The sequence below is a fragment of the Ovis aries genome, chromosome 2 (assembly GCF_016772045.2).
Source record: "Ovis aries strain OAR_USU_Benz2616 breed Rambouillet chromosome 2, ARS-UI_Ramb_v3.0, whole genome shotgun sequence".
Classification (NCBI taxonomy): domain Eukaryota; kingdom Metazoa; phylum Chordata; class Mammalia; order Artiodactyla; family Bovidae; genus Ovis; species Ovis aries.
In genome coordinates, this window is record NC_056055.1 from 25,213,809 (window position 1) to 25,285,897 (window position 72,089).

Sequence of the window (72,089 nt, forward strand, 5' to 3'; positions counted from 1 at the left end):
ATTTTTGCCCTGGTGTTTCTTTTTCTCCCTCTTTGTTCACAAAATCTGTATCTTTCTCCTTGGGTTTATGGCAGGCACCACTCCCCTCACGACTCTGGGAATTTGTATTGACTAGTGTTGCTTGTGCTCATTTTTGCATTTGCTTTTCCAGCTATGAATGTTCTTCTCCTGCCACCTCCCTTTAGTAGTTCAGTGGGTACAAATTGATGCTTGTGATGAGAGTCTATAGATTCCTTCACTCATGCAGGATGTATTAAGGAAAAAAAGCCTGTATTTGAATCTGTGTTAGGGTTATAAATAGGGCACCAATTGCTTCCAGAGAGCATAAGATTACCTTTCTAGAATGGAAGATACTTATATAAACAAATAATATCAATAATGCAATTCTTTTACTGCAGTAGTATACAGATGAAAAATTATGTCAGCCCCAAGGACAAAGTGACTTTTGCTTGAAGGAATTTGATAAGGGAAGATCTAGGGGAATACGGACTGCCTGCTATCTCCACCAACCTTCTTCATGTCTCCTTCCCATGAACATATTCTCCCCCAACTTTACAACAAATAGCTGCCATTAAGAGAGAAGTTCTGGACCTGCCCCAACTTGAAGCTTGTCAGAATATGCCAGGTGGTCAAGCAAGGTATTGCATGGTGCAAGGACAGCATATACAGTGCTGCTGCTGCTAAGTCGCTTCAGTCGTGTCCGACTCTGTGCGACCCCATAGACAGCAGCCCACCTGGCTCCCCCGTCCCTGGGATTCTCCAGGCAAGAACACTGGAATGGGTTGCCATTTCCTTCTCCAATGCGTGAAAGTGAAGTCGCTCAGTCGTGTTTGACTCTTCACGACCCTATGGACTGTAGCCCACCAGGCTGCTCCGCCCATGGGATTTTCCAGGCAAGAGTGCTGGAGTGGGATGCCATTTCTTTCTCCGCATATGCAGTGACTCTGCTATTTAGTTGCTAGCAGGGCTAGTGGTGCTTAGTTGCTCAGTCGTATCCAACTGTTGGTGACACTTTGGACTGGATCCCACCAGGCTCCTCTGTCCATGGGATTTTTCAGGCAGGAATACTGGAGTGGGTTATCATTTCCTTCTCCATGGGGTCTTCGTGACCGAGGGATTAAGCCCATGTTTCCAGCATTGGCAGGCAGATTCTTTACTATTGAGGCACCAGGGAAGCCCATGTGTACATATATGTATATATTAAGGTTTGCTTCATTAAAACTGTATATAAAGAAGCAAAGGGGAAATTATAAATCATTACATTTTCACTAAATATTTGAGTAGGATAATGTTGATAATTGATACTGAAAATGTAGTCAATAAATAGTTGGTGAAGTGCCCTTATTCTGTGCATTATATGCTGAGCAAAGTAGTCCCATCCTATGTGTACTATTTTGGAAAACACATGTCACATCGCCAAAGTTTCTTCTATCTGTTATAGGAAGTGAAATGACCATTGATGTAAATTGATGACAATTTACCATTCGCTAAAAATAGCTATTGCCAGAACATACTCTGAAAAGGAACTGAAAATATTTATCCTCTGCACTGTCAATTAGCCAAAAGAATTTCCTTTGTTGGCTTGCCAAGATGTATAAAACTCTAAGTATAGAGAGTCAGTTCTTTATGGCTTTATCTTATTTCTATAAACATTCCTTCAATGTCTTTAGCAAACCTAACAGATCTTGATTAATGACTTAGTGGATAAATTGATGACCAACCCTGAGAGAAAATGGCTAAACCTTGGGGGTCAGGAAATATCATGAAATAACAAAATGGAGATATTGGGAACACTTTCCAATTTGGCCAATGGCCAGATGCAATTGCTCTCATTCATCTTGGGAATTATACCTTTGCACTGAAAATGTTCTTTGCAATTTTGTTATTTAATAGCAATTTAGGTCATTATTTTAAGCCATAACAGAGTGAAATTGCAGTAAATACAAAGATATAAACTATAATGCAAGTACTATCCTTGAAAAGAAGAAAATGAAAACATGCTATCTCTCAATATTAATACCTTCTTTGTGACCTCTGAAGCTTTAGTCATTCATTTTACAAAAGCTGGAAGGCTGCCAGATTCAGAAACAACATGTATGAGTCTGGGCACTATTGCAGAAAACTGAGTCAGTAGCTAGTTTCAGTAAGAAAATATTTACTACAGGAAAATGAATAGCTTAAATATTTATTGGGAGAGCTGAAAAGACAGATTTCCAATGAGAAGTTCTCAATGCTGTCTCTGCATGGGAATCAACTGAGAAGATTTTGAAAATATCCATATCCCAAATTCATTCCCTGAGATGATAATGATTGTCTGGGGTGCAGGTAGTGGAACTTGACAGCCCCTGTTCTAAACTTCTGACATTACACCTGGTGTCAGCATGCTCTTCAGCAGCAGAACAGATTTATTGTGCCTTGACACCTGCAAAAGTAAATAATACTAGAACTCAATTATTGTTAAAACAGTAAACATACACACACAAATCAGATGACTCCATGATCAAATTTATAGAAGAAAGAGAAAAACTTGCAGAAATGTAGCTTCATTTCCCCCTCTCAGACCTCGAAGGAATGCATTTTATTGACTAAAACAAAGTTATGTGCACTATTGTAGCTGCAAAGAAGCCTGGAATATGGCAATTTTTGCTCTCCATTCTCTGCAGCACTAGAAGAAACAATAGACAAAGAGTGAAATAGAAGTCAAGGACTAGTCTATTTTATCCAAACACAGCATATGCAAGAGAATCAATATTTATATTAGATATTTGAATTTAAAAATTATTTATTTATTCCCACTACTGCTAACTTGCTTCAGTCATGTCTGACTCTTGGCGACCCTATGGACAGTAATTCACCAGGCCCCACTGTCCATAGGATTTCCTTGGCAAGAATACTGGAATGGATTGCCATTTCCTTCTCCAATTTACTTATATGAATAATCAATGCTAATTTAAAACTTGACAAATAGGTTTATTTTAGTACATTAGGAAGTAGAATTGTTCAAAAGTATCATCTGCTTTCCACTCCAAAATGAGTCTGGTTGTTGTCACTACCATCTTCACAACAAGAAAAAATGTTAAACAAATACTAGCAACTCTTCTTAGATCAACTGGAAAAGAAAGGGCAAACGGATACATGAAAATATAGAGATAACTGAATACAGAGTATCATAGCTTACCAGGATCAGAAGCTGCCCCTGGAAACAGGAACTGGTGGGGACAATTAAATGGTAACTGAAAAATTATAGGAGGCTAAATGTGAGCTAAATTGGAAGCTAACAATTCATGAAAACCCAGTCATAGGAAGCCCCACACTTTCATAAGCTTGGCCAAGTCTTATGGTAAAGGTAGTAGAAAAAACCCCTATGCTTCAAGAAGGGGAAGTAGAAGCAGTTATTTCAAAATACGACCAGAGAATTTTGTTCTTCGTGGCATGAACTTGTTCTTGGCAGAAAATAATTTGGAGAACCTTGCTTGACACAGCAGAAGGACAACCAGCTGTCTCAAGACCTTTCCTGACTTTCTATCTCACATAACAGAGACAAATATTGCAGCTAGGAAACACTTCTGAAGGTCATAGCCCAGGAACTCAAGGCCATTAATAAATAGATTTCAACACAAAGATTATGCCATTCTTTTTCTCCTCCCTGATGTCTTAACAACATATCAATAGAACTCCAATAACATAATACAACTGAGAGGACTGAAGGACACAGACTCTACTTAAGATAGAAACCTAAAGACAATAAGTAGATAACATCAATAAATACTAGAGGAAATAGAAGCCTCTCACATTTATAGCTGTAGCAAACATTAAACACAGCTTAACTCTTATCTAGATAAACACAAAGTGAAAAGTGAAAGCAAAAGTCTTAATTACTCAATCAGTTCAGTCATTCAGTCATGTCCAACTTTTCTGACCCCATAGACTGCAGTGTGCCAGGGTTCCCTGTCTATCACCAACTCCCGGAGCTTGCTCAACTTCACGGTGATGCCATCCAACCATCTCATCCTCTCTTGTCCCCTTCTCCTGCCTTCAATCTTTCCCAGCGCCAGGGTCTTTTAAAATGAGTAAGTTCTTCACATCAGATGGCAAATTATTGGAGTTTCAGCTTCAGTATCAATCCTTCCAATGAATATTCAGGACTGACTTCCTTTAGGATGGACTGGTTGAATCTCCTTGCTGGCCAAGGGACTCTCAAGAATCTTCTCTAACATCACAGCTCAAAAGCATCAGTTCTTCAGTGCTCAGCTTTCTTTATAGTCCAACTCTCACATCCAGACATGACTACTGGTAAAACCATAGCTTTGACTAGATGGACCTTGTTGGCAAAGTAACATCTCTGTTTTAATATGCTGCTTAGGCTGGTCATAGCTTTTCTTCCAAGGGGCAAGAATCTTTTAATTTCATCTTTTAATTTCAGATGGTTGCAGTCACCATCTGAAGTGATTTTGGAGCCCCCCAAAATAAAGTCTCACTGTTTCCATTGTTTCCCAATCTATTTGCCATGAAGTGATGGGACTGGATGTCATGATCTTAGTTTTCTGAATGTTGAGTTTTTTTGTTTTTTGTTTTTTTAATGTTGAGTTTTTTAATATATAAATTTATTTATTTTAATTGGAGGTTAATTACTTTACAATATTGTATTGGTTTTGCCATACATCAACATGAATGTTGAGTTTTAAGCCAACATTTTCACTCTCCTTTTCACTTTCATCAAGAGGCCCCTTAGTTCTTCATTTTCTGCCATAAGGGTGGTGTCATCTGCATATCTGAGGTTATTGATATTTCTCCTGGCAATCTTAATTCCAGCTTGTGTTTCATCCAGTCCAGCATTTCTCATGATGTACTCTGTATACAAGTTAAATGAGCAGGGTGAAAACATACAGCCTTGACGGACTCCTTTTCCTATTTGGAACCAGTCAGTTGTTCCATGTATGTTTCTAACTGTTGCTTCTTGAGCTGCATACAGATTTCTCAGGAGGTAGGTCAGGTAGTCTGGTATTCCCACCTCTTGAAGAATTTTCCACAGTTTGTTGTGGTCCACACAGTCAAAGGCTTTGGCATAGTCAATAAAGCAGAAATAGACATTTTTCTGGAACTCTCTTGCTTTTTCAATGATTCAGCAGATGTTGGCAATTTGATCTCTGTTTTCTCTGACTTTTCTAAATTCAGCTTGAACATCTGGAAGTTCATGTACTGTTGAAACCTTGCTTGGAGAATTTTGACCATTACTTTAATAGCTTGCGAGATGAGTGCAATTGTCTGGTAGTTTGAGCATTCTTTGGCATTGCCTTTCTTTGGGATTGGAATGAAAACTGACCTTTTCCAGTCCTGTGGCTACTACTGAGTAGTATGGCCACTTAATTGCTCAATAGCATTCAACTCTTTCCCACCACATGACTGTAACTTGCCAGGATCCTCAGTCCATGGAATTTTCCAGGCAAGAATACTGGAGTGGATTGGCATCCCCCATTCCAAACTTGACACTAAAGGCCTGTTTCCCTCAGCCTCTATTACTGGAACATCATTTACAATGCTCAAGACAAATCACAAGGCATGAGAAAAGGCAAGAACAAAAGGGTATAAAGATCAATACCAAACTCAAACATGGCAGAGATTTTGGAATTATGAGAACAGAAATACAAAATAGCTGATTAATATGGGCTTCCCTGTGGCTCAGACAGTAAAAAATATGAAAACTCATCAATGGCCATAGGACTGGAAAAAACACTCAGCCTTCTTTGTTGGGAGTGTTGGGATATCTCATGCCAAACAACAAGTTGGGTGGGGAAACAGCCCTACCCGTTAACAGAAAGCCTGCCTAAAGACCTCTTGCACCCACAGTTGCCTCTAGACATGCCCCCAGACAGAGCCTTGCCCACCAGAGGACCAAGACCTAGCTCCACCCACCAGGGGGCAGGCACCAAAACAGTAAAACTATTGCAAGACTGCAAAGTCAACACACTCTAGGCAGACACTATCCTTGGATCAACTGGTCACTGGCCCTTGAGTGATAAGTAGGAACTGCACATCTGGGATGCATAGGACATCTATACAGAGGACACCTTCTCCAAGTTGAGAAATATAACTAACCTATCACACACATAAAAATACACATAACAATTGAAATACAGTGAGACAACAGAGGAACACATTGCGGACAAAAGAACAAGATAAAACCCCAGAAGAACTAAGTGATGTTTAGATAGGCAATCTACTCAAAGAGCTTAGAAGTTTAGCATAATGATTATAAAGATGATCAAAGAAATTGGGAGGAGAATGGTTGCAAAGAGCAAGAAATTAGAAGTTTTAACAAAGAATTTGAAAAGATAAAGACCAACCAAACAGAACTGAAGGATACAATAATGGAAATGTTTTCACTGAAATTAAAAATACACTAGAAGGTACCAGTATTAGACTAAATGAGACAAAAGAACAGATAAATGAGCTGGAAGACAGAGTAGTGATGCTGCCAAAGATAGAAAGAAAAAAAAGGATGAAAATAAATGAGGACAGTTTAAGAGATCTCTGGAACAACAGGAAGAACACTAATATTTGCATTATAAAGATTCCAGAAGGAGAAGAGGGTAAAGGACCTGAGAAAATATTTGAAGAGATAATAGATGAAAAACTTCCTTAACCTAGGAAAGGAAGCAGTTGCCCAAATCCAGAAAGCACAGAGTTCTACATAAGTTTAACCCACAGAGGAACACACCAAAACACACTGTAATTAAAATGATTAAAATTAAAGATAAACAGAATATTAAAAGCAGCAAGTGTTAGTCACTCAGTTATGTCTTTGCAACCCCGTGGACTGTAGCCCATCAGGCTCTTCTGTCCATTCGATTTTCCAGGCAAGAATATGGCAGTGAGTTGTCTTTTCCTTCTCCAGGGGATCTTCCCAACCCAGGAATCAAACCCGGGTCTCCTGCATTGCAAGCAGATTCTTTACTCTTTGAGTCACTGGGGAAGCCCCTAAAAGCAGCATAAGAAAAGCAACAATATACAAGGAACTCCCATAATGTTACCAGCTGATTTTTCTGCATAAACTCTATAGGCTAGAAGAGAGTGGAACAATAAACTTACAGTGGTGAAAGAGAAAAACCTACAGCCAAGAATATTCTACACAGATTTGGTAGAGAAATCAAAGCTTTACAGGTAAGCAAGAGCTAAAAGAATCCATCACCACCAATAACCAGTTTTACAAGAAATGCTGAAGGAACTTCTCTGGAAGATAAAGCAAAGGCCACAACTAGAAAGAAGAAAAGTGCAAAATGAAAAAGCTCACTGATAAAGACAACCATACAACAAAGGTAGGAATCATTCATGAATAAAACTAATAGGGAAGTTAAAAGACAAATTATAAAAATCATTTGTATCCACAATAAGCACTTAAAGGGTACATAAAATACCTAGATGTAAAATCTAAAATCAAAACCATGAAGGGGTGAGAGTACAAATCCATGGTATCTAAAATGCTTTTGAAGTTTAAGAGATCAGCAACTTAAAACAAGCACATTTATCTATAGGATCTTATACAAAAACCTCATGGTAACTGTAAACCAAAACTTTATAATAGATAAAAACATAAAAAAAGAAAACAGAATCCAAACTTAACACTAAAGATAGTCAACAATTCATAAGAAAACAAAAGAAGAAAAGGGAAATAAGACCTACAAAAATGAATTCAAAACAATTAACAAAATTGCAAAATGATCATACAAATGGATAATTATCTTAAATGTAAACAGAGTGAATGACACAACCAAATGGCACAGATTGGCTGAATGGATACAAAATAAGATTCATATATTTGTTACCTACAAGAGAATCACTTCAGATCTAGAGACTCATACACACTAAAAGTGAGGGAATGGAAAAGGGTATTTGATAGAAATGGAAATCAAAAGAAAGCCAGAGTTACAATACTTATATCAGATATAATAGACTTTAAAATAAATACTGTTACAATAAACAAAGAAGGTCACTTTATAATGATCAAAGGATAAATACAAGAAGATAAAATAATTTTAAATATATATGCACCCAACATAGAAGCACCTCAGTGTACAAGGTAAATGTTAACAGATGTAAAAGGAAAAATTGATAGTAACAAAGTAATAATAACACCCTACTTACATCAATGGACAAAATCATCCAGACAGAAGGTCAAGAAGGAAACACAGGCTTTAAATGACACATTAGATCAGATGCGCTTAACTGATATTTATAAAGCATTCCATCTGAAAGCAGCAGAATACACATTATTTTCAAGTGTACATGGATCATTCACCAGGATAGATTATATTCTGGGCCATAATGTATGTCTTGGTAATTTTGGAAATGCTTTGCAAATGCATGGAAATCGTATCAAGCATCTTTCTGACCACAGTTCTATGAGGCTACAAGTCAACTACAAGGAAAAATATAACTGCAAAACCACAAATACATGGAGGCTAAATAATAGGCTAAGAAAAGTTATGACCAATCTAGATAGCATATTGAAAAACAGAGACATTACTTTGCCAACAAAGGTCCGTCTAGTCAGGGCTATGGTTTTTCCAGTGGTCGTGTATGGATGTGAGAGTTGGACTGTGAAGAAGGCTGAGCGCCAAAGAATTGATGCTTTTAATTTTTCTTTCTTTTTTTTTGGGGGGGGGATGTTTATTTATTTATTTATTTTACTTTACAATACTGTATTGGTTTTGCCATACATTGACATGAATCTGCCATGGGTGTACATGAGTCCCCAATCCTGAACCTCCCTCCCACGACCCTCCCCATATCACAGAATTGATGGTTTTGAACTGTGGTGTTGGAGAAGACTCTTGAGAATCCCTTGGACTGCAAGGAGATCCAACCAGTCCATTGTAAAGGAAATCAGTCCTGAATATTCATTGGAAGCACTGATGAAGCTGAAACTCCAATACTTTGGCTACCTGATGCAAAGAGTTGATTCATTCGAAAAGACCCTGACGCTGGGAAAGATTAAAAGTCGGAGGAGAAGGTGATGACAGAGGATAAGATGGTTGGATGGCATCACTGACTCAATGGACATGAATTTGAGTAAACTCCAGGAGTTGGTGATGGACAGGGAGGCCTGGCATGCTGAGATTCATGGGGTCACAAAGAGTCGGACATGACTGAGTGACTGAACTGAACTGAAGTGACCAGTGGGTCATTGAAGAAATCAAAAAGGAAATTAAAAAAAAATACCTAGAGACAAATGCAGAGAAGGCAATGGCACCCCACTCCAGTCCTCTTGCCTGGAAAATCCCATGGACGGAGGAGCCTGGTAGCCTACAGTCCATGGGGTCGCTAAAAGTGAGACACGACTGAGCAGCTTCACTTTCTCTTTTCACCTTCATGCATTGGAGAAGGAAATGGCAACCCACTCCAGTGTTCTTACCTGGAGAATCCCAGGGAAGGGGAAGCCTGGTGGGCTGCCGTCTATGGGGTCACACAGAGTCGGATACGACTGAAGCAACTTAGCAGCAGCAGCAGAGACAAATGAAAACCACACAGTGATCCAAAGCCTATGGGACACAGAAAAAGCAGTTCTAAGAAGGAAGTTTATAACACTACAATCTTACCTCAGGAAACAAGAAAAATCTCAAATAAACTGCCTAACCTAATCCTATACTTAAAACAGAGAAAGAACAAGCAACATATAGATAGATAAACAAAGATAAACATAACCGATAAACCATTAGCCAGATAAATAATTGATAAACCTTTAACCAGACTCATACTGGCACAGAAAAAGACACATAGATCGATGCAACAGGATAGAAAGACCAGAAATAAACCAATGCACTTGTTACGATCAAATCTGTTGACATAACAAAGGAGGAAGGAATATACAATGGAGAAAAGACAGTCTCAGGGTCTTTTCAAATGAGTCAACTCTTCACATCAGGTGGCCAAAATATTGGAGTTTCAGCTTCAACATCAGTCGTTCCAATGAATACCCAGGACTGATCTCCTTTAGGATGGACTGGTTGGATCTCCTTGCAATCCAAGGAACTCTCAAGAGTCTTCTCCAATACCACAGTTCAAAAGAATCAATTCTTTGGCACTCAGTTTTCTTTATAGTCCAACTCTCACATCCATATATGACCACTGGAATAACCATAGCCTTGACTATATGGACCTTTGTTGGCAAAGTAATGTCTCTGCTTTTTAATATGCTGTCTAGGTTGGTCAACTTTCCTTTCAAGAGGTAAGCGTCTTTTAATTTCATGGCTGTAATCACCATCTGCAGTGATTTTGGACCCCATAAAAATAGTCAGCCACTGCGTCCATTGTTTCCCCATCTATTTGTCATAAAGTGATGGGAATGGATGCCATGATCTTAGTTTTCTGACTGTTGAGCTTTAAGCCAACTTTTTCACTCTCTTCTTTCACTTTCATCAAGAGGCTCTTTAGTTCTTCTTCACTTTCTGCCATAAGGGTGGTGTCATCTGCATAGCTGAGGTTATTGATATTCCTCCCAGCAATCTTGATTCCAGCCTGTGCATCATCCAGTCCAGCGTTTCTCATGATGTACTCTGCATAGAAATTAAATAAGCAGGGTAACAATATATAGCCTTGATGCTCTTTTTCCTATTTGGAACCAGTCTGTTGTTCCATGTCCAGTTCTAATTGTTGCTTCCTGACCTGCATATAGGTTTCTCAAGAGGCAGGTCAGGAGGTCTGTATTCCCATCTCTTTCAAAATTTTCCATAGTTTATTGTGACCCACATGGTCAAAGGCTTTAGTCAATCTGTGCCTGATTGGCATAGTCAATCAAGCAGAAATAGATATTTTCTGGAACTCTCTTGCTTTTTCAATGATGCAGCAGATGTTGGCAACTTGATCTCTGGTTCCTCTGCCTTTTCTGAAAGTAGCTTGAACATTTGGATGTTCCCAGTTCACATATTGCTGAAGCCTGGCTTGGAGAATTTTAAGCATCACTTTACTAGCATGTGCAATGAGTGTAATTGTGGAAAGAAAAACAAAAATAAATAAGTAAAAACATAAACAAATCTAAACTTAAAATGACCACAGAGTAAATTATAAACAAAACTAGAAGATAATCTATGACTAGAAAAACAATTTGCAAAAAATGCAAACAATGGGACTTTATTTCTAAAATATACAAAGTGCATTCAGGTTAATATCAAAATACCAACAACCACACCATTAAAAAATGGGCAGAAGACCTAAGTAGACATTTCTTTAACTAAGACATACAGATGACCAAGAAGCGAAGAAAAGATGCTCAACATTGCTAATTATTAGAGAAATGCAAATCAAAACTATAATGAAGTATTACCTCCTACCAGTCAAAATGGCTGCATTAAAATGTCTAAAAATAAGAAATAAAGGAGAGAGTATGGAAGAAAATTAACCTTCCTACAGTATTGGTAGGAATATAAATTGGTATAGTCACTATGAAGAACAGAATGGATGGTCCTTATAAATGAAAAATAGAGTTGCCATATCATCCTGCACTCCCAATCCTGGGCAATATCCAGAGAAAACTCTAATCCAAAAAGATACATGTACCCCAAAGTTCATTATACCACTACTTCAATAGCCAGGGCATGGAAACAATGTAAGTGTCCATCAACAGATGAGTGGATAAAGAAAATATATAATGGAATATTACTCAGTCATAACAAATAATGAAATAATGACATTTGCAGTAACACAGATGGACCTGCTGCTGCTGCTGCTAAGTCGCTTAAGTCGTGTCCGACTCTGTGCGACCCCATAGATGGCAGCTGACTAGGCTCCCCCGTCCCTGGGATTCTCCAGGCAAGAATACTGGAGTGTTGCCATTTCCTTCTCTAATGCATGAAAGTGAAAAGTGAAAGTGAAGTCGCTCAGTCAGGTCCGACCCTCAGTGACCCCATGGACTGCAGCCTTCCAGGCTCCCCCATCCCTGGGATTCTCCAGGCAAAAACAAAGAACACTGGAGTGGGTTGCCATTTCCTTCTCCAATGCATGAAAGTGAAAAGTGAAAGTGAAGTAGTTCAGTCATGTGCTGGAGTGGGGTGCCATTGCCTCCTCCCAAATGGACTTAGAGACTATCATATTAAGTGAAGTAAGTCAGGAGAAAGAAAAATATCATATTATATCACTTATATGTGGAATCTAAAATATGATACAAATGAACTTATTTAAAAAGCATAAACAGACTCACAAACATAAAAAAAAAAAAAGAAAAAACAAGCTTATGGTTAATTAAGGGAATAGTAGACTGCAGATGGTGATGGCAGCCATGAAATTAAAAGATGCTTACTCCTTGGAAGAAAAGTTATGACCAACCTAGATAGCATATTCAAGACATTACTTTGCCGACTAAGGTCTGTCTAGTCAAGGCTATGGTTTTTCCAGCGGTCATGTATGGATGTGAAAATCAGACTGTGAAGAAGGCTGAGTGCCGAAGAATTGATGCTTTTGTATTGTGGTGTTGGAGAAGGCTCTTGAGAGTCCCTTGGACTGCAAGGAGATCCAACCAGTCCATTCTGAAGGAGATCAGCCCTGGGATTTCTTTGGAAGGAATGATTCTAAAGCTGAAACTCCAGTACTTTGGCAACCTTATATGAAGAGTTGACTCATTGGAAAAGACTCTGATGCTGGGAAGGATTGGGGGCAGGAGGAGAAGGGGATGACCGAGGATGAGATGGCTGGATGGCATCACTGACTCAATGGACGTGAGTCTGAGTGAACTCTGGGAGATGGTGATGGACAGGGAGGCCTGGTGTGCTGCGATTCATGGGGTGGCAAAGAGTTGGACATGACTGAGCAACTGAAATGAACTGAACTGAACTGAGACAGAGGTGGGCAGCAGAGATAAATTAGGATTTTGGAATTAACATATACATACTATTATATATAAATTAGATAAAGAACAAGAACCTACTTACAGCATTGTATCTTATATAGGGCTAGCAGAGGAAATAATGATGAGTAAAGACTGCTGCAATAATTACAGAAATAATAATACAGTAATAATCACTTCATGGAAAATAGATGGAGAAACAATGGAAACAGTGAGACTTTAATTTTGGGGGCTCCAAAATCACTGCCACAGGACTTCCCTGGTGGCTTAGACGGTAAAGTGTCTGTCTACAATGCAGGAGACCTGGGTTCGATCCCTGGGTCGGGAAGATCCCCTGGAGAAGGAAATGGCAATCCACTCCAGTACTATTGCCTGGAATATCCCATGGACAGAGAAGCCTGGCAGGCTACAGTCCATGAGGTCGCAAAGAGTCGGACACGACTGAGCGACTTCACTCACTCACTTAAAATCACTGCAGATGGTGATTGAAGCCATGAAATTAAAAGATTCTTGCTCCTTGGAAGAAAAGCTATGACCAACCTAGACAGCATATTAAAAAGCAGAGATGTTATTTTGCCAACAAAGGTCCATCTAGTCAAAGCTATGGTTTTTCCAATAATCAGGTATGGATGTGAGAGTTGGATTATAAACAAAGCTGAGCACTAGAGAATTGATGTTTTTGAACTGTGGTGTTGGAGGAGACTTGAGAGTCCCTTGGACTGCAAGGATATCCAGTAAGTCCATCCTAAAGGAAATCATTCTTGAATATTCATTGCAAAGACTGATGCTGAAGCTGAAACTCCAATACTTTGGCCACCTTACACAAAGAACCAACTCATTGGAGAAGACCCTGATGCTGGGAAAGATTGAAGGCAGGGGGAGAAGGGGAAAAGAGAGGATGAGCTGGTTGGATGGCATCACTGACTCAATGGACATGAGTCTGAGTAAGATCCAGGAGTTGGTGATGGACAGGGAAGCCTGGAGTGCTGCAGTTCATGGGGTCACAAAGAGTTGGAAACAATTGAGTGACTGAACTGACTGAAGCAGTTCTCATAAAGATATGCTATGAGTGTAACACACATCCCATCCCATTTACATAAAGTTCAATATTATTTACATGCTAAGTGATAATACTGAAATATATTAGGCAAAATAGAATTGAAAAATTATTTTCATTTCTTTTGTTTTGCTTTTTACTTTTTTACTCTATCTAGTACAATGCTTAAAATTATCTGGCTTGCATTATGTTTTGGTTGAACATTAAGAGTTCAGAATGTACTTTTCTGTGTGCTGAGACAAATAAATTACCTGTATTTTGGTATTTTATATTCTAAACAAAGGAAACAGACCAAAACAAAGAAAATATATATAAGCAAGATATTTTTCTAACTGTTAAGTTGTATAATTAGGGCAAAATTATGTGATGTGAAGGAAAGATGTTGGTGGTTCTTGGGTAGAAAGATTAAGACAAGAAGACTTCACTGAGATGGTGCCTTTGAATTGTGATAGGAATGGTGAAGATCCATTATGCTCTCCAGCACCACCACCCCCAGAATATTGATGAAATCTATGAGTAAAAGACACCTGAAGTTTGCATTTCTCTGTCAAATGGGCTTAGAGAATGCCCCATAACTTCTGAGGTCCGGTTGAAGAGTAGTTGGCGGTGTCATGGGGCAAATTGCTCCCACTTCAAGGCCAGCATGAGGCAGGTTTTATATACGACAATCTTGGTATTGAATGCTCTTGAGCCTTCTGATGTTACTATTGCTGAATTAGACAGAAAGTTGTTAAAGATGACTTCCTCAGTCCCTTGGTCACCTCAGGTCTCAAGCACTCAGTCTTTGCTAGATGAATTACCTAGGGACTGTTTCTCAAAAGAAAAAGAGTCATAACTGAATCAGTTTTATTTAAAAGTTGGGGGGCCTCCACTGACTTGCCTCTTTAGAGTGAATGTCCTATTGGCTGTTATTATTTTCCTGAAGGTCCCACTTGGATCAATGACAGGGTAGCAAAGCAATGCACCTAAGCAGTTTCTTGCTTAGGGAAACACTCAAATCCATCAACATTTCAGGTCAGAGCATAACACACAAGTTATGCTGCCTGTAAAATTCAAAGAGGCTTCCTTGCCATTAGGATTGGGAGACCTCAAGGACTCTTACCTTTACAAAGGCCTGGTGGCTCAGATGGTAAAGCATTTGCCTGCAATACGGGAGACCCAGGTTTGATCCCTGGGTTGGGAAGATCTCCTGGAGAAGGAAATGGCAACCCACTCCAGTATTCCTGCTTGGAGAAGCCCAGGGACAGAGGAGGCTGGTAGGCTACAGTCCATGGGGTCGCAGAGTCGGACACGACTGAGCCACTCCATTTCATAAGCCCTAGATTTGTGGTCCCCATCCCCTGGGGCCATATACTGGTACCCATCCAGGAATCAGGCTGCTTAGCAGGAGGGTGAGCAGTGGGCAAAGCGGGCAAGTGAGCAAAGCTTCATCTGTATTAACAGCCGCTCCCCATCACTTGTATTACTGCCTGAGCTCCACCTGTTGTCAGACCAGCTGTGGCATTAGATTTTCATAGGAGCGAGAACCCTACTGTGAACCGTGCATGCGAGGGATCTAGGTTGTGCACTCCTTATGAGAATCTAACGCCTGATGATCTGAGGAGGCGCTCAGCTGGTGATGCTAGAGCTGGGGAGTGGCTGCAAATACAAATTATCATTAGCACAATAAATGTAATGCACTTGAATCATCCAGAACACATTCCCCATGTCCCTGCCTAAGTTTCAGTCTCTGGAAAAACTGTCTTCCACAAAACCAGTCCCTGGTGCCAGAAAGACTGGGGACCATGGCCCTACACCATAGGATTTCAGTTAACTTTACTAACTCTTTTCATGGAATTTGCTTCCTCCCTCTTAGAAACCTAGGAATATTCTGAACCCCAGATCCTATTAGTGAAGCATCAACATGATAAACTGGAAAGAAGATGTAGTCAAGGTCACACATGGCTTAACTGTTGACAAATATGTCATGTGGCTATCAATATATAAGATTATGTATGAAAAATCAAGCTGCTGTCCTAGCTCAGTGCAAGTCCTTTGGTTTTGATATTTTGGGGCATCGCGATGGGAAAGGAAATAGTTCTACCAGATTGAGAGCTCTGCCCAGTACCAGAGGCTTTGATAATCTGTTTTAACAAAGAAAACAGCACTGGAATGAGTAGCTAGAATAAACGGAGTTGTTTAATTTTGGAAGCAGACAGGCTAGGGGTTAGAAGCACAAGTTCTGACCACTGAGTTCTCTTGCACAGTTTTGTTTAGACTTATTCCATATTTGAAGATTTTGATGCTTGTATAAATGATCTCTTCATTCAATTTTATTTTCTAGTATTGTATGGCTAATATAACCAGTTACCTTAACAATTTTACTTATTAACAATTTTGCTTGTTAATTTAAATAAACTACAGATTCTTTTGAATTTTCTACATAGACTAGATCATATACAGAATAGTAACAATTCTTTTTTTTTAAATTTTTTTAACAATTCTTATTTCTTTCTTTTCAACTTATATATAATTTTTCACCATCTTATTGTGCTGACTGAAATCTTCATGACAGGGTTGAATAAAACAGAAGATAGCAGGCATTGAAAGTTTTAAACCTCTGGTTTTATTATGGTTGCTTGAATTTTTATTTGTAGATCTCCTTTATCAGATTTAGAAAATTTCTTATTTCTAGTTTGATAAGAGTACCTATCACTAGTACCTATCATTAGTGCATGCCAATTTTTGTTACTATTTTTCTGTGTATATTGAGATGGTCCTTTATTCTATCAATGTGATGGCCCTCATTGGCATGTACTGCAGTCTTACATTTAGAGCATATGTTTCATAACCTGTAGATAATTAGGTATATTTTTATCCAATTTGACAATCTTTGAGTTTTAATTGAAGTATTCCATTTTCACTTAATGGATTATCCTCTTTAGAGCTAATGAAATTAGTGATATTTTCAGGTTAAATCTACCATCTACCTGCCTGTTTTATGTCCTCTGAGGACAATAATCTTCATCCTGGAGGAAATTGAAAATCGATTTCAAGTCAAATTGGAAGGTATAAAAACCAGTTACAAGAGAGAAAGTTAACGACTAAAATAATATGAACACACTTTCTTCAGTTTCCTGAAATTTAAGATAGTCACAATAAAGGATATTAAAAACTTTTCCATAAGCGTTGTACACCTACCACCATCATGTGAGAAAGCACCAAAAAATTAGAAAATAACCCTTCAGAGTTTTCCTATCATCAGTTCTCCAATGTCTCAATTTGATATATGTAAATACGTGTGTATACAAAAACATATTCAGTCTGCATGTGTGTGTGTGCACACACGTCTCTTTCATGTACTTATCCTCCTGGAAAATAAAATATCTTTACTGACAAAAAATTATTTTATGCTGTGGGGTTCCAAACATTACTGGGTATTAGAATCAAAAGAGGATCGCTTTAAGAAAAAAACAGCTTCTAGATTCAATTTATTTTCATTTCAGATTCTAGATTTTATTTTAGAATGACTTTGCTTCTCAGGTGGTTCTGAGGTTCACTCTACTTCAGAAAATAGTGCCTTAAAGGATTCTGAAATAAATGTAAATGGTAATGGTAACACAAAAGCACACTATGTGTGACTCATATCACTTAAATCTCAGTCAAGGGTTGTTTTAACCAGAAGAGCTAGAAACTGATTCTAAAACAGATATACATTTTCCCAAAATTCACAGGCATTCGACAACTATCTATGCATAGTGTAGGTATGGTTAAAGAGATTTAGATCTAAAAAAGAAAGGAACTTCTTTGGTGCCATTAGAATTGCACCCATAGCTTACACTGGCATACAGGAGACATCATAAACAGTTCTCAGACTGCTTGTGTGGGAGGCCATGAGGAAGATGTTTATTTTCTATGTGGGATAAAGGGCAGCCCCCACTCACCTACCACAACAAAACCAACCAACCAAACAAACAAAAAACAAACAAAACCTTGGCTTAGAAAAACAGAGCAACTGAGACATCTCCCAGAATACTCAGGATCTTGTGGCCATCCCAAAGATGTGCTCCCTCCTGTTCCAGTTTCCTTGTATCCTCCTTTTCCTCTATGAAAAAAGAAGAAAATAATTTGGTTATTGCTGTGGGAAGATTTTCAAGTATTGCTTTTTAAAGAGCAATTAAAAGTGAATTGTGGGCAGTATTTGAAAAGAGTGCTTTATTTCTACAGCTATTGAGATAAAAGTTAAATTAAGCCTACAAAAGTTCTCTCAAAAGCTATTTCGGATGAGTGCTATGTAAATTGCAGTCATGAGGGCCCCTGCATAAACTCAACATTGAACTCTATTGTTCAGCAACTGTGTTGAACTCATTTTGAAGCGATTCATGACTCGATAATAACAAATCAGAAAAGAATTTTATGACAAAATGCCAATCAGAATAGGTCAGAAACCAAAAGAATTGTAAAAAAAGAAAAAAAAAAAAGTCAAGTTCTCGTGGCAGGTTGGTACTTGCAACAAACTGTTGGCAGGTGCAACAAATAAGGACCAGAAATGCTCTCTCCAGCTCTTTACTTCATCTTCCAAATTCAGATTGTTATTCAGCTCTCTGCTCCAGGAGGCTACCCCAGTGGGCTCCTCTGTCTATGTAGTCCCCATTGGATTGTCCAGTGGGAAGTTCCAGCAGGAAGTCAGAGGGAGGGCAGACAGAAGTCAGATAGTCACAGGCAAGGCAAACTTGGGAGGACTGAGTTCCTTCCCTGGCATTACTGCTCTTCCTAAGCCTCATCTAAGTTTCTACTGGCCAGACCTCCCAGTCTGGTTAGGTTTGAGGCTGGTAATAATACTTACCTTGTGCTATCCCTGTGGCAACTCTACAAACTTCCTGTATATTATCAGTCCTTAAAAAAAATTCTCTTCAATTTATCCTACTTTGGAATCTGACTGATACATTCTAATATATTTTATCAAGAGAGATAAATATCTAAGCATAAATATTAATTACAGGAAATAGAATGGAAACTGAATGGAAAATAATTTACAACCATATAAAGAAAAGAAAAAAATACTTTGATGCCCCCTTATTTTCCTTTCTTATAGTGAAAACTCTGCCTTCTTCAAAGTCATGTTTATAACTAAAGGTCAAGTTAGGTTTTTCTGTTTGTTTATTTGCTTTTTATGGAAGCCATTTATACAGACAGCAGCAGCTCATGCTAGTTGACCAAGAGGACACTGAACAAATGACAGATCTTTTACCTCCTCATTCTCAAGCACTTGACAGTTTTAGTTAACTATCTATCTATTGATTGTTCATCATTCAAAAGATACAGAAATGCATTCTTATCCTAAAAGATTTCAGCAATCTCAGATTATTTAAAATAAAACATTAAAGAGTTCGTACATCTTGCAAATCTCATATTCTTTTTTCTATCCCATATTCTCTAAAAACAATGTTGGCAATTGAATATGTGGTTTTTAATTTTTTTACTACTCTTGCACAAATTAGAAAAAAAACCACTTTAAATAAAAAATGAAAGTATGGTATTTATTGTTGCTCTGCCACTCAGTTGTGTCTGACTCTTTGTGACCCCATGGACTGCAGCACGCCAGGCTTCCCTGTCCTTCAGTATCTAGCAGAGTTTGCTCAATCCATTGAGTCAATGATGCCATCCAATTATCTGATCCTCTGTCGCCCCTTTCTCCTCCTTATCTCGATCCTTCCCAGCATCAGGGTCTTTTTAAATTAATCAGCTCTTGGTATTGGAATTTCATCTTCAAGATCTGTCCTTCCAATGAATATTCAGGACTGAATTTCCCTAGGATTGACTGGTTTGATCTCCTTGCAGTCCAAGGGACTCTCTACTCTTCTCCAACACCACAGCTCAAAAACATTCATACTTTAGCATTCAGTGTTCTTTATTGTCCAACTCTCACATCCATATATGACTAACAGAAAAACCATAGCTTTGAATATACAGACCTTTGTTGGCAAAGTGATGTCTCTGCTTTTTAAGACACTGTCTAGGCTTGTCATAGCTTTTCTTCCAAGAAGCAAGTGTCTTTTAATTTCATGGCTGCAATTACCATCCACAGTGATTTTGGAGCCCAATAAAATAAAGTCTGTCACTGTTTCCATTTTTTTCCCCAATCTATTTAGTATGAAGTGATGGGACCAGTTATCATGATCTTAGTTTTTTGAATGTTGAATTTTAAGCCAGCTTTTCACTCAAATATATATGGTAAGTATATATTTGTATAAAACTGACTTTTCATTTAATCATTGTGTTTCAGAGTTTGCTCCTAATCAGTAAATATATAGAGATTTTTACAGTATTCCTTTGAGGAACATATAGTAATATATAAGAATGTATAGAAGGATGCCATTTAATTTAGTTGGTGCTGACATATTTTATTGGCTTTACATTTTTCTTCAACTCAGCTATGAAAATTTTTGTATATAAATTTTTCATAAAATAGTCTTGCTAAAATTAATTCACCTATGTGTTCATTTATTTTTAGTATATTTACAGAGTTGTGTGACTATCACTACAACTGATTTTAAAACATTTTTACCATCCACAAAATAAACATAATAACCTCAGTAGTCACTCCTTAGCCTCAAGCCTATAAGATGTAGGTAAACATTAATTTACTTTCTATTTCTATCAATTTGTCTATTCTCTACATTTAAAGTAAGTGGAATTGAATAATATGTAGCTTGCTTTCCTTTTCATTGTTTACTTCGCATAATGTTTTCAAGTTTCATCCATATTGTTGCATGTATCAGCACCTCCTTTTCATTGCTGAATAATATTTCGATATATGAATAAACCGCATTTTAAAAATTCATCCATTGATGGAATTTTGGGTTGTTTCAACTTTTCTACTGTGAATAATAATGCTATGGGTATAAACCTAGGAAAGGAATTGTTAAGTCATATATTAACTCTATATTTAACTTTTTGAAGACGTGCTAAACTTTTTTCCAAAATGATTGTGCTATTTTAGATTCCCATCAAAATTAGTCATTTTCTTTTAAAAATAGCCATCCTATTGGGTATAAAGCGTATTTAATTGTGACTTTGATTTGTATTTTCCTGATGACTAATGATATACAGCCTCTTTTCACAGATAATTTGACCATTCATATAGTTTATCTGGGGAAATATCTGTTTAGATTCTTCGCCCATTTTGAATTGGGTCATACATTCTTATATCACTGAACTATTTATAAGTGCTAGAAATAAACACTCATCTGATGTATGATTTTCAAATATATTTTTCCCATTTTCTAGTTTTTTCACTTGCTTTATGGTATTCTTTAAACATTAAACTTTTAAGAATTTTGATAAAGATAAGTTAAATTTTTAATAATTTTATAAAGTCCACTTTATATTTTCTTGCTTGTGTTTCTAGCATTATATCTCAGAATGCTCTGTCTAACCTAAGGTCACAAAGATTTATACTTATACTTTTCCTGTGAGTTTTACAGTTTTAGTTCTACAATTTGAGTTATTTTGAAAGTTCAAATACAATTTTGTTTCTTCTAAACAGATTCTTTAAAAGAGAATTGCTCATCCAAAGGTCATGTGGATTTTCTCAAACTTTGAAATATACTGCCAAATAAACTTCCAATGCAGTTTGTTAATTTATTCTCGCAAAAAGTAACCATGAGAGTAAAATGCCTGGCTAAGGCCAATAGTAGAAGTGTTCTGCTTTAAATTTTCTGGTTTTTTTTTTTTTTTTTTTTTTTGCCAGTGTAAGAAGGTTTACCTCATTTTAATTAGATTTTTGCTGATTACAGATGAGCAAGATATTTCCAACTGCTTCTAAGACATTTAATTTTAGTTTTCTAAAAATTTTCTACTAATATTTTTTACCATTCTTTTCTACCAGAAAATTAGTATTTTGTTTCATCTATAGCTTCTCTTTAACATTTTATCAATGTAAGATCTCTGATTGTTAAGACTAAACTATGATAAATGAGGAAAAAATAAAACATATTCATCAAAAATTTAAAGTATAAGTACAGAAAGAATTTAGAGAGTTTCATAAGATTGAAACTAACTAACTAAATAAAACGATTCAGACTGACATCAGAATTCTCAACAGCAATATGGCATACAAAAAGAAAACACATGGCCATTAAAAATACCCTTTAGAGAAGTATTTCAGGAGGAAGATAAACACATTCTTGAAGACACAATGAAATATGAATAATATAATATAGAATTAGAATACATAAATAACCTAGGGAATTTTATTCAGCCTTCTAAAGTAGACTCTACCTTGGAGTGGCATAGAAAAATCTATTGAATTTTAAAAGAAAAACAAATTCATAATCATAACCTGATTTTTCTGTTTTGGTAAAGTTATTATTTTACATATTATGTTATTAAAAGTAGAAGCATTCATATACATAATAATTATGATTTCTACACTGATAGGTATTTACAGTGAAACAAGCTTTTGCATGACACAGGAATATCCAAGAGATATTAGAGGTTTAGTTCCAGACCACCACAATAGACCAAATATCAGAATAAAACGATTCAGATAAATGTTTTGGTCTCCTAGGTTATACAAAAGCTTCATTTACACTATAATCTATTAAGTGTGTAATATCATTGTCTAAAAAGCAATATATATGCCTTAATTTAAAAAAAAGTTTTACTACCAAAAAGTGCTAGCCATCATCTGAGCCTTCGGTGAGTTATAATCTCTTTGTTGGTGGAGGATCTTGCCTTGAAAAGGTTTAAAATGTTGCAAAATTTATCAAGATATGGCACATGAATGTGAAGTGAGCTAAAGCTATTGAAAAATTGCACTGATAGGCTTGCTCAATACAAAGCTGTCACAGACTTTCAATCTGTAAAAAATGCAACATCTGCAAAACACAATGAAATGAGTTCTGAGAAAATGAGGTATGCCTGTACTCTAAAATGACAAAGTCATCCTGAACTCTAAGATGCATCTATAGCAATCCAGAATGAAAATTTTGGAATATAGCAATAGAGTAGTTTGGTGGTAACAAGAGAGAAAAAAAGTATGGGCATACAAAACTAATCACTTGATTCAGGGTAAAATTGTAGATATTAATACACATTTGAGGTCAATAGAAAAATAATAACCCATCTGAGAAAGTTAGAAATAATTATGAGAAAAATAAAATTAGAATTACTATTTTTCATAAATGTAGAGAGGTAAATATACCCAAGGTAAAATGGGAAAGAAAAAAAATTTAGCAGAATTCATAAAATAAAAAATTTCCAGTTGGGTAATCTATAATAAAGTAGTAAGAACCTTGACTAAATAAAAGTGTAGTCTGACATCAGCAAGATGGTGGAATAGGAAGTCCCAGGCCCTCATTCCCCCATGGAGAAAGAAACTTAAAAACAGTACCTGGACTCAAATTTCTTTGTGAAGACTTCAGATACAAGGCGACAGCTTCCCAGGCAAGCAAGCAAAAGTCAGCAAGAGTCATATGGAAATAAGTAAGAAACTTTGCTGCATTTTCCCACATTAGTCTCTCCTCTACTAAGCCACTGAGGCAAATTGGGAAAAAACTCCCAACTCCTGGCTTTTAATTGGGAGGAAAAGAGAAGAGTAGAAGGTACAGCAATGTTTCGGACTTTGGGGACCTATGAAGGGACTGGTTTCTGTATCCCTTGACTGTGTTAAAGGAAGAGAGGTATAATTTGTACGCGAGGTTAGGGGCCTTGAGAACTAAGGTTAGTTCCATAGCTTGTTAAAGCACCAGAGGAACTGCAGTACCATAGGCAGGCACCAGGTGGAGGAAGAGATTCAGTTCAGTTCAGTCGCTCAGTCGTGTCCGACTCTTTGCGACCCCATGAATCGCAGCACGCCAGGCCTCCCTGTCCATCACCAACTCCCGGAGTTCACTCAGACTCACGTTCATCGATGCCATCCCGCCATCTCATCCTCTGACGTCCCCTTCTCCTCCTGCCCCCAATCCCTCCCAGCATCACAGTCTTTTCCAATGAGTCAACTCTTCGCATGAGGTGGCCAAAGTACTGGAGTTTCAGCTTTAGCATCATTCACTCCAAAGAAATCCCAGGGCTGATCTCCTTCAGAATGGACTGGTTGGATCTCCTTGCAGTCTAAGGGACTCTCAAGAGTCTTCTCCAACGTCACAGTTCAAAAGCATCAATTCTTCGGCCCTCAGCCTTCTTCACAGTCCAACTCTCACATCCATACATGACTACTGGAAAAACCATAGGCTTGACTAGACGGACCTTAGTCGGCAAAGTAATGTCTCTGCTTTTGAATATACTGTCTAGGTTGGTCATAATTTTTCTTCCAAGGAGTAAGCGTCTTTTAATTTCATGGCTGCAGTCACCATCTGCAGTGATTTTGGAGCCCCCAAATAAAGTCTGACACTGTTTCCACTGTCTCCCCATCTATTTCCCATGAAGTGATGGGACCAGATGTCATGATCTTCATTTTCTGAATGTTGAGCTTTAAGCCAACTTTTTCACTCTCCACTTTCACTTTCATCAAGAGGGTTTTTAGTTCCTCTTCACTTTCTGCCAGAAGGGTGGTGGCATCTGCATATCTGAGGTTATTGATATGAGCAAGAGATTATGGGACACTAAAAGAAAAAACAAAACAAAACATCTTTAATTGCAATTTACATACACTAACCAAGAAAGGATACATCCTTGGAAAAGGCCGGAGAGGGTCTGGTAACCTCTAGCCATGATTATTCGTGAAGGCCTTTCTGAGTCGGACATAACTGAAGTAACTTAGCAGCAGCAGCAGCAGCAGCCTGTAAGGACAGAGAGAGGTAGGTGTTTGTTTGTTTGTTTGTTTTTTTCATGCCAAAGAGTCAACAAAAGATCACAAGACATACAAAGAAACAACTTTATATTTTCATGAAACAAAGGACATTAAAGAAATGAAGATTAATGACTTGACAAAGAATTCAAAATGTCTGTCTTAAAGATGATCCATAAGCTAAAAAAAAAAACACAGATAAATAAATAAACTCCGGAAAAAGATGCATGAACAAAATGAAAATATCAGTGAAATAGAAACTATAAAAAACAACTAAAAAAAAAGTATGAACTAAAAAATACAATAACTGAATTGAAAAATTCACTAGGGATTCAACAGACTTCAAACAGAAGAAAGAATCAGCAAACTTGAAGAAAAATCACTTTAAATAGACAAATGGAAGGGAAAAAATGGATTAAAAAGTGAGAGAGACACCTAAAGAATTTATGCAATACTATTACGTAGATCAGTTGTGCGTTATAGGTGTCCCAAAGGGAGAAGAATGAGAGAAAAGGGCATAGATCCAGATCGTAAAAATAATGGCCATAATCTCAATAACCTCAGATATACAGATGAAATCACCCTAATGGTAGAAAGTGAAGAGGAACTATAGAGCCTGTTGACAAAAGTGAAAGAGTAGAATGAAAAAGGTGGCTTAAAATTCAACATTCAAAAAACTAAGATCTGGCATCCCATCCCATCATTTCCTGGCAAATAGATGGGGAAAAAAAATGGAAACAGTGACAGACTTGTCTTCTTGGGCTCCAAAATCACTGCAAATGGTGACTGTGATTCTCATAAGGGCACTAATTCTATTCGTAAGGGGTCTTGGCTTATCACTTCATCTATTTGTTATTACCTTCCAAAGGCCTCACCTCCTAATACCATCACATTGAGACGTGGGTTTTCAACAAATTAATTTGGGGGTGGAGACACACATTTTTGATCCGTAACATTTTTACCTTGCTCCCCCAATTTATGTCCATCTCACATGCAAAATACATTCATCAAAACAACTTCCAAAAACCTTAACTCATTCTAGCATCAACCCTGGACTCTAAAATTCAATGTTTCACGGAAATAACACCTAAATCAAGTGTGGGTGAGGCACAAGATACTTGAGGAAAAATTTTGCTTTAGTTGTGAACTTGTGAAACCAAACATTATTTTTTGAAATACAATGGTAGGATCAGCATAGGATAGACATCCCCTTTCAAAAATGGAGAAAAAGGAAAGGAGGAAAGAGTGATGGGTCACAAGGATATACAAAATGTAGCAAAGCAAACTTTATGAGATTTAAAGCTCAAGAATAATCCTGTGGGCTTTATACTCTCTCCTACAGGCCCACTGGAGTGTCAGTCCCATCTTTCAGATCCATAAAGATATGACCTTCTGGACTCACTGAGGTGGCAGCCCATCCCCGCAGCCCATGCTGTGGCTTCCTGCTGTGGCTTCTCCCATGCTGTGTCTCTCTGTGGTATCTGTCCATGCCTTCTTGGACTTCTGGAGTGAGAATGCACTCCCAGGTCTCTGCATGGGCTCTCTATTGGGCTTCGATCCATGCCTTTGAAATTAAGGGGGAGGCAAATCTGCCCCAGGCCTACACATGCTGATCCTGTGGTAGGTCTGGCAATCTGATGATTTCTGAATTGCCACTAAGGGTCCTTTTCCCCTAGTCCTAAAGAATAGTACAGGTTCACAGCTTACTTCCAGGGTTCAGCCCTGTAGAGTCTAAGAAGTCCAATAGTTTCCGTTCATTTTGTCCCACTTTCCTTAGTTACAATTGGTTAAACTGAGAATTTTCTAAATCTTTCAGTTTTGCTTAAAATTTTCATTTTAAGATCATCTCTCTTCTCTTTCATTTTACTATAAGGAGTCAAGCTGTAACTTCAACAAACTGCTTGGAAATTTTCTTAGCTAAATATTCATTTCATTGCTCATAAGTTCTACTTTTCACAGAATACTAAAACATAATTAGACCAAGTTTTGCCATTTTGTTACAAGGGTAACCTTTTCTCCATTGTCCAGTAACATATTTTTATTTCCATCTGAGACCACATCATGATAACTTTCACTGCCATATTTTTTACCCACATGATTAGTTATATATTCACTAAGAAGATTAACACTTTCTCTACAGCTATCCTTCTTTTCCAGCTTCCCTGGTTGTTATTGCTGTCCAGTTGCTCAGTCATGTCTGACTCTTTGTGACACCAAGGACTGCAGCACACCAGACTTCCCTGTCCTTCACCATCTCCTGGAGCTTGCTCATGTCCACTGAATTGGTGATGTCATCCAACCATCTCATCTTCTGTTGTTCCCTTCTCCTCTTGCCTTCAATCTTTCCCAGCAACAGAGCAAAGTATTGGAGCTTCAGCTCCAGCACTTCCTTAAGGATGGACTGGTTGGATCTCCTTGCAGTCCAAGAGACTCTCAAAAGTCTTCTCCAACACCATAGTTCAAAACCATCAATTCTTTGGTGCTCAGCCTTCTTTATGGTCCAACTCTCACATCCATACATGACTACTGGAAAAATCATAGCTTTGACTAGATGGATTTTTGTTATAAAGTAATGTGTCTGCTTTTTAACATGCTGTCTAGATTGGTTATAGCTTTTCTTCCAAGGAGCAAACATCTTTTAATTTCATGGCTGCAGTCACCATCTATAGTGATTTTGGAGCCCCCAAAATAAAGTCTGTCACTGTTTCCATTGTTTCCCCATCTATCTGCCATGAAGTGATGGGGCCGCATGCCATGATCTTAGTTTTTTGAATGTTGAGTTTTAAGACAGCTTTTTCATTCTTCTCTTTCACCTTCATCAAGAGGCTTTTTAGTTCCTCTTAGTTTTCTTTCATAAGGCTTCAGTGGTGGGTCAGGTGTAAATAACCACCTGCAGTGTGGGAGACCTAGGTTCAATCCCTGAGTTGGGAAGTCCACCGGAGATGGTAATGGCTACCCATTCTAGTATTCTGGCTGAGAGAATTCCATGGACACAGGAGTCTCACAGGCCCCAGTCCATGGGGTTGCAAAGGGTTGGACACAAATGAATGACTTTCACTTTCAAGCTTCCCAGGTAGCTAAGGTAAAGAATCCAACTGCCAATGCAGGAGACCTGGGTTTGATTCCTGGGTCAGGAAGATACTCTGGAGAAAGAAATAGCAACCCACTCCAGTATTCTTACCTGGGAAATCCCATGGACAGAGGAGCCTGGCAGACTAGAGTCCATGGGGTTGCAAAAGAGTCGGAAATGACTCAGTGACAAAACAACAGAAACAATCCCTTTTTCCAACAGCATCCTCACCGAAATCACCTATGAAGTTCTATTTGCAGCAGTAGCGTATTATCTAGTATGCATCTCCAAACTAGCTCAGTCTCTAACCATTTTCCTGTCCCAAACCCACTTCCACACATTTAGGTATTTGTTACAGAAACATCCCTACTTCTCAGAACCAGTTTCTGCATTAATGTGTTCAGGCTGCTATTTTAGCAATACCATTAACTGGATGGGTTATAAAAAATAGAAATTTATTATTTAGATTCCTGGAGACAGCATCCATCCTCAAAGTCTTTCAAAAATTTGAAAAGGAGGAAAGATTTCAAAGCTCATTTAGGAGGCCAGCATTATTTCAACACAAAAGCCAGACCAAGACACAACAGGAAGAAATGAACAAAACACAAGAGAAAAAAATCATCAACAGTAGTAAATCAAATTCAAAAGCACATCAAAAGAATTATACATAATAATCAATTGGGATTTATTCTTGGAATGAAAAGGTGGTTCAACATAAGAAAATTAGTCAATAAATTTTGTCATATCAACAGAATAAAGGATAAGAAACATATGATTAACTCTTGATGTATAAAAGATATTTGACATAACACCCTTGTGTGATAAAAACACTTAATAAACTAAGAATAGAAGGAAACTATCTTAACAAAATAAAGTTCATACATGAAAAAATATTATAGCTGCCATCATACTTTGTGATAATAGGCTGACAGATCCTTTTCTCCAACATCAGAAAAAAATCCAGGATGTCAGCTGTTACCACTTCTTCCCTGCATGCCGCTGAAAGTACAAGCAATCAGATAGAAAAAAAAATGATATCCAAACTAATAAGAAATAATCAATTTATCTCTGTTTACATATGTCATTATTTTTAATGTAGAAAACCCAAAGATACACACACACAAACAAACTGTTAGAACTAATAAATTACTTCAGCAAGTTTGCAGGATATAAAGTCATCATGCCCCATTATGTCCCCCAAATCAGTTGCATTTTTATACATTAACAATCCAAAAGTAGAATTAAAAGAGCATTTCCATTTACAATATTATCTAAAGAATAAGATACTTAGGAAAAAACCTAACCGAGGAAGTGAAAGAATTGTACTTTGAAAACTGTAAATCATTGCTGAAAGAACCTGAAGAAGACACTGATGAGTCTATTTGCAGGGAAGGAATGGAGATGCAGATGTAGAGAATGGAGGGGTGGACACAGCGGGGGAAGGAGAGAGTAGGACGAATGTAGAAAGTAGCATTGACATATATAATCTGTCATGTGTAAAATAGACAGCAGGTGGGAAGCCAAAGAAAGGCAATGCCAAAGAATGTTCAAACTACCACACACTTGCGCTCATCACACACACTAGTAAAGTAATCCTCAAAATTCTCCAAGCCAGGCTTCAACAGTACATGAACCGTGAACTTCCAGATTTTCAAGCTGGATTTAGAAAAGGCAGAGGAACCAGAGATCAAATTGCCAACATCCCCTGGATCATCAAAAAACAAGAGAGTTCCAGAAAAACATCTACTTTTGCTTTATTGACTATGCCAAAACCTTTGACTCTGTGGACCGCAACAAACTGTGGACAATTCTGAAAGAGATGGGAATATCAGACCAGCTGACCTGCCTCCTGAGAAATCTGTATGCAGGTCAAGAAGCAACAGTTAGAACTGGACATGAAACAACAGATTGGTTCCAAATCTGGCAAGGAGTATGTCAAGGCTGCATATTGTCACAATGCTTATTTAATTAATATGCAGAGGACATCATGAGAAATGCCAGGCTGGCTGAAATACAAGCTGGAATCAAGATTGCTGTGAGAAATATCAATAATCTCAGATATGCAGATGACACCACCCTTATGGCAGAAAGTAAAGAACCAAAGAGCCTCTTGATGAAAGTGAAAGAGGAGCGTGAAAAAGTTGGCTTAAAATTCAACTTTCAGAAAACTAAGATCATGGTATCCAGTCCCATCACCTCATGGCAAAGAGATGGGTAACAATGGAAACAATGAGAGACTTTATTTTGGGGGGGCTCCCAAATCACTGCAGATGGTGACTGCAGCCATGAAATTAAAATATGCTTGCTCCTTGGAAGAAAAGCTATGACCAACCTAGACAGCATATTAAAAAGCAGATATATTACTTTACCAATGAAGATTTATCTTGTCAAAGCTATGGTTTCTCTATTAGTCATGTATGGACATGAGAGTCAGACTATAAAGAAAGCTGAGTGCAGAAATATTGATGCTTATGAACAGTGCAATTGGAGAAGACTCTTGAGAGTCCCGCTTGGACTGCAAGAAGATCCAACCAGTCCATCCTAAAGGAAATCGGTCTTGAATATTCATTGGAAGGACTGATGCTGAAGCTGAAATTCCAATACTTTGGGCACCTGGTGTGAAGAACTGACTCATTGGAAAAGACCCCGATGCTGGGAAAGATTGAAGGCAGGAGGAGAAGGGGAAAACAGGATGAGATGGTTGGATGGCGTCACTGACTCAGTGGACATGAGTCAAGCTCCAGGAGATGGTGAAGGACAGGGAAGGCTGGTGTGCTTCAGTCCATGGGCTCACAAAGAGTAGGACACAGCTGAATAATAACAAAAGTCACTGTAGAAAACAATATGAAGTTCCCTAAAAAAATTAAAAGTTACCATATATTCTAGAATTCCCACTTCTGCATATATATATATATATATATACTCAAAATAATTGAAAACAAGATTTACAAGAGATATTTGCACACCCATTTTCATTATAGCATTGTTCATAGTTTTCATGAGGAGGACCCAACCCAAATGCCCACCATGGTATGAATGGAGAGAGAAAATGTGCTATATACATATGATGGAATATTTTTCAGCCCTAAAAATGAAGGAAATCTTTTCACATTTTGCCACATGGGTGAACTTTGAGGACATTATTTTAGGTGAAATGAACAAGTCATATTGCATAATTTCATGTATATAATGTATCTAAAATAGCCTAGTTTATAGAAACACAAAATAAAGTGATAGTTGCCAGGAGCTTTGGAGAAAAATATAAGGGGAGTTGTTGTCAATGGGCATAGAGTTTTATAAGATGAAAACATGTGCTAGAGATTTGTTATATAACAGTGTAAATATACTTAGAACCACTGAACAGTGCCCTAAAAATAGTTAAGATTATAAATTTTACCTTATGTGTTTTTCACTACAATTTGAAAAATGAGTCACTAACCTGAAAAAAAAGGAGTATTCACTAATTCTGCTTCATTGTTAGCTCAAAGGAAAATACTTGACATTTGAGATATTTTTTCCTTTTCGGATGAGATGTAGGTATTCAAAATTCAAAAACAAAAACACAAACGTCATTTGTGGAATTATATAAAAGGTGTGTTCTCTTATGTTTTATATGTAGAAGTGAAGAGGGTGAATATGTTGTTTTCTGTTTTAATGTTCTATTGTTAGAAGAATATAAGAAATCAAATCTTATCATCAGTACTTAAAGTCATCTTATTTGACTTCTAAAGCAATTGAAAAATATCTACAAATTCTGATAACTGTGCAATTTCTATTGAAATCACTTGATTGTAACTAATTTCTTTTGGAATGAGTTTAATATTTAAAGTTTTTAAAATGTTTGATACTCAATATTTACCTATCTCTCTATCCATTGGTTCTAGTCTTCATAATTACATAATGAAATTTTAATCTCCATGTTACGACAATATTTCAAATGTGTAAAGGTAGACTATACATCCTCTCTGCCCTAAACCATCACTTATTTAACCTGAGGAATATACTGACTCACCAACTGGCATACACTGGCATCACTGACTCGACGGTCATGAGTTTGAGCAAGCTCCAGGAGTTGGTGATGAACAGGGAGACTGGTGTGCTGCAGTCCATGGGGTCGCAGAGTCAGATACAACTGAGTGACTGAACTGAACTGGTACCGTAAGGCTCCTTATTTACATAATGTCCACATATTTTGTCTCATCAGCTGAGTCCTCTTTTTGTAACTGTCCAGTTTGTTAAATTAAGAATGCTATTAGTCATAAAGAAGACTGTTGCCTTAACTTTCCCTTGGTCTGTAGGACTTCAGCCTCTCCCTTTCAGTTCTAGGGTCACCATAACCAATTGGCCAGTGTCATAGGTTTCCATGAGTCAGACTTTCTGACTTCAATTTTGGCTTCATTGTTCATTATAGCTACCAGCCCATCTCATCTTTGGGGACTAGGTGTGGGTCCCTATTTCCCAGGAATTCCATCATCCTCACTGAGTTTTGGGAAATCCAGTTTGATAGCAGCAGTTCCCAATGTGACTTTTGACAGATATGAACCACCATAAAGCTTTTCAAGGATGGTGGACTCCCCTCTCAAGTCATGGTAAAGGATTCTCTGGATTCTGAAGATACAAATTTTAATCTGTACAAGAGCTCATTAACAATGCAGATTCCTAACTTGAATCTTAAAGATAACAAATCAAAAGTTGGGGGGCACTCTGGAATCTCCCCGAGTGATGCTAATACACATCCATTGTGACCTGCCCACCTCCCATTTTTTTTGTCTCATTTCAATATAACGGCAAGCATGGACCCAGGGATAAGTGATTCCCTAGAATGCTGATAGTTATTAACATCTTCCAGAGCTCCTTCCCTATTGCAAATTGCTACTTACCCCCTTTTGAGGTAACCACAGTCTAGAAATAAGTCTGCTGCTTTTGTAAAATATAATTTTACTATAAAAACATTTTTAAAATCTTAAGTAAACTTTTTTTCTGTGGTTGTTTTATTTATCATTATATGCATGGATATAACCTTGTGGGACTAGCCCATACAAACTATATTGCTGAAATTGACCCATATGGTTTGATACACTTGTTTTGACTATTACATAATATTCTATTGTGTGAGTACACCACAGTTAATTTACCCATTCTTCAGTGATAGACATTTTGATTGTTTCCAAGATCTTTCTAATAAAAATAGGACTGTATTAAACTTTTAAACACATGATTTCTGTTGAGCATTTATAAGAGTTTTCTTGGATATGTTCCCAGAAATGGAACTTTCTAGTCATAGTGAGATATGCAAATATTCAACTTAATAACATAATTCTAAATTGTTTCCTAAAGTCATTATACCAGCTTACATTTCTACCTATAATGAATAAGAGATTCTTCATTCATATCATCTACTAATCTTAGTATTTGAAAGTTTCTTAAGTAATGGTAATCTAATAGGTGCAAAATATTTCTTTAGAATTTCACTTACATACCTCATTAAAGTGGTTAAAGATATCTTTTAAACATTTACTCACCATGTATGTGTTCTCCTTTAAGGAATGCCATTCTTACCGTTGGAGGATTTTTGTCCTGTAACTATTTATGTCTTACTCTTTATTACTTTATCATATTATCTTTCTATTTGTCACATGACAAGTTACCACAAACTCAGTGGCTTAAAGCATCAGAAACTTACCACCTCACAGTTTCTATAAGTCCAAAGAGTAGTAGACTGTGGCTAGATTACTTTGCTTACAGGTTGAAATCCAGGTATCAACCTTCTCAGAGACAGAGTTCTCTCTTTCAACCTCGCTTGTTGGCAGAATTCACTTCTTTGTGCCTGTGTGATGGATATTCCCATTATCATGTTAGTTGTTGGCCACAGATCCTTCTCATAAACACTCACGGACAGTTCACAATGTGGGTGTACACTGTTGTCCAGGACAACCGGTGTGCATGCCTATATCCCTATTTTCTACAACTAGCTGGAAACTGAATGAGCTCACCAGGTTAGGTGAGGTTCACCTGGATAACCTCCTCAACATTAGGGAGACTGGGGAGCTTAGTCACATCATAACAATCCCTTCATAGCAGCACATACTGTTTGACTAAATGAAGAAGTGTGTCCACTAGGGACTGGGAATTTTAGGGTCAGTGTAGATTTCTGCCCACTTCAATGTCATAGATACCATCTAACAGTTTTAAACTCAAATTATTGTTTTCCTTAAAGTTTCTTATTTTTTTCAATGAATTCCTTTTTTATTATTAATCTTCATTCTTTAATCCCATTTTACTAGTTTTTTTGGTTTTGTTTTTGTTTTTTCCTAATGTCCTTTTTTGTACCAAGATTCCATCCAGGTTACTAGGTTACCATGTTTAGTCACCATGTTTCCTTGGGCTCTTCCTAGGCATGATAGTTTCTCAGACCTTTTTTTTTTTTTTTTTTGACAGTTTTGAGGATTACTGATTATGTATTTTGTAGCATGTCCCTCAATTTGAGTTTGTCCCACATTTTTATATGGTGAGGCTGGGGTTATGGATTTTGAGGAGGAAGATCCTAGAAGTTGAAAACCATTTTCAACACATTCTATCAAGGGTATATGCTCTCAATATGACTCATCACAGAGGATGTTGACTTTAAACATTTGGCTAAATTAGTGTTGGCCACGTTTTACCACTTTAGTTACAAGGTACTGTGTATCACCATTTTTATGCACTGTAGGATTTAGGCTGCTATATTGTTTAAGATAATTATAATCTATCTATATGTAGTTATTTGAGTCAAATCAGCCTATAATGTTCTTTTCATGTACTGTACTTATGTTTTGCTACATGATTGTACTATTCTTGCAAAATAAGTTGACAAGGCATTCTTTTCTAATCTATGTAAAAGCATGTATAAATTGGGATGATCTATCAGGTGAGAACTTGTAGAACTCACTTAGAAAACCATATGGCAATAATATTTGTCTTCATCAAAAGTTTTGACCTTTGTTTAAGTTTCTTTTTTAGTCTCAGCATTCTTCATGCAATCTAATTTTACCTGTTAGATTAAGTTATACATTAAAAGAATTGTTCATTTCTTCAAAGTTTTTAAATGTTGCACTGTTACTAATATCATTATCACAAAATATTATTAATGACTGTTCTATCTGTGGACCTGTGTTTTTCCATTCAGAATAATATTGTGTCTTCTCTTTACTTCTTTATCAATCTTACCAGAACTTTTGCTGTTTGATACAGGATGATTGCAAAAATTATCCTTCAAACCAGGAGAGTGAAAGGATAACCCCAACATAATTAAAATTATATAAATATGACAATATAATAGATGTTTTTTCTATTATAAACTAAAAGACTTATTTTTTACTCTTTAAAATAACATATTTCCTTTAAAAATATATGAATACTAAAGCAAATTTAAAAACAAATGTGCCTGCTAGTAATGAAATTCCAAACATCAAAAATTATGAGTGGTTATTCTTGTAAATATTTATTTATTTTCATTTCTTAGTTGTAATATTCCCTGTTCAATGTCATTTACATTGTTCAGAATAACATATTTTTAAATATATGGTCTTTATTATGTAAAATTTTAAACATAAAATCCATAGAAGTCTCCTTCAAAGTTCAGCTCAGTTCAGTTCAGTCGCTCAGGGGTGTCTGACTCTTTGTGACCCCGTGGACTGCAGCATGCCAGGCTTCCCTGTCCATCACCAACTCCCAGGGGTCACTCAAACTCATGTCCATTGAGTCGGTGATGCCATCAAACCATCTCATCCTCTGTCGTCTCCTTCTCCTTCTGCCTTCAATATTTCCCAGCATCAGGGTCTTTTCCAAAGAGCCAGTTCTTTGCATCAGGTGGCCAAATTATTGGAGTTTCAGCTTTAGCATCAGTCCTTCCAATGAATATTCAGGATTGATTTCTTTTAGAATGGACTGGTTGAATCTCCTGTTGTCCAAGGGACTCTCGAGTCTTCTCCAATGCCAAAATTTCAAAAATCTAACGTCAACAGTTCCAAAGCATCAGTTCTTCGGTGCTCAGCTTTCTTTCTTCTTCTTCTTTTTTTTTTAAACTTTATTTTACTTTAGAATACTGTACTGGTTTTGCCATACATCAACATGAATCTGCCACGGGTGTACATGAGTTCCCAATCCTGAACCCCCTCCCACCTCCCTCCCCATACCATCTCTCTGGGTCATCCCAGTGCACCAGCCCCAAGCATCCTGTATCCTTATCAAACATAGACTGGCGATTCGTTTCTTACATGATATTATACATGTTTCAATGCCATTCTCCCAAATCATCCCACCCTCTCCCTCTCCCACAGAGTCCAAAAGTCTGTTCTATACATCTGTGTTTCTTTTGCTGTCTCGCATACAGGGTTATCATTACCATCTTTCTAAATTCCATATATATGTGTTAGTATACTGTATTAGTGTTTTTCTTTCTGGCTTACTTCACTCTGTATAATCGGCTCCAGTTTCATCCACCTCATTAGAACTGATTCAAATGTATTCTTTTTAATGGCTGAGTAATGCTCCATTGTGTATATGTACCACAGCTCTCTTATCCATTCATCTGCTGATGGACATCTAGGTTGCTTCCATGTCTAACTCTCACATCCATACATGACTACTGGAAAAAACATAGCTTTGACTAGATGGACCTTTACTGGCAAAGTAATGTCTCTGCCTTTTAATATGCTGTCTAGGTTGGTCATAGCTTTTCTTCCAAGCAGCAAGTGTCTTTTAATTTCATGGCTACAGTCACCATCTGCAATGATTTTGGAGCCCCCAAAATATAGTCTCTCACTCTTTCCATTGTTTCCCCATCTATCTGCCATGAACTGATGGGGCCAGATGCCATGATCTTAGTTTTCTGAATGTTGAATTTTAAGCCAACTTTTAAAATCTCCTCTTTCACTTTCATCAAATGGCTCTTTAGTTTTTCTTTACTTTCTGCCATAAGTGTTGTATATAACCTTCAAAGTTATACTTTATGATTAACGAATTTAGCACTTCCTTTGTGAACAATGTTTTTTCATTGTGAAATAACTCAATGGAGCTGAAGTACCTTGACAGTGCAGAATTTGATGGAAACTACTTTGGCTTTTAATTTTTTTGGACTAAAATTGTAAATATTTTAGGCAAATTATTTTCACAGGAGCTACTTTTTTACTATAATTTAAAATGCATGTCATTGACAAATATTTTTAAAAGACAAAACTTGTCAAATAGCCAGTCTGTTTTTCTAATATTTTGGAATATTTTGCCAAATTTAGATTCTGAAACATTGTTAGTCATCCTATTTTCATTCAGCATTTTCTTAGATATTCTTCTGCTTTCAAGACTTCTCATTTATTTGACATAAAACACAAAACTAAATTTAGAAGGGTCATGAAAATCAGTATTATTGTTGATAGCATGGATTACTTTACACAGTTGTTCTTCAAAGTTTCAAACATCTAAAATAGGATTTGTGATAGACACACAGGTTTAAAACACATTCCATTACTCTATTTAAAATTAGATAGATTTTCCACAAAATTTTGTATTTCAGTTACTTAGCTGTGTATATTTAAAATATTTGCAAATTTGGCAAACTATATTTAACTTATATGCAGAGTACATCATGCAAAATGCTGGGCTGGAAGCACAAGCGGGAATCAAGGTTGCCAGGAGAATTACCAACAATTTCAGATACACAGATGACACCACTCTTATGGCAGAAAACAAAGAACTAAAGAGCATCTTGATGATAGTGAAAGAAGAGAGTCAAAAAGTTGGCTTAAAACTCAACATTCAGAAAACTAAGATCATGGCATCTGGTCCCATCACTTCATGGCAAATAGATGGGAAAACAATAAGAGACTTATTTTGGGGGGCTCCCAAATCACTGCAGATGGTGACTGCAGCCACGAAATCAAAAGATGCTTGCTCCTTGGAAGAAAAGCTATAACAATCTAGATAGCATATTAAAAATCAGAGACATTACTTTACTAACAAAGGTCTGTCTAGTCAAAGCTATGGTTTTTCCTGTAGTCATGTATGGATGTGAGAGTTAGACCATAAAGAAAGCTGAGTGCCAAAGAATTGATGTTTTGGAACAGTGGTTTTGGAGAAGACTTGAGAGTCCCTTGGACTGCAAGAAGATCCAACCAGTCCATCCTAAAGGAAATCAATCTTGAATATTCATTGGAAGGACTGACACCGAAGTTGAAACTCCAATACCTGATGCGAATAATTGACTCATCTGAAAAGACCCTGATGCTGGGAATGAATGATTGAAGGTGGAAGGAGAAGGGGATGACAGAGGATGAGATGATTGGATGGCATCACCGACACAATGGACATGAGTTGAGTAAGCTCTGGGAGTTGGTAATAGACAGGAAAGCCTGGCGTGCTGCAGTTGGTGGGGTTGCAAAGAATCAGACTCGACTGAGTGACTGAACTGAACTGATTTTTATTTCAATTGGTAGAACAATGCAGTTTATTTGTACAAAACTATGAATTATGTGTGCTCTCCAATTACTTTTTAATATATTTTTGCTCACAAGTTTTTTTTTTAATTATGAAAAGACATTTTTTTTGTTATCATGAACTTTGGCACCACTAAAAACTTTATTATAATTACAAATACAAATACTTCTATCTTTCTGGCTGAACATTTAAGTTGAAATCCTGGTAACATTCACATATCAGGTACATCACCTTCAAGAAACTAAAATTCCAAAGGGCTACATTAATTATGTGAATGAAATGAAAATATCAAATCAGTATGGAAATTAAATAATTTTCTGTTTCAAGTCAAATCACTGATGGAAATCTGGTATCATTTATTTATTTTCTATGCTTGTCTGCTAACTGAAGCCCAATTATAAAGAATCAAATAGCAATCAAGTTAAGAAGGAAGAAAAAATAATTTTATTTGAGCTGAACTGAGGATTATAACTCAGGAGATAGACCTCTAGAAGCTCTGAGAACTGTTCTATGGTTCAAGAGTTAGAGATGCCACATTATATGTTCTTGAGGACTTCCCAGGTGCCTCAGTGGTAAAGAACCCACCTGCCAATGCAGGAGATGTGGGTTTGATCCCTGGGTTGGGAAGATCCCCTGGAAGAGGAAATGACCAACCACTCCTGTATTCTTGCCTGGAAAATTCCATGGACAGCAGAGCTGAGCCTGCTGCAGTCCATGGGGTCTCAGTGAGTAGGACACAGCTGAGCACGCATTCATGCACATTCTTGAGACCAAGAATTATGTATCATAACTAATATATAAAGATCATCTAAGATGTTTTGGTCAGGTTTACAAGTATAGAGTGAGTTTTCATGTCATTGTTATCCCAAGTAGGGATGAAAAAGAAAATATTAACCTTAGAACTACAATTCTGGAGTCTGAGGAAAGGGACTGTTCTTTGTAAAAGTTAATTATAGTCTCCTGCTTTGAGGTTCGGTTAATGAACAGTGAAGATGCTCATTGCACGTCAGGAAAGGCCTGTCACAAGTGGGGATGTGTTGAGACATTGTTACTTGTCTTTACAATTCTTAGTTTGATCATCCTGGCATAGAGAAGTTTATAGTTACCCCTCAATAACTATTGCCTCAATTTTTATATATGCCAAGAAAATGTGAAATTCAAAGTGGAAAGTTATTTGATCTAGATGAAAATTCTTCTTTCACAGCATGTGGTGAAAACACATTTTCTCAAGATGTGTTCAGTTTTTACTTTTAGGCATAGTCTTCTTACGATAACTGCTTACCTGATTCCCATGTTGTCACTTCTCATTTCCATGTGGTCTCTATAGTCCCCATCGTAGATGATCAATGCTAACAAACACTGATCTTGAGAAATACAATTTATGTTTATAACTTTAATTAAACATGAACTTTTAAACTTTATAGTTCACTGCTACAAAATAATCACAAACAAAACAATTAACTGTAAAACTGAAGTGTTACTAGACAATAAAATAATTAATTGTAGGCTTGCATGTATTAAAAATGAAAAATGTTGTAACCAGAATGTTCAGACTATATACATGCCATGGAAAGATTGGTCATACATATTTGTCATACCTATTTCATGTATAAAATAAACTGTAATTTCCCATGTTTAATCATTGACCCCATTGACAGGTAGCCTCGTGGCCATAGCACAACTATTTGTTGTTCAGTTGCTAAATCATGTTTGATTCTTTTGCGACCCTATGGACTGTACCCACCAAGCTCCTCTGTTCATGGAATTCCCAAGCAAGAAAATGCTAGAGTAGGCTGCCATTTCCTTCTCCGAGGGATCTTGTTGACCCAGGAATCAAACCCAAGTCACCTTCTTGGCAAGCAGGCTCTTTATCACTGAGCCACCAGAGAAGGCTGTACCACAGCTAGCTGGTATACCAAATGCATGCAGGAGCATAGTGCCAAGTATCTCTTTCATGATCAGAAGATGTTAGCTGACCTTATTGCTTGTGTCAGGCCCACTTCAATTTATCAGAAAGTACTGCAGGCTGTTTCTCTGAAGGAGGAATTAGTCATGCATATCTGAAAAGATAGCCAAAGAGAAGCAAGTTATCACAGATCATATTTTAGATTTAAACACATGTTAAAATGAGAATTCTGTTCAGTTGCACACACTGCTAGGTGAGACCATGGAAGAAAGTAGAAAAGCAAAGTAATGGTTTGCCAAATTTATGCTAAGTTAACAGAATTCAACTATTTATAACTATATTTAATTAACAATTAATAATCTGAGACACAAGCTAAATGGAAGGTGACCCCAGAGAGCTGAGAGGAACTAGGTCTATCTTAGATAAGTCAGGTATATAATAATCCAAGTTTTGTACATATTTTCAAAGAAGTAACTTTTACTTTGATGATTCTGTTCAATAATTTTGTTTCCATGCTTTTTGTTTCCTTCTTTATACTTTCTTGTTGCTGCTGCTGCTAAGTTGCTTCAGTCGTGTCTGACTCTGTGCAACCCCAGAGATGGCAGCCCACCAGGCTCTCCCATCCCTGGGATTCTCCAGGCAAGAACACTGGAGTGGGTTGCCATTTCCTTCTCCAAGGCATGAAAGTGAAAAGTGAAAGTGAAGTCTCTCAGTCGTGTCTGACTCTCAGTCGTGTCTGACTCTTTGCGACCCCATGGACTGCAGCCTGCCAGGCTCCTCCGCCCATGGGATTTTCCAGGCAAGAGTACTGGAGTGGGTTGTCATTGCCTTCTCCCTTATACTTTCTTAGGGATTGTCTATTAAGGGTCTAAATTTCACTGAAAACCTTACCCTACTGTCTTCATAAATTTTAATCAACCCAGCTAGTTTTGATAAACTCAATTTGGTTATTACAAGTGCCTGAAGTGAGCAATCACACTAGTGACTATTTCTAACTTTGGAGGAAAAAACATGATGAGAAGCTGACAATGATTTATCTAGTTATTGAGCAGAGTGAATGAGCATTTAAGATACATTATACATAAAAACTTATTTACAATGTCTTAAATTGTAAAACAAAGGCATCAATTACTCCTCCTTGGCACATATAGGAAGCACATATGCAATCCAGATAGAATTATGTGACTAGTGTCATCTCACAATTATTAAAGAAGTACAAAAATGAAGATACATTCTGGAATATTTCAGAAGCTAGAAAAAATTTATAAAGCTCTTAGTTGTCATGGAAACAGATAAAACATTATATCAGCAATTGGAAAAATCAGAAATTGGGCATTTGTATGACCATTACTTTTTAAATATTTTTTCAAGGGATAGCAGAGAAGAATTTCTAATTAGGTAGTTCGTCTGATACCAGAGCCTTATTTCTCAGATGATTTTGGAGGAAGGTATTAGCCAAGATTGTAGGTTACCCAGAAGGAGTAAGCAAGTATAAAGACAGAGGCTGGCTTGCAGGTTATGTGCCAGGCTCCCCAGGTGGTGTTAGTAGTAAAGAACCCGCCTGCCAATGCAGAAGACAAGAAACACAGCTTTGATCTCTGGGTCAAGAAGATCCCCTGGAGGAGGGCATGGCAACCCATTCCCAAACCCATTCTTGCCTGGAGAATCCCATAGACAGAGGAACCTGGCAGGCTTTATAGTGCACAGGGTCACAAATAGTCAGACATGACTGAAGCAACTTAGCACGCACATATGAACAAAGCGTGTGCCGTCCATTCTTGTCTACCACGCTTCTATAAAAACGACAAAAACACTGAGAGGCTCATGACAAAGTTGCTTTGAGATTCCTGTTCTCATGAATTGCTTACAACTCACTTACATGTATCATGGGTGTTGAACTCACCCCCTCCCTTGCCCTTTTCTCTCACAAACTGTAGCTTTGCTAGTCTACCAATTAGGAAGCTTTAGCTTACTTTTTTCCAATCAGGATCTTCTTCAGTACACTGTGAGTGATGATCCACTGCTGATGATCTGCTCCAAAAATGTGTTAAGAAAGGCGTGAAGAAGAAGGGTGGAAGTTTGAAGTTCTAGTGGAGGCACTTGTTTTCTCCAACCACCACAAATTCCGTTAAAATTTGGGTCTTAGGTAGGACCCCTTCTGTAAATTCCTTGGTCAGGTGATCATCCTCCCCATGGACACAGTCTCTTTGCTGCCTGGAAATCAGCTTCACTTCTTGGTTCCACCCTGTGTCTTCATGTCAAGCAGCTCCCATGGTTCTTCCAGGTGAGTGGTGGTATTAGCCTCTGTCCTGACCCAGGGTCTCCAGCAGAGGACTACAGTCACTGTGAGATGCTGAAAATAGGTCTCCAAGTTCAGGTTAATATCTCAAAAGTGATTATCAAGCATATGAAAGAAAAAAAAATTGCTGAAACTTAGGACAAGAGACAAAGGCTCATTATTTGCTGTTTTGATATGAGAGAGCATTTCCTATGAGGCCTGTTTGACTCCTATAGAGCTTCCTCTATGATTCAGTGGGTAAAGAATCTGCCTTCGATGCAGGAGACACAGGAGATGTGGGTTCCATCCCTGGGTCAGGAAGGTTCCCTGGAGGAGGAAATGGAAAACCACTCCAGTATTCTTGCCTGAAAAATCCCATGGGCAGAGGAGCCTGGAGGGCTACAGTCAAAAGGGTTGCAAAGAATTGGACATGACTGAGCAGCTGAGCATGAGCACACTTAGGAAAGGTGTCTTTGTTGTCAGAGTATACAGAATTCTTCTGAAGACTGACTAAGTTATATTAACCATGTTTGGGTATCACAGATTTGAAAAACTACACCTTTCTTAGGATGACTATTTGGGGAGTATACAGTGCTATTTTCACACAATCACATCAAATGTCTACTCTACTTGAACCAATATTTTGATATTTCAGGTGAGGATTTACTTACTAGAAGGATACTATAGCTTTACTAGCAGCAGCATTTTTTAGCTGGAACACTCTGTGTGAAACCAAGTTGAGTTTCTGCTGTGTTCAGATGAACACAAGGTGTTTTGCTCGGCTTATGTAAGCTCAGAGAGTGATGAAGAAGTAGAATCTTCTAGCATCTTTAGTCTGTGTGCAAAGTATAGCATTGACAGAAGTTTTCAGGCACTGAAAACCTTTTCCTTTGCTAGAACTTTAGTTCAGTCTGAGTGTAAGACAATCGCAAATTGCATGAAAAAGGAAAGTTATCAAGAAAGGGTACAGGAAGAAGAATATGCCCTTTAAAGGATGTCTCCCCACACACCATTCACCATCCGCTATCTGGTCTTCTCACTGTAACGAGCATAAGAAACCTTCATTACATTCCAACACTGTGAATAAAAGGACTTCATGTCCGTGTTTACTTGTCGCAATTGTTTATTAAATGCATGAGCTTCTTTCACTGTTCAACCGATATATGTTTGAATCTCTGTGTAAATGGTTTAGGCTGCTTCACTAATTTTTCCTGTTAAAATTAGTGGAACTCTTTTCTCATTAAATGGCTTTCACTTAGCAGCTGGATTGAAGTATAAATGTATTTGATTACAATTAACAAGAAAACACAGTTGGATTACAGCCTGTCAGATTAGTTGTTGACACAAAGAGATTGGTGAAGATGGGTACTTTCACAGCTTGGAAGATGAGTTATCCCACTGTTGTTAGGGGATCTGTGTCCTGTGAAATTTAACCAGCCTCACAAGGGGTTTAGCCTTCTTAGTTAGGACTTTCTTTCCTCGACTGAGTATTTTTGTTTCTCAAATGATCCTGGAACCAGTTCTTTTTGTCTTCTTCTGGTGCCCTCCCAAATGAGTTCATAAAACTCTTATATTTCATCATGATTAATTTGTTTGTAAATTTTTTCATTAACTGTCACAACTCAAATGAAGCACATATTGAAGAAGAAACAGTGTTTTATCTTCCATCCCTGTCCTTGCAGCTAGGAACAATGAAGCTTCCTTTTGTGCTGTGACATGGATCCTTGTAGCCCTACCTACCATTCCCAGATGGAGCTTCCACTGATCACGAGGTGGTGAGGACCCCAACCCAGAATGTGGACATTCTTGGGCACTGTCCTTGCTCTCAGTGGGAAAATGGCTTTTCTAGAGTCTTTGTAACTTCCTCTCTTGCCTCTGTGTTGTGTGTTAGTCGCTTAGTAATGTCCGAATCTTTGCCCCCCTTGGACTCTGGCCCACCAGTCTCCTCTGTTGATGGAATTTTCCAGGCAAGAATACTGGAGTGGGTTACCATTTCCTACTCTGGGAGATCTTCCTGACCCAGGGATCGAACCCAGGTCTCCTGCAGTGCAGGCCAGATTCTTTACCATCTAGATCACCTGGGATAGAATTCAAGTGTGACAAGCCTTCTGAATCTGACCCAGTGGTGCATCAGCTCTCTAGTTTCTCCCAAATTGTTGCACTATGACCTCTGACCTCCTATCATTAACAAAATCTCCTATGTTCCCAACACTTTCTCCCAGGGTTTGCCTCCTGGCCTTCGTGGGTCCTGACTGTCCTCAGAACATACTTCTCCTGCAGTTTTTTCAGAAGAGGCAGACCTGATCTTCCCCAGTTTCCCTACTTCTGGAACAGGAAATGAAGTTGAGCTTACTTTTCCCCCATGGTTCTCCTGCACCAGGAAACAATGCTGGTTTTCAGGTTCAGGCCACTCCGCTCCGTTGCCTGCTGCCTTAATGTGTGGCTCTCCTGTTGTCCTCATAGACACTCCCTTCCACACCATGTCATTCGAGCATCAATATTGATGACATCCAGCATCTGGCCTGTCTTTCCGGAACCTCCTTGTTGTCAATGACAGTTGCTTCCATGTGGCCTCATTTGCCCGCACCCATGGTCCACACTACCTTGCTAACAGTCTGTGCAGCCAGGAGGCCAGTGTGACTGGAGCACGGGGAACTATTCTGAGTCATGCACAGCAGGGTCAGTACAATCATCACTAAATAGAACTCCGTGCAGCACAGGCAGAGCACACGAGTCAGCTTCAGGGAAGCCCTTCCCTTCACAGCACTGGCAATTTGCTCTAGTATCAGAAAGCCTTCCCACGATCAACAAATAATCAGAGACTGGAGGGGACATGTCCCCAGGATGGCTTGCTGAGAGATACTGACCAGACCCCTGTGTTTCTTTCTTGGGGAGATTTCTTCAACCCCAGGCTCTAGGAGCAGCTGAAGAAACTATGAGCTAACACCTCCACAGTGGAAAAGATTTCTCCCATCCTTCTTACTAATAGCCTCTGAGAAGGCTGATGTATCAAGAACCCCTCATTAAAATCAAACCCCCACAGACGTATTGTACTCACAAGTCATTGCTGCAGGCTTTGATTATGTATGGAGTTTTGAAAAGTACACATCAGTAATTTAAAAAGTTAACTTGGTAGCTAATACAAAAATAAAAATATAGTAGTGTCTGACAGGGGCTTGACAATCTGTATTATGAGTGGGCTGCATGATTCATCACTCATTATAAGTTACACCTCAGAACAAATTTTCTACTATCGTCAGAGACTCTAAAATGAGCTGCAGGCAGAGAATGTGCTTGGAACTACATTTTAAAGCATGTCTCCATCTTTTCAAAGTCCCTGCTCCCACACATAATGTTTACTGGTAACAAAAGCATATTCAGGTAGAAATGTGTTTTCTTTAAAACAAACAAAAAATTGCTAGTAACGGCTGAAAATGGATGGAAAACATTTTTCTTTGATCCTTCTCCCTGCAAGAGTTAGATGAAAGTAATTTAAACTCCCATAAGCGTGTCCAGATATTTATGCCTCTGCATCCCCTAGAAGGAGTACATCAAGGCTGTATATTGTCACACTGCTCCTTTAACTTACATGCAGTGTACCTCATACGAAATGCTGGACTGGATGAAGTACAAGCTGTAATTAAGATTTCCAGAAGAAATATCAACAACCTCAGATATACAGATGACACCACGTTTATGGCAGGATGTGAAAAAGAACTAAAGAGCTTCCTGATGAAAGTAAAAGAGTAGAGTGAAAATAGAGTGAAAAAGTTAGCTTAAAACTTGATATTCAGAAAACTAACATTATGGCATCTGGTCCCATCACTTCATGGAAAATAGGTGGGGAAACAATGGAAATAGTGAGAGACTTCATTTGGGGGGGCGGCTCCAAAATCACTGCAGCCATGAAATTAAAAGATGTTTGCTCCTTGGAAGAAAAGCTATGACCAACCTAGACAGAATATTAAAAAGCAGAGACATTACTGTGCCAACCAAGGTCCATCTAGTCAAAGCTATGGTTTTTCCAGTAATCAGGTATGGATGTGAGAGTTGGACTATAAAGAAAACAGAGCGCTGAAGAATTGATGCATTTGAACGCTGGTGTTGGAGAAGACTCTTGAGAGTCCCTTGGACTGCAAGGAGATCCAGCCAGTCCATTCTAAACCAAATAAGCCCTGAATGTTTATTGGAAGGATTGATGCTGAAGTTGAAACTCCAATAATTTGGCCACCTGATGCGAAGAGCTGACTCATTTGAAAAGACCCTGATGCTGGGAAAGATTGAAGGTAGGAAAAGAAGGGGGCGACAGAGGATGAGATGGTTGGACGGCATTACCGACTCAATGGACATGAGTTTGAATAAGCTCCGGGAGTTGGTGATGGACAGGGAAGCCTGGTATGCAGCTGTCCATGGGAGTCACAAAGCGTCAGACACGACTAAGCAACTGAACTGAACTGATCCCCTAGAAATCTTTATTTTCTCTGTAGGAAGGGTATGAATCTTCCTTAATAGACAATGGTGTAAAAATGTAGACCAGATAATTGTGTAGCTTTAAAAGGAATCCAGTGTGGAAAAGAGTAGAGACCAATGACCAATCCCAGTTTTGTTTTCAGAAATGAATCACTGCACAGGAGTGGGTTCACTGCTCTGTTCTGTTCCTGGCTTGGCTGCTTCCTGTTGGTAAGCAAGTTGCATAATCTGTTCATCCCTACTTCACGGGCAGTTATAAGGATAACAGACTATGCCTAAGTTGTGTGAAACACAGCTCCAAGTGCACAGTGTGATGGCTTTCTGAAGTGTCTCTCTGGCTCCGCTGAAGTACAATCTCCAGAACTACATTGTTAGTATGTTTCTGGTTAGGGGGCTCTATGAAGGCTACTCCCTGGTGGGAACTGGAGGATAGAGGGAAGCAGTGCCATTTTGTGTCTGGCACACATGTCCTAGTCATTCAATCAAACATTAAAGTAGATGTTGCTGTGAGGGGCTTCCTTGTTGGCTCAGAAGGTGAAGAATCCACTTGCAATGTGGGAGACCTGGGTTCGATCCTGGGGTCAGGAAGAGCCCTTGGAGAAGGAAATGGCTACTCACTCCAGTATTCTTGGAGAATTCCATGGACAGAGAAGCCTGGCAGGCTAGAGTCCATGGAGTTGCAAAGGGTCAAAATAACTGAGCAACTACCTGGTGGTTGTGAAAGGACTTTCCAAATGTGATTAAAAGCCCTAATTACTTGACTGTAAATTAATTCAAAATGAGATTACCCTAGGTAAGTCTGACTTAATCAATTAAAATATCTTTGAAAGAGAGTTTGGCTTCCCTGATGTAGAAACAAATGAACAAAGCTAGTGGAGGTGATGGAATTCCAGTGGAGCTGTTTCAAATCCTGAAAGATGATGCTGTGAAAGTGCTACACTCAATATGCCAGCAAATTTGGAAAACTCAGCAGTAGCCACAGGACTGGAAAAGGTCAGTTTTCACTCCAATTCCAAAGATAGGCAACGCCAAAGAATGCTCAAACTACCGCACAATTGCACTTATCTCACATGCTAGTAAAGTAATGCTCAAAATTCTCCAAGCCAGGCTTCAGCAATATGTGAACTGTGAACTCCCTGATGTTCAAGCTGGTTTTAGAAAAGGCAGAGGAACCAGAAATCAAACTGCCAACATCTGCTGGATCATCGAAAAAGCAAGAGAGTTCCAGAAAACATCTATTTCTGCTTTATTGACTATGCCAAAGCCTTTGACTTTGTGGACCACAACAAACTGTGGAAAATTCTGAAAGAGATGGGAATATCAGACCAGCTGACCTGCCTCCTGAGAAATCTGTATGCAGGTCAAGAAGCAACAGTTAGAACTGGACATGGAACAACAAACTGGTTCCAAATCTGGAAAGGAGTACATCAAGACTGTATATTGTCACCCTACTTCTTTAACTTCTATGAGAAACGCTGGGCTGGAAGAAGCACAAGCTGGAATCAAGATTGCTGGGAGGAATATCAATAACCTCAGCTATGCAGATGACACCACCCTTATGGCAGAAAAGTGAAGAAGAACTAAAGAGCCTCTTGATGAAAGTGAAAGAGGAGAGTGAAAAAGTTGGCTTAAAGCTCAACATTCAGAAAACGAAGATCATGGCATCTGGTCCTATCACTTCATGGCAAATAGATGGAGAAACAGTGGAAACAGTGGCTGACTTCATTTTTCTGGGGTCCAAAATCACTGCAGATTGTGATTCCAGACAAGAAATTAAAAGACGCTTACTCCTTGGAAGGAAAGTTATGACCAACCTGGACAGCATATTGAAAAGCAGAGACATTACTTTGCCAACTAAGGTCCATCTAGTCAAGACTATGGTTTTTCCAGTGGCCGTGTATGGATGTGAGAGTTGGACTATAAAGAAAGCTGAGTGCCGAAGAACTGATGCTTTTGAACTGTGGTGTTTCAGAAGACTCTTGGGAGTTCTTTAGACTGCAAGGAGATCCAACCTGTCCATCCTAAAGGTGATCAGTCCTGGGTGTTATTTGGAAGGACTGATGATAATGCTGAAACTCTAATACTTTGGCCACCTGATAAAGAGCTGACTCCTTGGAAAAGTCCCTGATGCTGGGAAATATTGAGGGCAGGAGAAGAAGGGGACAACAGAGGAGGAGATGGTTGGATGGCATCACCGACTCGATGGACATGGGTTTGGGTGGACTCCAGGAGTTGGTGATGGACAGGGAGGCCTGGCGTGCTTCAATTCATGGGGTTGCAAAGCATCGGACACGACTGAGCGACTGAGCTGAGCTGAGCTGAACTGATGTAGAAACTCAAAACTCCAGCTGGGTCTGTGATCCTTCCTCCTCCTCTGAACTTCCTTTCTGATCTCTGATTGGGCAACATTAGCTCAAATCTGTGGGTCTAGACTGCCAGTGACCTTCCTCTCCTGCTTTCTGCTCTTTGACTTAGGACTGCACAGGCCATTTCCTTGGAATAAGTTCCCTTCTATAATAAATTCCTTTACTTTTTATCATATATCTGTACATGTATATGTGAATATGTTACCGGTTCCACTTCTCTGGATGAACCATTTGATACACATGATACATAATAAATTGCACCCAACAAGTGATATATATATATATATATATATATATATATATATATATATAGTTTTTCTATTGACCTATAGCTACCTCTTCTCCTTTAGCTCTTATGTTTCTTATATCCAGTTGTCCTACTGCAAGTCCAGATAGCCTTTGGGAGTATGAATTTATAGTCAGTTCTGTGAAATGAGTTCTCTTGACTCACCGCATCACATGTAAGTCGTACAGTCTCATCATTCCAGAGACTCAAATAACATTCCAGGATCTGTACCTTATTAATTGTGTAGATTTGGCAAGTTCTTAATTTCTGTGTAATGGAGATAATAAAATTGACATGATAGCGTTGTCATGAGCATGAAATGAAACAGTACATGTACAACATCAATAAGATGGGTAACACAAAGTTCTTGGAACACTAATTATTGTTGGCACTGCTGATAATTCTGGTTCCCTCAATTCCCTGGTGGAGGTAGAATTCACCCTTTGTTTGGTAAATGTTTGATTGTTTATTTCTATTTCTGTGGATTAGAGAAAGGGATGAAATTTCATCTTCAGCATCTGTGTGCGTGCATTACATGCCAACAAAGGACAGGGCCAAGTTTACTGTTTTAAAATGTAGGTTTTTATCCAGGCGTAATATAGCTGACAGATCAGGAAACAACTGATGCTAAAAAGATGGTTGATTAGTCACAGTTCCCAAGAGGAGGGTCCATGTTATACTCTACAGGGCCACAGGGAAAGCACTGGGGTGGGTGAGGCAGAGAGAGTGGAGGTAATATGGACCAGAACCTCCACTGTGGATTCTTCAGGAAGCAATAGGTGAGGCAGGATGAGTAGCTTTAGGATAAGCTAGTTTGAATAATTTCAGCAGGCCCTGGGGTATAGGGGTGATGGTGATTAGGGCAGGTGATAGTGGTCTGAGTTTTAGGCCCCCATAAAAGAGGTGGTTAGGGTAGGCTCTGGACTGGTTTGTTTTCAAATGAAAGGTAAGCTTTCTAGGAAGTCCCTTACTGTGGCATGCACGCTCAGTTGTGTCTGACTCTTTGTCACCCCATGGGCTGTAGCCTACTAAGTTTCTCTGTGCATGGAATTTTTCAGGCAAGAATACTGGAGTGGGTTGCCATTATTGCTCCAGGGGATCTTTCTAGCCCAGGGATCAAACTCATGTATCCAAACTCCTGCTTCTCTGGCATTGGCAGGCATATTCTTTACCATTGTGCCACCTGAACAGCCCCTCCAGAGTCAGCAAGGCCTCAATTTTCAAAGCATCAAAAATACAGGAAATAAAAAGGCATGATAAATTCATCTATCAATAAGAAAGGAATATAAACACAATTAATAATAAAACCCCAAGGCCAAAACACACAGAAAGTTAAACCATATTCAAGGAGGCCATAATGGGGAGGCTATTACAGTCATAGAAGCCGAGTAAACCAAGGCCAAGTTCATGGATTCATTGCAGTATAAGCATTGATGGATTTGACCTATTTCATCTGGGCAGTGTCAACTGTGCACACTTGTCTTGGTGACAGTAGATTCATCATCTACAGTTGTTCAGGCTCTCTGAAATCTAATCTGGGAAGATCTAAACCTCACTTCTCTGGAGATAAAAGAATGAGCATAAATTTGGGACATACATTCCAAGAGGACAGAGACAAATTTAGTAATCACCTTTCCCTCTATAAATGTAGCCATTTTCCACTAGGTTGCCCCCCCAGTGGAGGAACCACTGATGGTGTTATTTTCTGACACAAGATTCTGGATTCCACCGCTTGTAGTTCATGGCCTCCTTCCTGTTTGCTCCCTAATAAATTCTGTCCAACACTGGAGAGATTTGGAGTGATATACTTCAGTATTATCAGCATTATCCAAAAGCCACATTTCTACTTTTGAATAAATACTTTTGTCTTATTCTAAGGTTGAAGATACAAAAGATCAGCAGTTTAAAAAAAAAAATTCCTTCTTAGATATATAAACATCATTTGCGATGAAAAACTGATATGTCAGGGTTGAATGTAAACACTGAAGAGGTTTAGGCAAAATGTCTTAAGAACACTCCTGGGTATATATTTGAAAAAAAAAAAAAGGCAAAAACAACAATCTGAAAAGATACATGTGCCTCAAGTTTCCTACAGCATTATTTGTAATTACCAAGATATGATTATGTAACTTGTATCCATCAATAGATGAATAGATACAAATGTGGTATATATAAATATTTATAATAGAATAATACTCAGCCATGAAAAAGAATGGGATTACCCATGTGGTTCAGTGGCAAAGAATCCACCTGCCAATGCAGGAGACACAGGAGATACAAGTTGGATCCTTAGGTTGGAAAGATCTCCTGGAGAAGGAAATGGCAATTTGCTCCAGTATTCTTGCCTGGAAAATCCCATGGACAGAGGGACCTGGTGGGGTATAGTCCATGGGGTCACAAAGGAGTCTAACATGACTTAGCAACTGAGCAAGCACACATGTGTTGAAAAAGAATGCAATTTCGCCATTTGCAGCACATATATGAACTTGAAGGGCATTATGTTAAGTGAAATAATTCATAAAAAAGCAAATACTATATGATATCACTTTACTATGTTTTCTAAAAAAATACCACAAACTAGTGAATATAACAAAAAAGATGCACACAAATGTAGAGAATAAACTTGTGTTTACCAGTGTGGAGAGGGATGGGGTAGGGGCAATATAGGGTGGAGGAGTGGGAGATCCAAACTGTTAAGTATAAAATAAACTAAAAGGATGTATGGTACAATGCAGAAAATATAGGCAATATAACCTTTAAAAATTGTGAATTACTATATTGTACACCTATAACACCTATAACAAAATATTCTATAGCAACTATACCTCTTGTTGAAGAAATAAGTGAAATGGTGAAGAGCTTAGCTAATGTTAATGGTATTTTGTTAATAGATTTTGTGTCTTTTTTCAAATATCAAATTACATTAGTAAAGTATGATATCTAAATGGTTTTGTTCACAAATTAGTAACTCAAATGTTCTAACATTCTGAGAATCTTTTCCTTCCATACTATGATATATATATATACATATATATATATATATATATATATTTTTTTTTTTTTCCCCCTTTCTTTCTTTCCTTCTTACTCAAACTTCTGTGGCTGATATGATAGTGTGAAGAAAGAGTTTGACACTTAATCAACATTTTAAAACTTGCTGATGGAAGGCTGTAATTTTACCATAAATTGTGTCCCCCATCCCAGTGCCTCTCCCACTGTGGAGACTTATGCACTAATGTGATGCTCCTCAACTGAAATATTGCAATGTCAGGTCAATTTGGTTCGGTTCAGTTCAGTTCAGTCGCTCAGCCATGTCCGACTCTTTGTGACCCCATAAATTGCAGCACGCCAGGCCTCCCTGTCCATCACCAACTCCTGGAGTTCACTCAGACTCACGTCCATCAATTCCGTGATTCCATCCAGCCATCTCATCCTCTGTCGTCCCCTTCTCCTCCTGCCCCCAATCCCTCCCAGCATCAGAGTCTTTTCCAATGAGTTAACTCTTCGCATGAGGTGGCCAAAGTACTGGAGTTTCAGCTTTAGCATCATTCCTTCCAAAGAAATCCCAGGGCTGATCTCCTTCAGAATGGACTGGTTGGATCTCCTTGCAGTCCAAGGGACTCTCAAGAGTCTTCTCCAACACCACAGTTCAAAAGCATCAATTTTTTGGTGCTCAGCCTTCTTCACAGTCCAACTCTCACATCCATACATGACCACAGGAAAAACCATAGCCTTGACTAGACAGACCTTAGTTGGCAAAGTAATATCTCTGCTTTTGAATCTACTGTCTAGGTTGGTCATAACTTTTCTTCCAAGGAGTAAGCGTCTTTTAATTTCATGGCTGCAGTCACCATCTGCAATGATTTTGGAGCCCCTCAAAATAAAGTCTGACACTGTTTCCACTGTTTCCCATCTATTTCCCATGAAGTGATTAAGAGTCCACAAAGTCTGCATTTCTCTTCACCCAACCCCAACTCTGATTTCCCAGAAACAAACTATCTTAGGTGTTTTCTTCGGTATTTCCTTTGTTGTTTAATCATTTTCTGTGTTTGAGCTGTAGTGTTTTGGCTGATTTTTTAAAAATTTATATTGGAGTATATTTTATTAATAATGTTGTGATAGTTTCAGACATACAGCAAAGTGATTCAGTTATACATGTACACATATTATCTGCTAATTTCCTGATATCAAAACTAAGTTTTTTGCTTTCTTACATGGTTCATTCCTTTACACCTCAAAACACACACTCTTTCTTTGACCCAACCCTTTTCATTTCTTGAGAATGAGATCTATGCACTGGCCTCCATCTGGGGAGAGCAGGGGAAGAATTCTTTTTTGCTTTTTGCTACACTGTATAGCATTTGGGGCTTCCTCAGTGGCTCATCAGTAAAGAATCTGCCTGTGATGCAGGAGACACAGGAAACACTTGTTCAATCCCTGGGTCAGGAAGATCACCTGCAGAAGGGCACAGCAACCCACTCCAGTATTCGTGCATGGGAAATCCCAAGGACAGAGGAGCCTGGAAGTCTACAGTCCATGGGGTCGCAAAGAGTCAGACACGGCTTAGCAACTAAACAACAACAGCATGCGGAATCTTAGTTCCCTGATCAGGGATTGAACCCATGCCCTCTGCATTGGGAGGGTGGAGTCTTATCCACTGGATCCCTAAGGAAATCCTGGGAAGAATTCTTCATTCTCTCATCACTGTCCTTCACCCCACATGGCAATTTACTCCTATCTACTCCTTGATGAAACCTAAAGTAACCACAAGATATTGCATGTCTTTCTTAGATAATAAAATGCATTCTTGTTATTCCTTATAACCAAACAAAATTCACAATTAAAACATTCAGTTCTATACAGAATTCCTGCCTCTTAAACCCTCTGTCCCAGGACAGCAAGCCTGTAGTGGAAAAGGAAGCAGATCTGATCCTTCCTTGTTCTTTCCCAAGGGTTAGATCCCACACACTAGGATGGAATTTGACTCCCCTGAAGATTAAAGGATTACTTAATCAGTTGTGGAGAGGTGGATTGATGTGTAAGAGGGGGGAACTGAGAGGCAGGCCTTGCCGACAAGCGACAAAATGGTGTGGCTGCTTTGTAGGATTGCCACGGCTCTCTATTTTTCTCTGTTGCTCTCTATTTCTGTCTCTCTCTCTCCTCTAAGGTGATGCTTCCCTAACTCTGCCCTTGGCAATAGTCTTCCCCTTGGCAGTGCTTCTAGTCTATTCTATTAAAATCATCTTCCTCTTGGATTGATTCCACTTGAAATCCCCATTACACTGGCTTCTGCCTGAGTAGACCACATCGAGTCCATGGGAAACATACATTCATTAAAGAAAAAAAATGGGCCAAAGAACTAAATAGACATTTCTCCAAAGAAGACATACGGATGGCTAACAAACACATGAAAAGATGCTCAACATCACTCATTATTAGAGAAATGCAAATCAAAACCACAATGAGGTACCACTTCACACCAGTCAGAATGGCTGCGATCCAAAAATCTGCAAGCAATAAATGCTGGTGGGAATGCAAACTAGTACAGCCACTATGGAGAACAGTGGAGATTCCTTAAAAATTGCAAATAGAACTACCTTATGACCCAGCAATCCCACTTCTGGGCATACACACCGAGGAAACCAGAATTGAAAGAGACACATGTACCCCAATGTTCATCGCAGCACTGTTTATAATAGCCAGGACATGGAAACAACCTAGATGTCCATCAGCAGATGAATGGATAAGAAAGCTGTGGTACATATACACAATGGAGTATTACTCAGCCGTCAAAAGAATTCATTTGAATCAGTTCTGATGAGATGGATGAAACTGGAGCCGATTATACAGAGTGAAGTAAGCCAGAAAGAAAACACCAATACAGTATACTAACACATATATATGGAATTTAGGAAGATGGCAATGACGACCCTGTATGCAAGACAGGAAAGAGACACAGATGTGTATAACGGACTTGGGAGAATGCCATTCTAACATGTATACTATCATGTGAATTGAATCGCCAGTCTATGTCTGACGCAGGATGCAGCATGCTTGGGGCTGGTGCATGGGGATGACCAGAAAGATGTTATGGGGGAGGGAGGTGGGAGGGGGTTCATGTTTGGGAAAAAAAGTTAAACTTGGAAATTAGTTTTTCGGTTTTTTTTAAGAAGTCTGGTGTGCTGCAGTATGTGGGTCGCAGAATCAGACACAACTGAGCAACTGAACTGACTGACAGAAGTGGGCAGCGTGTTTTCTTCAATGTCATGTTGGGAGCACAATCCTAGCTGAGAATTACATAATCATTTAGGAGGATGCACCCTGATTGATTTAGTTAGTTATTTTCTAAAGGTCCCAGATTTACTGAATTTACATGTAGATCTGTAGATTTTTATACAATAGAGATGATTTCTAAATGGGAGCCAGAAAGGTTAGAGTTTATTGCCCTGTCAATCATTAACAAATGTTTTGACCAACAATCTTACACACACATTCATGTATCATGGTATCCGTATAGATCAGCTGTTCAGAAGTTCTTTGAGTCAGCCATAGCATCTTAGTGATTCCCTCAGGAATTAAATCATTGCCATTTGCTCACTAATGCATTTGTATAAGCCCAGCTATTTGACAGTATCTAGGTAGGACCAACGAGGTCAATCACAGCTTATGCCTGAATTCTTTACACCCCTTCCTCTCTCTTCTCACATGAAGGGTCCAATTCCTGTTCTCAAAAAAATCTCCACAACATTGTTTCTTCAATACTCTTTATATCTATTAAGATTCTACGTTATCATCACTTCACATGTACCTTTTTTGTTGTTGGATAAATATGCAGGACTTAGAGTACAGAGATTTTATAAATGCTAGTAAGCTATAGATGATTATGTTAAATTACTGTCTTTTTGAGTGGTTGAGAAGACCTACATCATTCAGATTCTCAAAAGTTTATCTACATTACCTTTTTTTTCTTATAACAATAATTGTAACCTAATCATCTTTGTTAATATTCTGAAATTTTACATCGAGTGCTTTGTAGGAAGCATTTTTAAACTCCTTGTTTTACATTTCCAGTGGTGTTAGGGGAAGCACACTGACTGAAACCGCCCACCCTGGCCAGGCACCATAGTAACTATCTGCATGAGTTGTTTTATGTCAGGAGGTCCTGGTAAGGAACACGGAACTAATAAGCCACCACCAACCAGAAGAGTTCAGGAAAGGTCAAGAGGAGACACTACATGTCCGGCCACCTCCCAGAATCCTTCTCTCTTGCAACCATCTTGGCTGAATAAGGCATGAACCACCAGGAAGGACTCTGAGTCAGAATGATTGGCTAAAGAAAACCCAGAAACTAATCCCAGCACCATAAAACCCAAGACTTCGAGCCATGTGGCAGAGCAGTTCTCCTGGGTTCCCTTAATCTACTGCTCTCTACCCAGGTGCCTTTCCCAATAAAATCTCTTGCTTTGTCAGCACAGGTGTCTCCTCAGACAATTCATTTCCCAGTGTTAGACAAGAGTTCTGTTTTGGGCCCTGGAAGGAGTCCCCCTTCCTGCAACAGTGGTATTTTTAAATATGAAAAAATCAGAAACATATATATTTCCATTATAAAAAAAATTTCAACTTTGTTTTTCATTTGCTGTTTTTTCTTTCTTTATAAAATATAGATTGTTTGCTTAGAGATTTTGGAAAGATTATTTATTATTATTACTTTTCTCGCATTCTCTTTCCCTGTTTCTTTTAGCCTTCACTTCTGATAAATTTCCTTAACTTTGGCTGGAAATCATTCAATTAGGCTTCTTTAAACTCCTGTGTAGTTAAAAATTAATTTTTATTCCTTCAATGTTTACTTTCATAGCCACATGTTCTTGCTTCATGAATCCAATCTGTTCTGATTCCTTTGAAGATATCCATTGCAGTTAAAATATATCACTTTGTTCTGTTCTGCGCACAGTTTGTTTTTCTGAGTTTCCTCTACGCTGTTACCTTGTATGGCCTGTCTTTGTGCTGGGTCATTCCTCCAAATGTCTAGTGATCTAACATTATTATCTTGTGTTTAAATGTAGGTGTGGAAAACCTGGGGCCTCCACTGCTGAGCCATCTTGGGTTTCATCGCTTGAGTCAACTTTATTCCAGGCTCTTCTTGACAAGCATGAACTCTAGTTTTCTGTCAGTTAAATTGTCCCTATGATCTCTAACTTCCAAACATTTTTCAGATATAGTGAGTTCCCCCATTATGCTTTCTCCTCTTACTTTACCTAAACAGATTAGAAGTTAAGGAGCTGTACTTAGGGGTCCAATTTGCCAAGTTTAAGCAGAAATATCATCCATTCATTCTTCTCTCTCCACAGTGATTGTCTTACTACTGTAAAATTAAGATTCTTTATATTTTACTCCAAAATATCAACAGTTCCAAAAGAAGTTAATTCCAGAATTACAGTGGTAACTTTTAAAAATACCCTAAGTAATAAAGTCTTATGACTCTTGGCCCTATTGTGTCAGTGTTATAATTAAATAATTAAATATAGATTTCATTTTTAGTTGTTATCACTGTTTTCATAGTCCCTCTGATTGATTTGGGAGCTACTTTTATCATCAGATTGTCAATTATATAGTGAATCATAATTCTTTTCTCAGAACTAGTTCAGTACTCTTTAAAAAGGAATCAGTCTTTCTGGTGTGCCCTGCAACATCGCTCTGAATCTCACTGCCCTAAATCCCCTACATTTCATTGTAAGTAAGTGAAGTCGTTCAGTCGTGTCTGACTCTTTGCAACCTCATGGACTGTAGCCTACCAGGCTGCTCTGTCCATGGGATTTTCCAGGCAATAGTACTGGAGTGGATTGCCATTTCCTTCTCCAGCGGATCTTCCAGACCCAGGGATCGAACCCGGGTCTCCCGCATTGTACACAGATGCCTTACCGTCTGAGCCACCAGGGAACTACATGCTAAAATGTGGAACCATGAAGTTTCTTTTGCTTCTGATATATTCTCTTACTTTTCCATATCTTTTGCTTTTTTTTAAGTCCTAATTTATCCAAAGAGTGACAAACTGGATTTCCTTTATATACCTGCAGGCAGTATTTAAAATTATCCTTAAATTTCTACTCCATCTGCTAGTCAGCTGTGCCTGCTTCCTTCTTCTTTGGGCTTCAGAGTGTTCTCCCAACTCCTCCTCAAAAGCTGCTCCCTGTTCCCACCCCCGTCTTCATTACCTCTTCAGTTCTTCCTATACCCAACTTAAACCCCATGCAGGAGCAATGATTATGACTTAGGGCACTCCATTCTCTTTTTATATATATATATATATATATATTTTATTTTGCATTGGAGTATAACTGATTGACAGTGTTGTGATAGTTTCAGATGGACGGTAAAGGGATTCAGCCATACATATACGTGTATCCATTCTCCCCAAACTCTCCTCCCATCCAGGCTGCCACATAACACTGAACGGAATTCCCGGTGCTATACAGTAGGATGTTGTTGGTTATCCATTTTAAATAGAGAAGTGTGTAGCTATTCATTCCAAATTCCATAACTATCACTCCCCCCATTCTTCCCCCGTAGAAGCCATAAGTTCATTCTCTAAGTCTGAGTCTGGTTCTGTTTTGTAAATACAGAAGTTTATGTGCATCATTTCTTTTTAGATTCTACATATATCTCCTTCTCTGTCTTATTTCATTCAGCATGACAGTCTCTAGGTCCATCTATGTTGCTGCACATGGCATTATAATATTCTATTGTATATATGTACATTTTCATACATCCCTTTGTGTTTGGGAATGCATTATCTGTATCACAAATAGACCCTGCATTCATGGATTCCTGAGAAATACTCTAAGAAAAGCATCTATGATAGTTATTCAAAACTTGTTAATTCAATTATTTCAGATGAAAATTTCTTATTGTCAGTGATTCTAACAAAACTGTTAACATATTGCTTGCTAATCCTTTATCTTTTTCAATATCAAAGTCATTGTAGAAACTCAAGTGGTACAAAAGTTGAGCACCCTTCAGCACAAGTTGACTGGTGACCAGAAGGAAACACTGTGATTATATTCCTTCTCTCATATTGAGATGTACATAGAATGTCCACCTGAACACTTCACCTGCTGAAATAAGATGAGCTAAAACACACACAGAGGAAATGACTCTCTTAGCACGTGTAAAGTAGTAGAAGAAACAAGTAAATAATATAGTATTTTTAAATAAAACATATGCTTATTGAAATCAAATTAGATAAGACTATGGGAACAGTATTATGGCATAGGAAAAAAATTTTGCTTCTGGTCAGACTAAAGCTGAGTCACATTTATGGGACTCACCTGCTAAACAAAGACATCTCATAGCATGTTCTCCTGCTGCTGGGACTCTCTCTCTCTCTCCACACATACATAGTTTTTTTTTTGTTTGTTTGTTTTTTCATTAAAAAATAGATGGCATGTCCTTTCACTTTTTTGCTAAAAAAAGGGAAGATCTTGATCCTTCAAATATGTAAGCTCACTCAGCTATTAAAGAAATGATTTATCATAGCTTAATAGTAGCATTTTAAAAATGAGCCAGCCAAAAAATTTGAAGGAAATGTAATTAGTTCTATCCGTTTTATTTTTAATGTACTTTTTAGAAAATTGCATAACTGACTTGAGTGCTAATTATTTTTCTGGTAAGAAAGCAAATGTAATGTTCTTGTCTTTAAGTAAGAACACTGTCTCTTCATTCTGAGCAGATACAATTGAAATTAGTTGGGGTCAAGATTTAGGACAGAGTCCTACCTACCTGTCAGGCTTCCTGTGACCAAGGTCCTCACTGGCCGTGGGAGGATATAAGCCGTTTTTCTCAGCTGCTAACATTCAGGTGACATTGCTGACAGCCTCTGCTTAACGATGCCCCCAGTGGTCAGATGCTAATGAGGTCTGTTGAAATTGTTGAGAACGTGCAAAGCATGGTTCAGAGCTGAACAGGTAGGCACAGGTTGCTCTAGGTTAAAGGTGAAGAGCACACATTTAAGAAGCAGAAGAGAAACTCTGGTCAGTGTTGGCTTTCCTAGAAGCCAGCAGCCCACAGTGATCCTTGATAAACTCCCTCTGGACCTTCAGGGCATGGTGTTGGCCTCTTGCCCCAACTTCTTTACACGCTGTCAGCCCGTGAATCTTCTCCTTTGGACAACAAGCTCCTGGTTACCAGAGTATACTCACTGTGATCTGAGCAGTGAATTACTTGCAAACAGCAGGAGCTCAGAAAGCCCATCTAAAGTCGAAGGGCTTTCACACTGGGCTCAATCTGCCCCATTATAATCACGACATGTTGATAAAAGTAATCTCAGTGTCAGCATCCTCTGTCTCTGATGTGAGGAAGCAGGTGGGAGGCATCAGGGATGGAAGGCACCATGCTCTAAGCCCACAAAATGAAGCAGGGCCAGATCAGAAAAGCAGCACACCATCTGGTCCTGACAAAACCTCACTCCCAGGAGGGCCCTGGCTGCCTGCCCCTTCCGCTTCACCACAGGTCCCTGCTATTTTTATGACGCTGTCATGAAAACATCAGAGTCATCTCAAAAGATCAAATAATAATGCTGCACATAACACAGGCATGCCCTATGGAGTCACACTAATTCAGAGGTGGTTTCCACAGATGGTTCCAGAACACTCCATGCAAAACTCCTGAACCCAGATACAACAATCGGATATTTGTCTAATCCACTGCCACAGTTAAAGCTGGACAAGGAATGCATTAACATTTGAATCAATCTCAATGAGAGCAGAATAGAATAACCCTGAAAACCCCTGCTTAATCTTTTCGTTTGTTTTTTTCATGAATAAATGACAGCTTTCATTATCCTGGAAAGTGGCAACTGGAATTTATCACTGACCCACTCTTTCCATGCATTGCAAGTATAAACTTGTACCTAAAGACCTGAGAAAAATACAAACCCATAAATAAATTTAGGAATAGATAGTGCAAGGTATTTACAGGCTGTTTAATATGTGCTTCTATGAGATGTTTTATAAAGAACAGCTGCTGTTGTAAGTTGACTTGCTTTATGTTTTCTTTGTAATTTAAAATTTTCCTTTATAATTAAAAAAAAATTCCCTTTTAATCTTAAAGAAATCTACAGATGAAAAATCTAAGGCCCAGAAAGTGAAAAGAAAGTTCTTGCCCAAATTTGCTCCATCAAAATTCAACCAGCAGCTCTTACATTTGGCCTGGTGGTGGTGGTTTAGTTGCTAAGTCATGTTTGACTCTTGTGACCCCATGGACTGTAGCCTGACAGGCTTCTCTGTCCATAGGATTCTCCAGGCAAAAATACTGGAGTGAGTTGCCATCTCCTTCTCCAGGGAATCTTCCCAACCCAGGAATTGAACCTGGATCTCCTGCATTGCAGGCAGATTCTTTACTGACTGAGCTACAAGGGAATTGACATTTGGCCTAGGACCTGGTATAAGGCTTCCCAAATGGTGCTAGTGGTGAAGAATCCGCCTATCAATGCAAGAGACAGGGGTTCGATTCCTGGGTTGGGAAGATCCCCTGGAGGAGGGTGTGGAAACCCACTCCAGTATTCTTGCCTAGAGAATCCCACAGACAGAGGAGCCTGGCTGGCTACAGTCCATAAAATAGCAAAGAGTTGGACACGGCTGTAGGGACCTAGACACATGCTCTGCTATGCTAGTAAACACAGAATTATTCCTCTGAAGTTTGAATGATATCCCTTCAATCAACTTATCAAGAGTTTTTTGTTTTTTTAATTTTTAATTTTTCTTTTTAAAATTTATTTTTGATATTATACAAACAATTTTTTTAAGTCAAGTTTTTGAGATGAAATACTTGTTCTCACCTCTTCCCCTCTCTGCTCTTCACAGGCTCAGGGACAGACAGATTCAGTGGATCCGCATTCAGGATGGCTCCTCACCTGGGTGATGAGGTTGGTGCTCATCCTTGTCTGGAAACTTTTTCACTAGAGCCCTTGATTTTTTTTTCAAGTGGCTGCTTAGGCTTCCTCAGAGTGGTCATAGTGATTCAAAACATGTGTTTCAGGAGACAGAAATTTAGAGCTATCTGTATATTAAATCCTCAGCCTGGAAACTATCTTTTCTGCTTGATTCTATTTGTTATGCCCAAGTCGCGAAATCTCCCAATGACCACCAGGGAGCTGGTATCCAATGCAAAAGCAAGAGAGTTTTTATTACCAAGCTCGAGCTGGGGCTCCCACCATTACCGACGCAGCGGCTAAGGAGAGGAGCCCCGAGTTTTGGGTTACGCTGCTTATATAGGGAATATTCAGGTGAAAGGGTAACAAACGGGGTGTTCAGGCTGAAGGACTACTGATTGGTTACCCTCTTCTATAGGGTTGTGTGTGGATTTCTCATTGGCTTTTTTACTTCCACGGTAAATCATTACTTCCAAGGTAAATCACAAATTCTTGAACTTAAAGTCAGGAGGTTTAACCTAAGGGCTGATTGGCTCGTGCACAGTGGGACAAGTTTAGGCAATATCCAAAGTCTAAGTCTGTTTGCCCAGTACCTTTGCAAAATGGAGCTCTTTTACAAGATGGAGTAGCTTAGGCTCTTCATATTGGTCAAAGCAGGTACAGAGATCGCCTAGATTTATGGAGACAAAATTTAAACCTTGCCTTTTCAAGGGAGAAACAGCAAAAAATTTTGCAGATATCTTTGGTGAAGGAAGTGGAAGTGATGGGAAGCGAAATCCACTCAGTCCTGTCTGACTCTTTGTGACCCCACAAACTATACAGTCCATGGAATTCTCTAAGACAGAATACTGGAGTGGGTAGCCTTTCCCTTCTCCAGGGGATCTTCTCAACCCAGGAATCGAATCCAGGTCTCCCGAATTGCAGGCAGATTCTTTACCAGCTGAGCCACAAGGGAAGCCTAAGAATACTGGCGTGGATAGCCTATCCCTTCTCCAGCGGATCTTCCTGACCCAGGGATCCAACCAGGGTCTCCTGCATGGCAGGCAGATTGTTTACCAACTGAGCTATCAGGGAAGCCCTTGTCGTTGATGTATTTACTGTAATGTTACTGGCAAACTTTCAGATTCCAGTTCAGACAACCTCCAGCGACATGATATCTTTAGAAGTAAATCCTTTCACATCCATATTTCATTTAAATGTGTTTGAGTCTCACATTAATCCAGGGAAGCAAACATTACTTGTTATTTCTAGTTAACAAAGGACAAAACAGGCTCAGAACGATTAAGCAATATATATATATATTCACTCACTGGATTTAACCTACATTGCCTTCTCACATCAACAGTGGCTAGTTCTCTCAAGTAGTTAGTCTATTTAAAATATTTCTTATGCTTTAGGAAATAAACAATGAAAAGAGTTGTCTCTCTCATTAACTTAACAACACACAAAAGGGAAATAAAAACTGGCTGTTGTTCAGTAGCTAAGTCATATCTGACTCTTTGCGACTCCATAGACTGTAGCACATCAGGTTTCCCTGTACTTCACTGTCTCCCAGAGTTTGCTCAAATTCATGTCCAGTGAGTTGGTGATGCTATCCAACTATCTCATTCTCTGTCGCCCCCTTCTCCTCCTGTCCTCAACCTTTCCCACCATCATGGTCTTTTCCAATAGGTCAGCTATTCGCATCAGGTGGCCAAAGTATCGGAGCTTCAACTTCAGCATCAGTCCTTCCAATGAATATTCAGGGTATATTCCCTTTAGGATTGACTGGTTTGATCTTCTTGCAGTCCAAAGGACTCTCCAGAGTCTTCTCCAGCACCACAGTTTGAAAGCATCAATTCTTTGGCCCTCAGCCTGCTTTATGATCCAGCTCTCACATCTGTATATGACTACTGGAAAAATCATAGCTTTGATTATATGGACATGTGTTGGCAAAGTGATATCTCTGCTTTTTAATGTGCTGTATAGGTTTGTCATAGCTTTCCTTCCATAGAGCAAATATCTTTTAGTTTCATGGCTGCATTAAAAATGGCTGAGGTCCCAAGAACACCTGAGCCAGAAGTACTTCTCTGGGGTGGTAGATGGATCTGTGTCAGGAAGCATGATCTCTCTGTCCATAGCCCACTAAAAGCTACAGTAATGCCCCTTTCAGAGTTGGGAAAGAAGATATTTGAATGAAACTGTTTCTTAGAAAGACTTTCACCTTATCCTCTTTGTTTTTAGCCTCATCTAGTTCCCTATCACAGATACATCATTCCAGGGTACCAATATGTAAATGGATCTGCCTACAGAATTTCTGTGGGGTGTTTGTTATTTCCTATCCATCTGCTTACAGCTACCCAAATTAGTTCAGTGTTATCTTTTGTCCTATTTTTTTCTTTTACTTATTTACAATTGAAAATCACAGAACAACTCTTAGGTTTCTAGAGAGACTGAAAGTTAATGCATATATTAATCTTGCCATTTTTAACTAGACATCTATTCTCTGTGTTAATACCTACAGTGTTCTACATGGTTTAGAATTAATTTGCTTCTTGATCCTGAAGTGCTGGAAATACTCCTGAGAGTCCTTCTAGAACAGGATCATACAGGGCAGTTTATGGTGGCAGAGAATGACAGGTTACTTCTCTTCTCATCCTAGCATTAGACTAGTGGCTTATTAACTGCAGCAGGATGAAGCAAAGGTCTTTGAACTGAGATCCACCAGGCACATGAGAGCAGAAAACCATATCAATTCAGTGAAAGATCATATACTGTATGGTGATGTATCCAGCCCTTTTCTTCCAAATCAAACCACTAGGCCATGAGTGTTATACAAAGTGAATAGGAGCCTGGGAGATCCTTCTCTGTAGTACTGACCAGCCTAAGGGAAGAGACTCTAAAAATAGGGGCCCTGCCAGATTTATCGGTATTCTAGACTCTAAAGAGAAAGTCACAATTTGATGGATAGCCGCCTATCACTGGACAATCACAGAGGTCTTTCATTTGAAAGACAGGCTAAAACAAACCAACAAAGGTAAAATCAACTTGAAGGAAACAGACTATTTACAAAACCAAAAAGAAGCTTCAAAAATCTACAGTTAATATTCTTTAAAGATATTGCAAACAAAAAGCAAAGCAAGAACTACATACTATGAAAATAAAATGTCTCAGGCAATATAATGCCATTGAACAGCTAAACAAAATTACTGGAAACTAGAATATAACATGGAGAAGGCAATGGCACCCCACTCCAGTACTCTTGCCTGAAAAATCCCATGGACGTAGGAGCCTGGTGGGCTGAATTCCATGGGGTAGCTAAAAGTCAGACATGACTGAGCAACTTCACTTTCACGCATCGGAGAAGGAAATGCAACCCACTCCAGTGTTCTTGCCTGGAGCGTCCCAAGGATGGGGGAGCCTGGCGGGCTGCCATCTATGGGGTCGCACAGAGTCGGACATGACTGAAGCGACTTCACAGCAGCAGCAGCAGAATATAACAGAGCAATACCTTCATATTATAAGGAAATAATTCCATGCCCATTCAACAGATTTATTAAGTGTAAAGGTAGAACTACAAAATGTTTGCTATCATCTCAATGTTCATATCCTCTCAAAATTAATATTTTAAATACTATCTCCCTATGCCATTGGAGGTATGGCCTTTAGGAGGTTATTAGGTCATGAAGGTGGGGTCTCCCTGAAATGGATTTCTGCTCTTATAAAAGAGACCCCAGAGGGTTACCTTACCTCTTCATGTGAGGACATGATGAGAAAATGGTCATCTATAACCCAGGAAGTGTGTTCTCACTAGACACTGAATATGCTGGCACCTTTATCTTGGACTTTGCAGCCTCCTGAACAGTAAGAAATAAATTTCTGTGTTGACAACCTGTCCAATCTATGATATTCAGTTTATAGCATCCCAAACAGATTTGGTCAATGCTTAAATTATTTACCTTCCCATGCACTCTCTTTTCTTAGAAATTATTGAAAAATGGATTCCTCTAAAACAATAGAGCAAATTGACATTAATATTTATTGAGTGCTTACTATGCATTTTCCTAACCAATTTACATCTATTACACATCTTTTATATAATTAATCTCTCTATAACAATCCTTCTCAGGTGTGCAATGATGAATCTCTAATTACATCTGAAAATGTCAAGGCCCAGAGAAGGGCCTTGTAAGTAAAAGATAGTACAGTCAGGGTATTTCCCTTCACTTTCCTCTCTTGAAATTATTTAGAACAAAAGAATGACAGGCATTAAAAGCCAAATCAGCTGTATGGTCAAAGAAACGAAAAAGTCACAAACAACCCATCATGAAGCATACTTACCAAGACCTGTGGCATCTAGACTGAGAGAAGAGAAAATCATAAGAGCACATGCGCCCTTGGACCTCAAGCAGGACTCACAGATTTCCCTCGGTGTGTTTCATAGTACTTAAAACCATAGTCATAATTATTATTATTTCAAGTTTAGTATTTTCAAAATTAAAACCTTGAGTTTCCCTCAAAAGCAGTTTCTCTACTTCTGAAACTGTAAGCTGGGAATCTGGGAGTCATTTTGCCTGTTGGTTATGGAGATCTGAAAGTATCTAAGGCTTTGTCAGCTTCTCTTCTCAGCCCCAATATCATAGCTGAATGTTCTAAAAATTTGATTCACATTTTCACCTGTCACTCATGCCAGCAGTGGACTCTCTTTAGGGAAAGGAATGCATAGTACTTAATTCTTGAACCAGGTATTCCACAGTAGCTATTTCATTTAATTACTGTCAGAAATGTTCCATAGCATTTCTCCATGACCTTGCTTACTCTTTAGGCAAATTTATTGAGATATTATTTATGTACCATGAAACTTACTCATTTTAAATGTATAATTCAATAACTCTTCATAAATTTTAAGAGTTGTGGTACCGTAATCCAATTTTAGAATATTTACACTATTCCACAAAAAACATTTATATCCATTAACAGTTACTCGACATTCTTACCTCTAGGCCCAGATATTTATTACTCTAAATTCTGTCTCTATTGATTTTTCTCTTTCATAAATGTTATGTAAATGGAATCATACAATTTGTGATGTTTTGTGTCTGTTTTTTTTTATCTTAGCATAATGATTTTGAGAGTCTTTCATGGTTTAACTTATATGAGTATTTTATTTTCTTTTATTGTCAAATATTAGTATTCTAGCATGTAGATATACTGCATTTGTTAACCCATTTAACAGTTTTTTTCCAGTTAATGACAATTATAAATAATGCCTCCATGATCAGACCTCCATGTGCAGGTGTTTTTGTAAGCCTATCCTTTCATTCCTCTTGTGAAGAATCTTAGACATGAACTTATTAGTTTGTATGGTTAGTTCATACTTAATCTTTTAAGAAATTGTCAAAATATTTTCCATTTTACCTTCACACTGGGTGGGTTAGTTGCTTAGTTGTGTCCGACTCTTTGCGACCCCACGAACTATAGCCCGTCAGGCTCCTCTATCCATGGGATTCTCCAGGCAAGAATACTGGAGTGGATTGCCAGTCCCTTCTCCAGAGGATCTTCCTGACCCAGGGATCGAACCCAGGTCTCCTGCATTGCAGGCAGATTCTTTACCATCTGAGCTACAGGGACTAGCAATATGCATAAAATTCTATTTTTATTATTTTACATTTGTCAATACTTGGTCTAATTTATCTTTTGATTGCAATCATGCAAGAGGTTGTGAATTATGCCTCATAGTGGTTTAATGCACTTTCCTCTAATGACTAATGAACATCTCTTCTTGTGCTTTTTGCATTTTGTACATATTCTTTACATAAATGTCTTTTCTGTTAATTGTTCCTTTTATTATTGTTATTGTGTTATAAGATTTCTTTATATATTCTGGATGCATGCATGCATGCTAAGGCGCTTCAGTCATGTCCAACTCTGTGCGACCCCATGAACAGTGGCTCACCAGGCTCCTCTGTCCACAGGATTCTCTAGGCAAGAATATTGCAGTGGGTTGCTATTTCCTTCTCCAAATATATTCTGGATACAAGTTCTTTAACTGATATATGATGCACAAATGTTCCAGTCTGTGCATTGTCTTTTGATTTTCTTAGTGATATCTTTGAAGCAGAAAATACTAATTTTGAAGAAATTTAATTTATTTTTAAATAAATTGTCCTTTTGGTGGTCCCATTTTGTGATCATAAAAATATTTCTTTTGTGTAAATAAGGAATATTTCTTAACCCAAGATCACTAAGGCTTACAGTTGAATTTTCTTCTAATAATTATATAGTTTTAGCTCTTACATTTAGATTTTGATCCATTTTTAGTTAGTTTTTATACTAGAAGGAATTAGCAACCCACTCCAGTACTCTTGCCTGGAGAATCCCAGGGACAGAGGAGCCTAGTGGGCTGCCGTCTATGGGGTCGAACAGTGTAAATTTATAGTTGTCCAAACAATGTTTGTTTGTTCAAAGTCTTCACTAAATGATATTGGCAACTTTGTAAAAACTCATTTGGTTATAGAGGTATGGGCTTATTTCTGAACTTTTATTTTTATTCCATTGTTCTCTATGCCCATCTTTATGCCAATACCAGGCTTCCTAGGTGGCGATGGTAAAGAACATGCCTGCCAATGTAGGAGATGCACGTTTGTCCCCTGGGTTGGGAAGATCCCCTGGAGGAGTGCATGGCAACCTTCTCTAATATTCTTGCCTGGAGAATCCCATGGACAGAAGAGTCTGGAAGGCAACAGTCCATAGGGTCCCAAAGAGTTGGACATGACTGAAGAGACTTAGCACACACACAGGCATGCCAATACCACACTTTTTTGATTACTGTAACTTTTGTAGTAATTTATGAAATTGAGAAGTGTGAGCCTCTTTGCTCTTCTGCAAGATTGTTTTAGCTAGGCTTGATTATTTGTATTTCCATTCATTAATATTTGCTGACTATGTACCAAGAACTGTACATAATTTTGTTATTTTTGTCTTGAGATATACTGCTTGATTTTTAAATTAGCATGTATTAAAATTCCCATTCTTAATAAGTATAACCCCTTTGTAGTCAATCAATCTCTTTTCCTCCAAGCAGTTTCAATATATAATGTTTTCATACCATACTTTTTCCTTTTCTCAAATATATGAATAGAATTGTACAATATATAGCCTTTTGTGGCAGGTTTGTTTAACTTAGCAAAATGCAGTTAAGGTTCATCCACATTGTTGTGTGAATCAATACCTGAATCTCTTTCTTTTTTTAAATCACAGAAATACCAGTTTGTTTTTTCATCAACTGTTGAAAGACATTTTGTTTTTTTCTCCCTCAATTTTTTAGAAATTACAAATAAAGCTGCTATAAAAATTTAAGTACAGAGTTTTGTTCTAATTAAAGTTTCATTTGCTTAAGTAAACATGTAGGATTTCATTTGCTAAATTATATGGTAAATATATATTTAATTTTCAAAATCAAAAAACCTTCCAAAGTGTCTTCCAAAGTGGCTGTATCATATTATACTTCCAAAAGCAATGAATGAGAGGTAATATTGCTCTGCATTCATGCCAGCATTTAGGTTTCTATTTTATTTTAGCCTTTCTAATAATTATGTAGTAATATGTAAACTCCATTGTCCCAGCAATATCTTTTGTTGATAATTGCTATCATCTCCCCATGATATTTGTGACTGTATCTTGGGCTTCCCTGATAAAAATTGATAGGTTAAATTAGATTTCTACATATTTTAATTGATGTTTTTATTTTATCTGGTTTCTATTCCATCTCACATTTTTCAAATTCTCAAAATGTTGCTGCTAATTTTGAAAATATTTTTTCAAATTGTTATTATGAGTCTGTTCCTTGTCTTAAATAATTCTTGGTTTTTCTGAGATTCAGTCAAAAGGAAGGTAACTCATTTGCTCAATCTACCATCCTGTTGCTTTCCAGTTAGTTGTTTTTCATTCTATTCCCAATGTCTGTTTTATTTGGTAGCTTCATCTTCTTTCCACTCTTTCCTAACTGAATGAAATCCACTAAATTAAAAGCATTAACACAACGATTAACTTATGTATCTATTCTCATCAAGATAGGGCTTCCCTCGTGGCTCAGGATGGTAGAGTCCTCCTGCAATGCAGGAGACCTGGGGTCAGTCCCTGGGTCAGGAAGATCCCCTGGAGAAGGGAATGGCAACCCACTCCAGTATTTTTGCCTGGAGGATCCCATGGACAGACGAGCCTGGTGGGCTATAGTCCATGGGGTTGCAAAGAGTTGGACAAAACTGAACAGCTAACACACACACGCAAACACACACACACTCAGCAAAATATTCCTTCAAAACTTGAAATTAGAAAATGTGAAGTGTTTTTAGGGTGAAACCAGCTTATCTGTGTTTTTTTTTAATGCCAGCTAAAGAAAAGGTTTGGGTTCCTGGGGGAACATGCAGATACCATTGTGGAATTCCTCAATCCTATTTTTTTCCCCTTTGGCTAAAATCTGTGGAAATTATCTCCAGATTGTGGCCTATAACTTTTAGTTTTCTTCCTTTGAGTTTAATGGTGAAAGTTTTTTAAAATGTGCTTCTATAAATCTTTTATTAGTATCCTGGGAATGGTTCCTTTGACAAAGCTGACATGCCAACATGTTAATCCATAAATCCTCACACTTACAGAGAAAAGCCAGAAAAGCACAGTGACACAGCACATTTAATATAAAATCAGTGTTTTTATTTCATAGTCTTTCTGATAGAACTGACAGTAGAAGATGGCACTCACAAAGGGCGTGGGGAATTCATATATTAAGCGCCATAAGGCAAAACACCTCATGGCAAATATAACTATACATCCTTCATGAGAATGGCTAAAGCTTACAAGGATTGGAAACTACAAATGTAAGTCAACTTAATCTTCCATTATTGAAATTTTTATGACATCAGTTAAAAGCCAAATTGATTTATTTGATTTCATGGTCTGCTGCCCATCCTCTGGCGTAATTCTTTGTTATACAACTGAGAAAAAACAGGCAGAAAACAAAAGGTTTTTAAAAAAATCCCAGAGTGTATAAACCATGGAATAATTAAGAATTGACTATATTCTTTAGAAATGCCCAATTTGACTTAAAGGCTAAAGTGTGTGTGTGTGTGCGTGCGCTTGCGCAAGCTCAGTTCTGTCTGCCTCTTTGCAAACTCATGGACTGTATCCCATTAGACTCCTCTGTGCATGGAATTTTCCAGGCAAGAGTACTGGAGTGGGTTGGCATTTCCTTCTCCAGGGGATCTTCCTGACCCAGGGATCGAACCTGAGTCTCTTGCTGTCTTCTGGATTAAAAGATGAATTGTTTACCACTTTGCCACCTGTGAAGCGCTCTCTGTCCCCCAGGCAAAAATAAAGCGAAAAGAAGATATATTATTTTTAAAATAGTCTAATTTTTTTCTTGTTTCTCAGGAAGACAGGGCTGTCCATATCTGACTCAGTTGTTTAGTAACACTCCTTTATTTCTCTTAACTCCTATAGCCATTTGATAAGAACAAAAGAAACTCCCTATTTCTTTTATTAAGATATAATTCATATGAATAAATTTTACCCATTTAATGTATATATTTCAGCAGTTTTAGTATATACACTGTGCTTCTATCACCACTAATTTCAGAACATTTCATAGCTTCCAAAATATCCTCAAACTTTCCATTATCTG

General features: G+C 38.3%; 1 long non-coding RNA gene across 3 annotated transcripts; it reads right to left on the reverse strand.

The window, feature by feature from the left end:
• Positions 1-2,169: 2,169 nt before the first annotated feature.
• Positions 2,170-60,712, reverse strand: LOC105606997 (uncharacterized). 3 transcript variants are annotated; one of them, XR_009599135.1, is made up of 7 exons: positions 60,286-60,712; positions 42,083-42,462; positions 40,181-40,263; positions 24,545-24,655; positions 23,269-24,442; positions 9,413-17,976; positions 2,170-2,422 (listed from the first exon to the last, which is right to left on the reverse strand). It is a non-coding gene; the product is annotated as an uncharacterized LOC105606997 (long non-coding RNA). The 3 variants fall into 3 exon arrangements; XR_009599136.1 differs by having other exon boundaries at positions 9,413-9,539; positions 17,864-17,976; positions 23,269-24,655; XR_001027100.5 differs by having other exon boundaries at positions 23,269-24,655.
• Between the last annotated feature and the right edge of the window lie 11,377 nt (positions 60,713-72,089).